General features: G+C 46.1%; 2 protein-coding genes across 8 annotated transcripts; one reads left to right on the forward strand and one right to left on the reverse strand.

Moving 5' to 3' along the window:
• Positions 1-13,395: 13,395 nt before the first annotated feature.
• Positions 13,396-40,039, forward strand: SLC41A3 (solute carrier family 41 member 3). 7 transcript variants are annotated; one of them, XM_062585732.1, is made up of 11 exons: positions 13,396-13,456; positions 14,445-14,763; positions 25,511-25,618; positions 26,654-26,725; positions 27,534-27,678; positions 29,799-29,945; positions 32,552-32,696; positions 33,473-33,552; positions 35,393-35,527; positions 36,493-36,641; positions 39,115-40,039. In XM_062585732.1, the coding sequence occupies exons 2-11, from the start codon at positions 14,473-14,475 to the stop codon at positions 39,298-39,300; spliced, it is 1,458 nt and encodes a 485-aa protein (XP_062441716.1). In that variant the 5' UTR covers positions 13,396-13,456; positions 14,445-14,472; the 3' UTR covers positions 39,301-40,039. The 7 variants fall into 7 exon arrangements, with proteins under 7 accessions (XP_062441716.1, XP_062441718.1, XP_062441717.1 ...); XM_062585734.1 differs by lacking the exon at positions 39,115-40,039 and adding an exon at positions 36,998-37,996; XM_062585736.1 differs by lacking the exon at positions 13,396-13,456 and adding an exon at positions 19,369-19,799 and having other exon boundaries at positions 14,746-14,763.
• An 8,081-nt stretch (positions 40,040-48,120) lies between these two features.
• CHST13 (carbohydrate sulfotransferase 13) lies at positions 48,121-54,259 on the reverse strand. The gene is made up of 2 exons (XM_062585663.1): positions 54,182-54,259; positions 48,121-49,363 (listed from the first exon to the last, which is right to left on the reverse strand). Exons 1-2 carry the CDS (start codon positions 54,245-54,247, stop codon positions 48,518-48,520), a joined length of 912 nt encoding a protein of 303 aa, XP_062441647.1. The 5' UTR covers positions 54,248-54,259; the 3' UTR covers positions 48,121-48,517.
• Between the last annotated feature and the right edge of the window lie 16,383 nt (positions 54,260-70,642).

Raw genomic sequence — 70,642 nt, forward strand, 5'->3', positions numbered from 1 at the left:
GTCTAGGATAGGGCAGAATGTTGTGTGGATAATGGCAAGCAAAACAGCCAGGAGACAAGGAAGAGTGCATATGATCCTTATTTTACTCTGGTAAACTCAATGAAGTCTTACCAGCCCGTGTCATTGTGTGCTTTACTTTGTCCTTGTTCTAAAGGGGGCTTTGGATTTAACATTGGGAACATGGGGAAATGAATGCTGAATGCTCAGATCTCAGTGTCTCCTTGCACGACATACAGTGGCATATGTCCTGAAAACCTGTGTGCCCAGGCACGTTTTGTATAAGCTTCCAGGATTAAGATTGTGATGGGAGCAAATGCCGAACAAATCTCTCTTGAGCAGCTCTCCCAATGTTGCCCTGAAACACAAACCTTCCTGCATAGCTGAGGTGCTTAAATGTGTAGTTGTGCCAAAGTAGTTAAACAGAGGAGAAGAAACCTGACTTGGTGCACAGGCTCAGTTGAACCCAGAAGCTGCTTGGCTGTTGTCGTTGTAGTCTGCAGTAAAAGATGTCCTCATGTACGAGCAGAGAGACTGCAGAGAGGAAGGGGCAGTGATACTAGGTTTTGCCCAAAGCTGCAGATTTTTTCTGGAGCGGAGTTCATATTGTCTGATTTCAACACTTTAAAATTCTATGTCTATTTAAGCCAGATTTCTTCTATAGTCAGCTGAGAAAGATAAGCACTTTAACTGGGTCCCACTTGAATAGAGGTGTTTAAAATGCATAGGATGAATTGCCCTCTGGAGGTGCCTGCCTCTCTTACCTGCCTAATGTTCAGTGAGATAGAGCCAACCTTTGTTTCAATTTTAACATAGTCAGGGGCTTTAGACATCAGTCAAGCTACCCTGGCTGAATGGTGCTCATGGTTCTCCTCCTTATCTGTGAAAGGAAAAGATTCACGTAGCTCAGCTGATGTGCAGTTAGCTCAGTAAGCCAGGGCAACTCGGCTGGGTGTCTGAGCACAAGAATTACAGTTAACTGCAATTTATAAAATACACGCGGATGCATCTCTGTTATCACTTTGTTGCTTTCAGGAGGTAACTAGCTTGTGTTTACTACAGTTAGTTAGCAAATTCTTGAGTGGGAAGGGGATCCTGAAAGCCATCTCATCTGTGCTATAACTACATGTATGCAGATGTTTGTGCATTTGAAGATCTCTGTTACTGCAAGTGTGCTGGCCCAATGCTTCATTTCTGTAATTTGAAAGCTCTTCCTAAGCAGAATTTTGATTTCTTGTGTCTTTTTGGATGCTTATGAGTGTTTCAATATAGATAATTAAACTTGTGCATTAATGAATAATGAAGCAAACCAAAAATTCTCAGAAGATGTTTAAAGGGACACTGAAGAGAGAAGAGGAGGGAAGCTTACCGCGTATCTGCAGACATAACTAGATTTCTGTGGCTGCAAGATAATGACCTTCTCCATTATTAAGGAGATTTTGGGAGGTGCTTTGTTCAGTTGGAGCATTTAGCTTTTTTAAAACAAATGGTAAAAGACTGTTAAGGAGCCCTTCCAGTTTAAGTAGAGTTAGGGAAAGGTATTCAGTTGTATAGTGATTTGAAAATTAAGGAGAACATTGACAAGATCTCTTCTACACCTGTACAAGACTCTTGCTCTTGTTACTTTTTTTTTTTCCTTCAGTGTGAACTGGCATTAGTTCAGCAAGAGTGATAGTCCCTTGGTGTTATAGATGGAAAGGAAGTTGTTTTAGTGCTTGTTCGCAGCCAAAGTTTTCTGGGAGGGTGCAAATTCTTCAAAAGCTCATTAAATTATTACACTCATCCCCTGCTGCACGCTGCAAAACAGTTCCCCCTGCCCCCTAGTCTTAGTGTCCCTGTCAGTTCATGCTTATTATTATAGAGCAGATCACAGGAGGTAATGCCCTGCTAACAGTGCTGCTGCAGGCTCCAGGCAGGCCAGCAGACCCTCACAAATATGGCAAGCGCAGAGCCCGCATACCTATTATGGTTCTCATTATGCTGAACCTCTTCACTGCCAGCTCAGAGTTTCCAGGCAGTCCAGGGGCAGGCTTCGTTCACGAGAATGTGTCTCTCCTGCGGCACAGGGGATGTATTAAGTGCACGGGCTTTCAGTAGATAGGCTCTCCTTATTAGCCTCGATCTCCAAGTGGAGAAACGTGTTTGTCGTTTCAAGGGCTCTGTGTTTTGCTTAGCACACAGATACATAAATAGATCCTGCCTTAATGAAATCAAAGCTGTTTTGAGTCCTATTTGTGGCAGAAGGCAGCTACTAATGGAATAAAAAGAGATTACGTTTATGGATTTTTATCTATGGCTTTTTTCATCCAAGTGTGTTGATGGTACTTTAAAAGAAAACTTTACCATAGACTATGCTCAGTTGTTAATTGTAATTATCCCTATAGTATAAATGAGGAGACTGAGACACAGGAGATTAAAATGCTGCTCAAACTAGTAGCAAAGAGAAAAGAGTTAAATGTAAGCTTCAGCCTGCCTCTTCCAAGCTTCCTTTTGCAACAGGTAGACTGTGCTGCCTCTGAAAAATGCATGTGTGCCAATAGGCTTCTAGGTTGTTTCAAAGCTTTTGGTAAACGGTTTAAATGGCTATTCAGCATATATCATGTGCTGGGAGCTATGACTTCTCATTGTTTCTGAATGAAGAAAAGCTTTGAACCTAATATAAATCAGGGATGCAATAGTTCTGGTTATGGCCAGAACCACAGAGTTTTGCATAATACTAAGGGTGCAGACTCCTGAAAAGCTAAGGCATACAGTGGCTACTCTCAGCATGTTGGTATGAGACCCATGGGCAGCATGCTGGCTGTCTACCTGAGGACAGGCTTCTGACCTCTACTTGCAGTATTGACACATTTACTTGCATACAGCAACTGAGTATCCGCATGCACAAAATGAGCAGTGGCATGCAAGCAAGAACATACTGTCTTTTTTTATTTATCCCAAGTTGCAAATGAAAAAACAAGATTTCCTAGTGTGATATTTGTCTCTTTGATGTTGTAATGTTACATATATATATTTGTATGTACTCAGATTTCTAAGCTAGATTGCAGGAGTATCTGGGGTCATCAAGTTGGGAGGAGATCTCCTTGCATGGCAATGTATATGAACACACTTGAACATATAATCTGAGCCTGAAAAGATGTTCCGTATTAGTTAGGGAGAAGGGCCTGGACAATGAGACCAGGCAATAATGGAATGTAACGCAATTTAGTGTTTACAGAATGAAAACAAGAGCAATGATTCTACTGCTTCAAGTCTTCTGCTGATATTTCTGCAGCTTTTTTTTCTGCTGCAAGTTATTTAAACCTCCTTGTGTCTTGATTTTCTTGAATGTATCATAAGGGGAATACAACCTGAGTCATAAAGGAAGGTCTCTGTCTGTCTGTCTCTCTCTCTATATATGTGTATATATATATGTATTTAGCTAAGGATCCCCAAAGTGTTTAACAACCTGTAAGTCCAGTTCATGGGTACAAGGAAACATATAGAAATAGTGTCCCTTGCTCCCGGAATGTACCTGTGTCTGTCTGGGACTCAATGTTACAGCAACACACTCTTGTAGCATGGCACAACAGTCCACAACAGAGTGAAGATATCCGGCGCCGCATACCTTTTGAAAAAGAAATGGAAGTGTGGATTGAAGAATACAGGTTACCCAAATTGGAGTCAGGAGCTCATGTGCATAGCAAGTCTTACTCCTTCAGTCGACACCCACATTTTTGACAGCCCTCTTGAAGGACGGTACTTCTCACAATGTTGAGGCCCTTTGTGGTGCAGCAGCACGAGCCTGATCCTGAAGACATACATCGTGTTTGTAGAGCAGCCCCAGAAGTAGCTGCGAGCAGAGTGAGTGCCTGGATCCCGCTGCTGTGTGTACACTGCTGCATTGCAGACAGCTAGCCTGTCACCTGGATGGGCGCGTCTAGCGACGTTCAAGCCATTGGGAACGCTGAAGCAAATGTGCACTGCTCATCACATCTGATGCCATGTTTCTAACCTTGCTGTCCAGACAGCAAATATGCTCTTGAATTTGGCCTCAAAAGGCAGGAGTGATGTAACCGCTGCAGTCTTACTGTCATAGGACAAGGGTTCATGTAGGGATATAGCCCTGAAGTTGCAGCTCACAGGGATATCATCAAGGATATTTTCAAACACTGATTTCCAAAATTAAAATAGACCCCCAAAAACTCAAAAGTTTGTCTTCCTCTCCTCCAGAGAGGAGGTTCTTAGCCAGGTTCTTAGCCAGGTTCTTCTGAGGGGCCAAAAATAAGATAAGTGTCCTCTAAGCAGTAAATAGTTATACTATCAGACTCTAGATCTATGGAGGATTAGATCTAGAAAGATAGGTATAGTAGCACATACTCACTAAAGAACTCAGCAAAGCCAGAACCCCAATACTGCTGGGGTTAATCTGCTGGAAGTGTTTTTTAATAAATATAGAAACTAGTTTTTCATTTCACAAACCGGTTATAAATATTTTTTTTTTTAAGGAGGGCCTTGCATGGCCCCAGATGAACCTGATCAACCTCTATTGCAGAGCTGTAACAGGCACTTGTATACCTAGTTTACATGTTGTGAGGAAGCTGGCAAGTTGCAGCTCAGGTGCAGAGGAGGGACACAAGCTTTTTCCTGTATTTCTCTCTTCCTGAGGGTAATTTCTTGAACCCTGAGTAGGGCTGCAGAGGCCGGGGAAAAGCTTTGCCCCTGGCTTTAATGCTTGTCTCTTTTTCCTGCTTGTTGAGGAAAATAGCATGGAAGGAGAAAGAAGTCCAACAGGGAATGTCCTTGGTGGGTAGGAGAAAAAGGAGAAAAGTCATGACTGAAATAGGACAAAGCACTGAAAAACTTGTTGTTGATGGTTTTCATAGTGAGGAGAGTTTAACAAATTTTGGTTTGCACAAATAAATGGTGCTATAGGCAAAAGTTTGCAGGCTTGCAGGCCTACAGCAGGTTGGGCAACCCAGGAATGGAGCTGGGATCGAATATCATCCCTGTGTGAGATGTCCCCCCAAGTGCCTTTTTTTTTTCTTTTTTTTTTCCCTTGGGTCTCCCATTGATGAGCTGTGCAGCCCTGGGGGGCTTGGCCCTCCATCTCCACATCTGTGACAGGGAGAGGTGATGCTGATCTTCACTGCCAAGAACTGCATTCCTTATTGGTTAAAGGCTGTTAGTAATTGGTGGGAAAAAATAAAAACACAGTATTTGAACTGTCCTGCAGGTTGAAGGAGACTGTCTGAATCCATAACCTGCCTTTTGACCCTCTTAATAGCAACAGAATCAGGATATTTATGTAATGTTTATGTTGTTTTCAGAATATTATGTAACAGATGACCTGCTTGAGGAAACCTGTAAATTGCTTAAAGATCTGTTATTGGAAGGAATTACTGATGGAGAGAATATTATGCTGTTATGCATGTGCTACTATGTCTGTCTTGCTATATATCCCACAAACAAATTTTGCTCTTAAAAGCTAACCTATGATAATTCTCTGTCTGTTTTACAGCGATGATAATACGTTGTTCCCCAGATGATCGAGGGTTGGCTGAATAAAGAGCACTGCTATGCCCATGATACTTGAGTGTTGTGTCAGAGGTGCACTTGTGTGCCCTGATCTTGTCCATATGTGAAGCTGAGAGGTGAAAGGATGCATGCATAAGGGTCAGAATTGGACGGTGACTTCCAGATCCAGTAATACAGACATAGGTAAATGGCAAATTCCTCCTCTTTCCATCATTGCTGCCTTCTTGTAGAGCACTAACATTTTTACAGCCTCCTTGCACAAGGATGTACTCAGACAAATGACCCTCGTACTAGCCACACCAGGAGATCTCCTGTGGTTAGAGAGGCTAGCTCTGTGCTTCTCCAAGAAGTCTTTTGTTTGAATTTTTGCTCTGGTCATCTGTGAGATGCAAAGTAACCTAATAAGTTGATCTCAAAATCCATGGAATTGGGTTGAGTTTGGTGCCTCCCCTAGTTTCTAGAAGGGCTAAATGCTGTCTTATGGGAGTATTGCACTGGGATGTTTGCATTGAAAAGATGCATTTCCCTAATACCCACATGCAAGTTACTTACATACTTGGCAAGGCTAGAAACATGAAACTGGACTTGCCTTCTTAGACAATGACTTTGAAAAAGTGGCCTTGCAAGCATATGACTGTGACTGTCCATGTTAAAAGCCTCTGTCTGGTAACAAATGTGTCTGTGCTCAGTCTTTATAATCCTATTCAAGCCCTGTATTCTCTACCAAGACTATTAACTTGTGCCAAAGCTGAGGCTGTTTCTTGTGGTGATCTCTGGGGCACCTGTCAAGCAGGAGCTGGAATGAGATCAGCAACTCATTCCAGATGCCACCAAGCAATCCGTAGCTTCTAATGACTCCCAGCCATTACTGTGCTGAACACAGCTATAATTGGTCACTTGAGAGTGAAGGAGTTTCTCCTTCCCCTGGGCTAGGTCCTCTGCTATTCAAACCTGCCCCACTCACTTTGATTGCATGTCCCCTGTTTTGAAAAAAATAATGTTATAAGTATGGATTCCTCAGATTCCTTCTCCAGAGAAGTCCAGGTTTTCTGGAAAAAGTTCACACTTTTTTTTTTTTTTTTTTTTCTGCTATTTGCAGCAAAAAGCTAAGAAATCAAATGCAAAAATTCAGGACACAGATCAGCACAAGGCAAGGATGAAACAGTTGCCTGAGGAAATATCCTAACAAACCAGAAAGACATTTCAAAATGATCATTTGTGAGTCACTTAATAAAATCACTTCAACACAACTGTGCCCTAAGGTATAAACCATCTAGATTTAATTCCTCTTAAGTAAGAAGCATTTATCTGTGAGGAAAGGATGCTGGATGAGAGGTTTGTTCCTCTTCCTTAGGGGCAGTGATATGTCTCTGAATATATATATAATGGTGGGCAGCATTCTGCAGGACTGAGTGTTTCTGAAAGATGTTTTATTCTAGCAGCTACAAAAAGGATCACTGTCTTATTTACTCTAAGAAATCATTTGTAGGCAGAAATGAATAGTAGAAATAAGTGTCCCATTACCTACTTTTGGAGCTGCTCCATCCCACCAGAAAGATTTCCTACTGCTGTCTCCATCATATTCAAAGCACCTTAAATGGCACAGAGATGAGTTAGCACTCATAGTGCTATGTACTGCATCAAGACATTTGTGTTGTTACATAGCTTGAACGGCACTGCCCATTACCTTAAAATGGCCACTACGCACTGGGAGCTACAGAAAAAATGAACTAACTCTCAGCTTGTATTTTGATGTGCACTGTATGGAAATAATCTGAGCTCTTAGTGTAAGTACAGCCATCTTTTTTCTTGGCGTAGGGTGCTGCTTTGCTAAATTAAGCTTGCTGACATGGCTGGGAATAATAAATCATTGTATCATATTGAATTTTCAAGGTTCAGGAAGAAGAATTACATTTTAATACTTAAAACCGTAGTAGCTGAATGGACCGTATTTGCTGTTGTCACTAACAAGTTTGGGAGACCCTCTCCCCCCCCCCCCCCCCAAACGAAGACCAGCCCCTTGCGTAAAAGGCACCCACCTTTTGTCAGGTAGGCAAACTGATTTTTTTCCCCTTCCCTCTTCCTGCAGTAATCTCAGCTATTGGTGACTGTGAGAAAAGGACCAGTGACTAAGGAAAAGCCCTGCAGGAGCAGTGAAGAATGAAGGAAGTTTCAGGAGGATGAGAAAAAGTCTGTGCTCTGTGTCACCATTTAAAAGATCCAGTGAAGTGTTAGCCAAGGTAATGGAAGAGCTTAGAAGCAACTCAGTAATGGAAAAAAAGGAATGTAGCTGGTGGCAGTCAAAGTTCATTTAACCTTTCAGATTAACCTAATATGGGTTTAGCTCAGTTGGTTAGAGCGTGGTGCTAATAATAATATCCAGTTGGGTTGACAGCTTACAGGCAATAATCTATTAATTGGCTGATAGCGATACTGTAGTACACTGACGATCTACTACAGCATGTGATACCATTCAACATTTTAGTATGAATTCCCAAAGAGTGATACGCTAGTCCCTAGAAGTTGAGAAGGGCTAATGAGGTCACTGGATTGACAGAGTCTTCTGCTGGTGCAGAAAGGTTCAGTTCTTTCTGGATTCAGTACTGATGCAGCTACTGCTGAATATTGGACCCCATTCAGTTCATAATTGGAAAGATTTTAATCAGTGGGGGTGAGTTTTGAGGAGAGCTGGGTGAGTGGTAGCTGTGCTGCCTGCTAAAGGTGAGATACTTGAGAAGCCACAAGAAATGAAGGAGTAGTTTGGCAATGAGTTCTTCGGTCATAGAGATGAAGATGTATCTGGATCCAGTGGAAGCTGAAACCAGACAAATTCAGCCTAGTGAGGAAGAGCATTTTAAACAAGTCCTTAACCCTTGTTAAGGCTTGACTCTTCTCAATCAATGGCTGTTCTTATTTAGGCCAACTACTTTTCTAACAGAAATACTCTGATTCAATTATGAGTTAATTTAAAGATGATGTATGTCCTTTGAGTCACACAGGACAATGGTCTTTTCTGGCCTTGAAAGGTATCAACCACAGATGGACTGAAACCATAAGGTTCCAGACTGATCTAAGCCTTATGCACAGGGGCTGGTATGGTTTGGAGTTTGGGTTAAATATGATCTAAAATGAACGTGTTACAGCTTGCTTTTTCTTCTGATTTTGCCTCAAGATGCTAACTATGGGAAAAAACACGAAGGATTTGGCTTTTTCTAGGGCTCAGGCAGTATCTCATGTCTCAGAGGTGAGAAGGCATACGAAACATTTTCCGTTTTCAACTATTCCCTGCTGGAAATCCAGGTGCGTCTTCACTGCAGTGCAATATAGAGCAATGTCAGCTAATTTAGCTGCTGGAAGCAGTCTAGCAGCACAGGGCTTGGTGAAGAAAGCAGATTCCTTGGTGCACAGCTCTGTGATTCCCTGGCTATGTTGCTTGTGACGCCTGAGAAAGCCCAGCAACGTAAACATGCCCAGAGGTGGAAAAGATGCCCTTGGACTCCTTTGCCATCCTGCTCTGGGAGTGTTCTGGAGTGTTCCCATTTCATGTTATCAGTTTCCATGGGAAAGAGAGCTGTTTGGGAGAATAATAAGGCACGTACGCAGAGGCCAGCGCGCACGTCTTTGGAATGAGGCAGCTGGATTCCATCCCTGGCTCGTACTGGTGCTTTCTGTTGTGTGGAGGCATTGGCACCATGAAATGTCAGGTCTCAAAATGGAAATGGCCTGACATTGTTTGGGACCAATTCCAGGAAATGCCTTTTTGGATAGAAGCACTCTTGCTTGTTGCCCCTTCTCTATGACCTGTGACATGAGGAAAACAATCTAAAATAGGTCATTGTTATGCATGGAGAGAGCCGGTTCCCTAAGCCCCCTTGGTTTCCAAGTAAACGAGCTTTGGAGGTAAGTTAGGAAAAGAGGCTGATTCATTAGCAGCAAGGGAAATCTGAGCATTGGAGAGGTGCCCAGCTACCCAAAGGGATTTACGTAGTGACATGCTTCTCAAACGTTAGGCAGAACAAGCTAAGCAATACACACGCACGCTTGAACTATATCACAATCACATGCTTGCTAGGCTCATTTCTTATCTCATGGGTTTCTCTGGAGAGTATCAGTTGCTCCAATCCCTCACAGGCTTTTAAAATTCTAAGAGAAGGAGTCACAGAGATCTGTCTTCTAATGTGAGAAAACTCTATATCTGTTTTCTCTTCCAAATTAGGTCACCTTGTAAGGCAATTCTGGATGGAGTTTGTCCCTGCAGTTATAGAGGCTGTAAATAACATATGTGTTACAACATGTTTGACAGTATTTCATTGCGCCATCACTAGTCTGTCTGAATGTCATGTCCTAAAATTAATACTAAATTAATTTTATCTGCTGAAAGACCCCAACTGTCACCCTCCTGTCTGGAATGAGATCATTTTAGGCAGTTACTTGCTCAAAGGAGGAAGAGGGCCAGCTCATTTTTCTGGCTTTATTATTAAGAGATGGCTTTTGCACAGAGTTGAGTGCTCCGCTTTGTCAAACCATCTAGAGAGCGAGGAGGAAAACTTAACCTTTCTGGAGCGTCTTTGCTCTCTTCGTTGGTATGACAAGCAAGGGTGCCAGTTAGCATCAGTGATGAGACGGGCACTTGTCCACAAGATCAGAAACGGAAACCTGCAAGCTGCTCTTGCACAGGATGCTGAGCAGCTGTCAGATTGTGAAGATCTCTGGCTCCTCCTGACATGGGCCAGATTTGAATCATTGACCTAGAACTGAAAAGCTTGAAATCCCTGGAGTACGAACCATGGGATAAATAGCTCTTGCAGAGTTGCATGCTTCTATTCCGCATTCAGTTGCTGCCATCTAATGGTAGATTGAGTGAAGAAACGCTTCGATAAATATCTTGTCATTGAGAATCTAGAATGTGGAAGAGTGTGTCCAAATAGTTCTGATCAGTCCCTAAGACTGTTGGGGAACCACAGTGCTTTAAGCTAGTTTTATTCCTCTGTAGAGCAATTCCACAGAGACCTGTTGTGCTGCAAATCAGGTAAGAGGTGTCCCAGTACAGAAAACAGGTCTGGGTGCTGTCTTAGCTCTTCTTTGTTGGGTGATTTCCATGTATGAAATCTGAGTGAAAGTCTGTGGCTGTAAACTGGCTTAACAACTGTCCAAGAGCAGCGGGAACCAGGTGATGAGTGTCCGTGGCGGGTAATGATGATAAAAGAGTAGACAGATGGGAGATACCACTTTTTATTACTATGAGTATCACAGATGCACACAAAATGTCTAAGTAGCATCTCTTAAAGGACTTCGATATAGAAAGACAAGGGGATGGAGGCTAATACAAAATTAACTATCTGTAAATTATTGGGGCTGATGGCTAACAGACAGTAAAATTCACCTTCCTGCAAAGAAATATGAATAGCAGAAAGCAAAGAAAAAGTTGTCCTTCTCCCTGCCAGTCTTCAAGAACTGTCCGCTGGGTTTTTATATCTCTGAAACTCCTAATTTATTTTTGTGGGCAGCTGTTATATATACACACGTACAGAGACACACACCTCAGGTTGGTCCTGGCCTGTTTCTGTCTGCATACAGCCCCCCTAAATATAAAGATACTTTTAACCCATGCTAGCTAGCACTGTTTCACAGAGGAGAAAACTTAGAATATAATTTCTGCATCCTTATACTGCAGGAAGGATGTAGGCTTAGCCATATACGAGCCAACAGTCCTCTTTGGCTTCCGTTGGGTGTCCAGAGACACTGCTATAAGATGGTGTAAAGGGACTGCAGTCCAGTAAGCCAGAGAGGCCACTGGCATTGCACGAAGAGTGCTGGGGACTGGTGACAGGGGAACTTGCATGGCCTGGCAGTCAGACTAGGCCTGTCACTGGTGCTAACTGCAGTGAAGACATAAATCAGAGCTTTATAGTTGAGAAGTATCTTCAATAGTCTCTAGTAATCCAAGAAATGTCATTTTATGGCAGGAAACTGGGAAGAAAAAAAGGTCTGTGGATAGAGTACTGGAAAGAGCTCTAAATTTCCCCTATCCTTGGCTGAAGGAATACTTGTCAGAAAGTCCAGGAGAAGAGGGAAAGAGGCATAAAGGGAAACATAAAGGAGGGAAAGAGAATGCCAAACTTATTCTGAGGCTCACTGAAGGAAACAGTCCTTAAAAGTACTGAGAAGAGAAACAGAAATGGGCGCAATGAGCCCTTTAAGCCTATGTAACTGCTAGGAATATTACCCATAAATCTGTGAGTGTGCAGAGAAAAACAGCCCATGCGAATTTTAGCTTGGTGGAGACAGAAAGGATCTTAGCATGAAGTTGCTTAACTTTGTGCCAGCAAGTGCCTCCCAAACTGCAGTGAGCAGCTGAACTGTCCTATCTAGAGTGTCGCAGAGCTTATTTGTAGTCAGGGTCCAGTCGCTGTTACGTTACATCAAAGCCACGATCTACCTAAACACTGCTATTGCCCTTTTGGGAGGGTAGGGCTTTGTGCCACTGCTATAAGATGGTGTTCTCAAATACCTACCCACTAGTGATAAATCGGCGTTTTCAGAGTGATATGTGAGGGTTAGCAAAACAGTCTTGTCTCCTCCTACATGTAGGTGAAGTTCTAGGGTCAGGTGCTGGGCGCTGCTGATGCAGCTGATGGTTGGACCTAAGAGGGCAAACCCTTGTACAGCAGTGTAATCCTTGAGCTAGAACCATTACCAAAGTATCTTTGTCAGTCAAGTTCTCCAGGAGACTTTCTGCTTGCTCTGTAGATATTTTTCTTTGAAGCTCAATGGTAAAGGGATAGCAGAATACATGTAACAGGTTTAAAAATATTTTTGCAAGGTTGCTGTTTTTTAAACAACATCCCTTTCCTTCTTATTTCCCATAGGGAAACACTATCTTCAGACCATGCTCATGGAAGCATCAGTTGCAAAGCGAAGACATAAAATTACATGAAGGGAGCTGAAATTTAAGCCTTGCCATTATAGCAGTGACATTCAGCAGTAACACGCAGCAGCTGCAAGGTTTCATTACTGTCACTTGCAAAAACTCCCTTTCCAAAACTTCCAACTCCCTTTCATGTGCCTTGCTTCAAACCAAAGCTTGCAGGCCCAGAGGCACCATTTTATCAGGAGGAACCCTTTAGCATAGCATTACGCCTGAGAGATTTCTGCAGGAGATGATATTGCTGCGGCACTGAGGTATGATTTAATATCCTCAATTGTTCTGAAAATTTGAGCTGCGTGATTCAGGAAGCTTGCATGAGTACAGTCATTCAGTGCTTAATGGGATTTATGTGCTTAACTGTAATGGGTTTCTAACGTATTGATGCAGTATGGGAGGAGGATAAAATCGAGTCAACAGGAGTTCTGCCACTGATTTCAGTGGGGCCAGGCTTTGGCACAGGGAGCTTGAAACAAGAACTCTTAAGTGCAAATAAAAAAAAAAAAAAAAGGAAAGAAAAAAAAAGAAAATTGTCTTTCCTCAACTCTTAATTGCAACTGTTGTTTGCTCAGCGTGTACTGAAAGTTTAAAGCCTTCCAGATACTGTCGGGGGAGACTTGGGCATGTCCCTCAGCCAGGAGCAGGGCGACGTACCCTAGTACCCCCAAGTGCTTCCTTCCAGGGGGCTGTTTCCCGGGAGCCCTCTGGCTCCCCGAGTATATTAATAATTATTAATAATAACGGTTTGGTGGGGATTTCTGGGAGGCGCCAGGCTGCAGCGCGGGGGCGGGCGCGCCTCCCGGCGCCCGCCTCCGCCGGGGCCGGCCCCGCGGCTGCCACTCAGGGCGCCGCCCGCCGCCGGGGGCCGGGCTCGAACCCGCGGCGGCGGCGCAGGGCGGGCCCCGAGCCGCGCCCGCCGCCCGCCACATGTGGCGCGCGCCTCCCCCCCCCCTCCCCCCGCTTGCATCCGTTCCAGCTGCGCCCGCGGCCCCTGCCCGAGGCAGGGCGAGGGAGCGGGTGAGTGCTGCGGGTGCGGGTTTCCTCCTGCCGTGGTGGTGGCCGGGGGCGGACGGACCCTGGGCTGGGCTGTCCTCCCTTGCCCGCCCCAGCCGCGTTTGGGATCTTCCAGCTGCGTCCTCTGCTCCCCAGACGTGTGCCGGGAGGAGGACTGATGGTCGCTGGGGTAGGGCAGGGTTTAGGGTGGCTGGGGCCTGTCCTACAAATGGCAGCATCACTGCACATCGGGCAGGAGGCGGTGGGGAAGGATTTGGGGCGCTGGCTGCGCAGCGGGGCAGTCGGGATGAATGGTAGTTACGCGAAGGGATCAAGGTGTACGGACAAGGAAAGGGTGACTGGTAATGATTTTGCCTGGTTATTTATTTTAATGAGATGCCGTGGGGCTGTGGGAGGCGCTCTGTTGATACCGAATTGCACAGTGAGCGTGCGTGTGTCATACAAGGTGCAAGAGGAAGAAAAGGTGTACAGATCAGAGGATAAAAGAGCTCCCCTGTTATCAAGGAGTGATTGACAGCTGTCTGTGCTGTGCTGGCTGTGGATTGCACTGCCCTGTGCTGGATTACAAGATGCACATTGATCCCATTTGATGGCCAAGGCTCAGTCTCTCCAAAGGGTTGGATTCTGATGGCTTTCTCAGTTCCTGTGACTCCAGCGTGAGGAGCTGGCAGGTCAAGAATTCAAGCTGCATGCAACATCCTGCATATCCTTCCAGATGTTTCCTGGGTGGCAGCAGTCTAATGTGACTGCAGGCCTGGCAAGAGAGATGGGACTGCGGAAAGGGAAATCAGTTTGTTACAGCACAAAGCTGATGGTAAATTGAGCTCCAGCGTTTGGGCCAGCGGCAAATGGGTTGTGTCTAGGGTTGGGCAAGTTAGTGGTATTTTGGTATCACATTGGTGGAATGGGCAAAAAAAATGAAGGGTTTTCTGTCCCTGACCTATGTAGTACCTTCTTTCATTGTCTCTTTGTTTCTGGCTTTGTTTTTCAGAATAATTCTGTGATTCAAGGAAGCCACCATGAAGGGTGAGGAAGCACGACAGAGGAGAAAAGAGGGTAGGACTAGGAATGGAGAGCGATCCAGGCACAAAGGAAAGAGCAAGGGTAAACACAGAGACAGCCGACTTGGCAGCCAGGAGGCAGAGGATGCCTGTTTGCTTGCACAGCAGAAGCTGTTGGCTGAGGAGAAAGCGGCCATGGCAAAGTTGCAGGAAGAGTCGGCCATTGCAATTTGCCTGCAGGTGCTTCTGCCGTACCTCCTAGCTGGGCTTGGCATGGTCTTGGCAGGCATGGTTTTGGATTACGTTCAGGTAAGGGAAAAGAACGGATCTGAAATACCTGGAATGGGCAAGGTGGGAGATCTATCTTCAGAGGCAGAGGATTTGCTCTGGAGATGGCAATGGTGAATTTACAGCAGTTTCTCATACAGTGTATCCTTCATCTATTACGTAATTACTTTGTGCAGCTCTCAGGAGAGTGCGTCTGGTGTTTTTCTGGTCCTTTATGTCCTCTGGAGGCAAAAGGCAGCATGGTGCTGGAGAACGTATGAATGAGCTGAGGCACTTATGTGGGAAAGTGCAGCCCTGTGCCGAGGTTGTAGCTTGGTCCCGGGAGCAGGGTGGCTGAGCTGCAGCCCCAAGGGCTGTGGTTGCACAGCACTTTCCTGCAGCAGAATATAGCTGTTTTGTTCCTGGTCCTGGACATAGCTTTGGAAAGCTCTGCATCCCCTCCTTCATTGCTCAAGGATCCAGGCAGCCCAGCACTGTTAACACCTCAAACAGCCAGGATCATCTTGCTGGCGCTTTCCCTTTTCTAAGGCCTTGTAGCAATCACTTAAATCCTTGAGTCTCTTTCTAGTCTGTGATATGCAATTCTGTGACAGTCAGAACCAGACCTTGCCTCTCATAGTGAAACAATGGAGAGCTTTAAAGTAGTGATGAGGACTTAATTTTAGGCAGTTTAAAGCTGTAGTTATTTTCCAGAATGAAAATTGTTGTGTCTTTGTGCTCCAGATTACTCTCACTGCTCTCTGCCTTTTTGTTAACCCTTATTATTTGACTAGCTAGCTGTTGGGTCAGACTGACCTGAGCTATCTGGTACAGTGACACTGAAACTACTGTGCTTGCACAGACAGCTTTCACATATCTGGAGCTATGTTTCTTTGCTAATAGCTCTCAGCTGATCTCCCTAAGCTAAAAAGCTATAAAGGTTTAAGAGTGACAGGATATCCTTAAGTGACTTCAGCATGTGCTCAATATCTCGCAGAATACCTACTTGGATGAGAAAATACCAAGGCAAATCTCCAACACAGTCACAACTATTGTTTGTCTCCTTTGATACTGTTCTGAGAGTCTCGAGCCTTGAGCAGCCACTTTCAAGTTTATTTTTAGACTGTTTAGATGGTCCTGCCCATCGCTGTGGGTCTCTGACATTAAATGTGTGTTACCTCCTAGCCTGAGATATTAAGGTATAAAATAGATTGCAGATAGATTTATAGCATTGAGATGTTTTTCACTCTTAGACTATTTTTCCCTGTAGTGTTTTTCTTGAGAAAGGAGTGGGCCACTAATTTGACTATAACGTGAAGTAAACCTCATTTCTCTGAAACCACAGAAATCTGGTTTCTGTTTCAGGCAAATAAAGAGCTCACAAAAAGCCTTCATGTTAATCTTTAAAGCCTGGGAAATCAACCCATCCAATATCACATAGCAAAAATAGGCCTTTGGCTGTTAGCACAGCGGCATTTCATGTGTGAGCAAGGACCACTCGAGTGCACCTCGTTGTGTGCTCACTGCTGCTAGGATCTGTCCTCCCTGTCTGCCAGCCAGCCCTTGCCTTTGCCCCTGCTGCTGCTGCCTGTGGGGCACTGGGAGATGGTCCATGGCTTTGGCCCCTAGCACCTGCAGTCCTCTTGCTCTCAACCTCTCCATCTAAACTCTCTTCCCTGTCATTTCCTAAAGCAGGAAACAGAAGATCAAGGTAAGAAACAGAAAAAATACATAGTTATGAGCTGATATAGAGCTAGAAGAATCAGAAGTGATACTGCTCTGATAGCTGGGTCTTAGGGTTCCTGGAAAGTGTTAGCATCCTGTGGGTCTAGAGGTCAGGATTGTGCTGTCTTTTAACACTGCTGTGTTATAAGTCATCACCAGTATCCCTGTCCCTCCACTGCAGATATGATAAAAGTATGCTTGAAATTGTGTTCTTTGGCACAAGTCACTTTTTTGTGCTGCTTTTGTACTGTGGCTGTGGATGGAGGCCCAGAGCAGGGCCAGGGCCCCACCAGAGAGACTATTTTTGCCCTACTTGCTCCAGGGCAATGCTGCTTGTTGACTAGTTTGCAAGGTTAGGAATTTAGTGTATATGCATGCAGAGAAGGGGAGCAGTGCATTTCCCCAGATTTTGCCATGAAGGATGTGCAGCTGTAAGGGTCATTTTTTTTCTCAACTAGTTGTGTAGCCTTGTTTCCTGCTGCTTGGCAACACTCTTTCTTCACAAATAGGGTGCATCTCTTTGTGGACAAATCTGGTATGCCTCTTTGCCAGAAAATGTATACATCCTTTGCTGGTACATATGGTGCAAGTCTTTATGAGAGACTCCTTAAATGTATAATACAATGACCCAGTGTACATACACAAGTCGCCTGAATCAGTTACCTTCTCTGCATGTTGATTCATCAGTTGAAAGCTTTTTATGGTGCTTACTTAGAAACAGAGTAAGCTGAAGCATGATAAACTCATAACTCCTGGCAGGTTGCAGTTTTAATACAGGATGTATTGCTGCTGTGTTTTCAAATTGTATCTGAATCATTCAAGATCACTGATAGTTCCTTCACTCTAATGTTTCTGCCTGTCAGTAATCCAGTCAGCAGATAAGGTGACATTTGGGCCTACGTATGCACATTATCAGACCTCTGAAAAACAGTGGCTGCTGCCCAGAACTTGTCCTTTATTCTTTATTTACTTTGTGAGTTTCTAACCAGAACTGGGCCTTCGTGTTGTTGCTTCTAAGTTCTTGGCTGGTACGAGATTGGATTACGTGTGTTTATTGTGGGATTTTTATTAACATCCTTCTTCCAGCCATTGTGGATTTTCTTCCAGTTAGATTAACTGAAATGATCTCCCTTTCCTGCTTTCAGCTCAACAAAGCATTGTTAGGTGGAAGAGACACACAGATGGGGAGCAGAGAAGGCTTCGCATGTGGCTGTCCCAAAATAGCAACCTAGAAAGTATCAGAGGACAGAGTCCCACATCAACAGCTAGGGCTCTTTTTAGGCAACCTGTAATGCTTCTGTAGAGATGTGTGTACCATCTCAGCCCCCTAGGCCTCGTCTTTGGTTGATATGCATTTAGACTAAAGGAAATGCACCATCCAAAATTACTGAGAGCTTCTTAAGTTCCCTATTTATCTACAAGGCAAAAGTATACCTTGTTCTGTCTAATCTGGCCAATGCACTTAACTGCAAGCTGGGGAGCCTGTCATTGGGGCAGAGTCCATAGCCCGTTAATCTTTACATCTCTTTGCAGAGAATATCAGGGAATGGACTGGTTAGTATAAAATGTAGTAAGGCAATGTAAGTAATGTAAGTAATGTAAGTAAGTAATGTTAGTAAGGCAGTGTAATTTAAACATTGAATTTGAACTGAACTGAGAAACCTTTATGTTTCACACCTACAACTGAACACTTAGTTTTAGTAGTTTGCCTTCACTAGGGTATGGCTGTGTTTGAACTTGTGGTTAAATAGTGAAAAAAAGCATGGTTGTTGACCTACTAACCCAGTCCTATACCCTTTCATACTAAACTGTGCTTTTAAAGCCTTTTGACCCTTTGATCCAAGTAGCTCGTCTAAATTATTAGAGAAGAACCTTGACAGAATACCCTGACTCCTTTCCCCATGTGCTTGGCTTCAAGTTGCAGAATATTCTCCTGTCGTTACTGAGCAGGATGCAGATTCCATGGCCATGATGTAGCTTTGATTCCTGGACGTGTGTCAGCCGTTTGACTGTGGAGACACCGGGATGAGACCCCCGCCTCTAGGGCCAAAGATAGTATGTTCCTGGGAATATACAGAAGCAATGTGTTTTACTTTAGGACAGAAAAAGAGATGAGCTTGCAGCATGCCCTGGAAATGGTTGCCCTTTTTCTCCCTTGCCTGTGGTGTAGTTAGATTGTGGAGCTACCTTAAATAAGCTCTGGCTATGACTCTTATCTTGGCCTTTGCAAACTAGCAGAAAGTTGAAGTGATGACAGCAGATAAGGGTGTTCGCTTTTGAAGCTTATTGGCTAGTTCTCTGCATTTTTTTTTCTCCTCTGAAAGCCAGTCATTCAGAGGTATAGCTGGCATACACTGATTGTTACCTTCTGCTGAGACCATGAAGGGGACAGGAAAGCCCAGAGTCTAGAGGGGCCGATCTTCTTGCACTTGCTGATTTAGCTCTGTTGCTTGCCTGGGAGAATGGTACCAGCATAAGACTGTCAGCAACGAGAAGTGTGGACTCATGTTTTCGTTGACCTTTCTTCACCTTGGAGGAGAGCAAAGCAGAACCTGGTGGTTAACTCCCTACCTCCTCGGCCTTGGGACAGTGAGAAAAGTTCAGTGTTGCTTATGGTGGGAGTGAGGGAACTGGGGCTGGTTCAGAGTAGGCTTATATATTAAACCATCGTATCAAAGGCTAGCCGCAGGCAAGAAGTGTAACCCGAGGAGAAAGGACACTAGTGTGTTTGAGCGTGCTGAGGGATTCTTGCATGACCTGTCACTGTTTGAATGCTGTAGCCCAAGCAGGTCTTTCTGGTTTTTACGAAGGTGGTGGGAGCTGAGTGGGGTGTGGGCTCATTTCTATTCATCCATGGACATCTCCACAATCTTCTTATATGTATTTTTTTAATTCCCCTCTGGATATAACTTGGAGAAATAGTGTCCATCAAGTTCGCTGCCACCTGGACTCAAACCAGCTGAACTGATTTTGGAAGATACCCTTGCTTGCATCCCTCTGGAAGCACTGGAGGAGGAGGAGAAGAAATTTGTCATCATTGCTGTGGTTTGAGGAAAACATTTCTTTTGACTTTGGAGTGATTTACTAGGAGGATCTGTGTGATGTCCTGATCTCCCTTGCCATTCTCTGTGCTGAGCATGGGGTAGCACTGTTTGACCATGGTGGTCACCCAGTTACAATTGGAACTGTGCTTTCATGGCAAGAAGCTGAGAGGTTTCACCTGCAAGTTGACCAGATCAGCTAATGGATTTCTTCCAGAGACCTCATTCTCCATTGCCTCCCAGATTTTCTTGCCGTTTCTTCTGGCTGGCTTGGGCATGGTAGCTGCTGGCCTCCTGATGGATGTTGTACAAGTAGGTACATGTAGTTAGGCTCCTTAATAACGAAGGGGTGGATTATTTTACTGACCTTGAGTATTTCTGTTTTTTATTTTTGATGTTTTATGGTCCTGCCAGCCAGTCAGCAGGATGGCGGTAGGCTTTGCTTGCACTGGGAGATGGTATCCATCTTCAGATCAGTAAATGGGCTCCTTGCAAAGTGGGATAGTGGCTTTCAGATAGGCTGCCTGATACTGCCCTCTGTGCATTAGATTGAGTGCTCTTTCCGTTGTATCCAGCTAAACACTTGGAGGCAACTGGTATGAAGCAACTGAGATCAAACTGCAACATATTCCTCTATTGCATGGTATTATTTCTTTCCCTCAAAAAACTCTGATAGGCAGATCTAGGTCAGGGTTATTATTAACTATTTGTCTCATTTAAGGACAAGTTTATGCTTTCAGTTCTTTGCGAACAACCTAATGTAATCTTTGGTCTAGAAGGCATTTAGATACTGTTATGAGAGACATGCCAGAATAAAAAGATTATCATTGCCTACAAACTGAGTGGTTCTTGGCCAGATTCTGAGGTGGGTGCAAGTTTGGAATAATTTCTGTTAACTTCCAGGGAGTTATGCTAGATTTATACCCTTGCAACCACAACCAGAATCTCTCCCATCTGTCTTAATTGTACTGGTGGCAGCAATAGAAATGCAGTATTTGCTCTAGTTTGGGCATCTAATGCCACTGGATTTACAAATCAAAGGGCTGACAGAGTTTCCCAAGAATATATCCTGCACTCTGAGCTCACTAGAGTGCATTGGATTCTCTGGCATTAGTACCACAGCAGGAGCTAAATATGACCACTTGAGTATTTGGAAAGACAATACCTTGCTGCTTTTCTTGCATTGAAAGAAACACAGAAGGCAGAGAAGTTGAATTAAGGGGAATATGAGGAATATCAAATAAAGAAGGGTTAACTGGAGTGGCACACACTGTTGCTATGCTGTGTTTGTCATCTCCACCTTGTGCTGTGCTGTTAGGCACAGACCTGTCTTGCAGCATTACAGAAGTTCTCAGTCTATCCAAGATGTTGTTTTAGTAGTTAGCAGTTATCTTTGGCTAGCTATTTCAGAGAAGGATAAAGACGTAGTACGTACCCATTCTGTACCCTTGGCAGGTAAACAGGTCTTTGTCTAGAAGAAATTCAATGTGATTCCAAAGCCTAAGAATCAGGCTCTGTTCAAATGCTGCTGTGTTAGAACTGATGGAACATGCAAACCATGTATATCTGTGTTGCCTGTGTCCTTTAAATAGCAGATTGTAGTCCACTTGGTGTATTTACTCACTAGACTCTCATAAATGGGGTCATGCCTGAAGCACAAGTAATAATGTATTTCTTGGTAAAGGACTTCTCAACTATGTTAAAATAGAAGTGATCAGTCAATGGGTTCAGCTCCCAAACTCCCAGAGGAGGGAGCCAGCGGACTGAGAGTTGCAATTGGCTTAGGAGAAATGTTATTGAGGTAAGCTGCCGTGATGTCAACAAGTCTGCGTTTAAAAACAAACCCAGTAGCTGGAAAAATCCAGCATTCTAGCCTTTGAAGACTTGGATTGAGCCTTTTAATCTGTGAGCTGCTTATTTTTTTTCTGCCTGTCTTCCTGAAGCAATGAGAAGCAGAAACTCACTCTTCTATCCAAATAAAATACGAGATTTGGTTTGCTGATGCCAGATATCTTAAGACTTACATTGGTGATCATGAGGGCTCACACTGCTGAGATTAGAGGCTTTTCTAGGAGTTTGTGATTTGCCCTTTTTGTAGGGAATGATCTGACTGAAGAATGTGTTTTAGACTATTTCCAGTCACTGCAAAACATTGTTAGGAAACTCTACATCTGCCTTTGCCAGGGAGATGACGTGAGCAAGCTCAAAAGTGGTATCTAAAGCGTGCATGTGAGTTTAATGGCCCTACTCAGAAATACAGTGCCTCTGAGCTGGGATTCCAGCTGGTCCTATCATTTGCAGGGCTGACATTGTTACAAAGATGAGAACAAGGTAGAAATTGTTCATTTCTGTTCCTTCGAACTTTTCAGAATTTTAGCAGTATTTGTCATCTGTCTAGTGATTAAACCAAGATCTTCTGAAGTTACTTTAAAAAAAAAAAATCAAAGAGAAATATATCCAGACAGGTTGATATCAAAGGGTCACCAGCTGGGTCTCTCACACCATAACATACAGATGCCCAAAGCAATAGCTACTTGCTATTTTCTCTTCTTACTTGTGCAGATGATGCAGTCCCTGAGCAGAGCCCGGAGCATGGCAAAGCTCTTTTCTTGCTTGATGCTTCCACCTCCGCTCCAGTGATCCTTGGCTGGCTGGTTGATCTGGATTCCAGGCTGGCTGGCATTGCTGGGGAGGCACAAACCTTGCAGGGTTTGGCCCACTCTTTTACAGTAAGGTTGAGAATCAAGTTGAAGCTTGAAGATCGGAGTTCAAAACAGAAAATTCAGGAAGAAATCTTTGCTTTCTTTCTCGCCCTCCAATCCACTGCAGTGGAACTTGGTTCAAGTAAAAGCCACAAACGTAAGCGATTCCTGTCCTTTTTTGATAGAAACCCGTGACATGATCAGCATTGAAAGAGATTTTGAAGTGGCTTGTGTTTCATGGTCCAGGATCTTTTGATCTTTCTATTGACTTGTTTAGGGCAGTGGAAAAAGTGTGAAGTTTTTAGCTGCTGCCATGGGAGGATGGATGCCCAGGATAAGTAACAAAGGAGATGGCTTGGACTGTGAGGACAGCACAGGGAGGGACAGCAGGGCTAAGCTGCTGCTGGGGAGTCCGTCTCGATACATCATAGAGGTCTCTTCCGGTCTGGGAGCAGATCTGGCTGGCATGGGGATCATGGGGTCAGGTGGACCAGCTGCACTAGTGGTGAGACCAAATTTCTTTCACGCTGTGCTTTGTGAGTTAGGGCCGTAACTCTGTTATGGGGCGTGAAATGGGAGAGAGTTGCATTCTGGCTCGTTACCCTGTTTGCGTTGCAGGGCTGCAGGGGATTGTTCCTGTCCCTTCGAGCACAGTTTCCACTGTGAAAGACAGAGATGCTTTCTAGATCTGATCCAGCTGTCTTTGTTCAGGCAGGTCCTTGCCAGAACAGCGCTAACCTGCCATGTGTGTCCTCCTGTTCCTGCTGACACGAGAGGTGATGGCACGAGGATCATCTATTTGTTCTGTATTTGTAGAGTCTCCATTATAGTGGAGTCCTTAGCTACTGTGGTGTAAATGACTTTGAATCTGTCCTTAGGCTCTTGGGGATCACTAGTGAGACTTAAACAGAAACAATTAAATCAGCTTTTTTTTTTTTTTTTTTTTTTTGTACAATTGTTTGACTTCTATTACTTGTCCAAAGCCTTTCAGTGTAATTGTTTGTAAAGCAGAGTCCCAGGAATCATACCTCACATGTTAAATCTTCGGCTATAATTGCCTAAAACCTGCAAAATTTATTCATGAACACAACGATTGGAGCTCACATTGATATAATAAAGTGACACTTCCCAAAGGTGACCCACATGGAAAATACAAACAGTTGGGTTTATCTCTTGCTTTCTATTGATGTCTTTTTATGTGCAAAATATGCAAGGTCATATATGTGAATGTCTGTGTATGTGCTTATTTTAAATGTTTGGGTTATTTATATTGTGACTGTGAAGCCTGTTTTTTCTCTTGTTTCTTCTGAAGGTGTCAAGTATGTGTTCAGAACTTTCTTTATTCATAATTAAAGAGATAGGAGAAAAGGGGGTTTGAATCTTTAAGTAAAACGCTCACCCCAGTAGCTTTTCTCTTATTAACAAATTCAGATAAAACTGTAGTGTGTCAAGGAAGGTGACTATTCTATTGTTGTTTGTTATTTATTTGGCAGTAAGTAGCTTCTAGCCTTTTGGAACATGTCTGTTTCCAGGTCATCACTGCCAGAAAAAGTGCCTTTTTGCACTGATAGTAATGTCTTGCCTGTTTTCTGCAGCTCTGAGCAGGTATCTTGCACCATGTGCTTAGGGCTGGCTTGGCTGCTCTTCCCTTGTTATAATCCAGAAGGAAGCTGTGAAGTCTTCCTAGCAGACAGCCAAACTACTGGGTTCCTACAGCTTCCTACAGCACAGCAGCAGGGTTCCTGGCGTTTTCAGGCTTATGAAATCCCAAGTGATGTGGAGAATGTGGACAAGGATCAATCCTTCACTTTGCCCTCTAGCACCATAATTAGGGGCAATGATATGAAACTAGCAAGTGACAAGTTCAGAATAAATGAAAGGAGATGATCCTTCACATGATGTAGCCAGCCTACAGAAACTTTTGTCACAGGATGGCACGTGGGTTGAAGGGGAGGTTGGACAAGCAGTTGAAAGAGAAGTCCCTCAGACATTACAAAGTGCCCAGAAAGTAATCCAGCTCAGTACCCCGTGGCAGACAGTTGCAGGCTGGAAAATACTCAGGAGAGTTATCCTATATCCTTGTCCTATTTGTAAATTATTCTTTTTTACATCTGAATTTGGCCACTGTTGGAGATAAGGATGGGCTTGGTGGACCTTTGGTCTGCCACATTGCAGCTGCCCTTATATTTGTATATTCTGCTCTTAGATGTCAAGTTGGTTTTCATTCCAGATCAGCACAGGGGACTTGCCCCCCACACCGTCATACTGCAGCTGAATTTGAGCCTTGTACTTCTGCTGGCTACAGTGAACAAGTCATAAAGAAGGACTCTGCTAGGGCACCTCTCAGTTGATCTGACAATTGGCTTGCCCATACTTTCTAGCAGATACAGTCACAGTGCATGAATCAATGTCAGAGCAGATCTGCAGCCTTGAGAACTTCTAGATGGCTTCTGCTGGTCCACACTGATGAGATCTTCTCTGGCTACAACATGACTTTGCCAGCATCTTTGAATGTGCGGTAGTTCAGCACAGGGGATGCATGAATTACCTTCCAAGGCACTGTATGGTAGATAAATTATACAGGAATCAGCAGAGTTACTTAAGGTTTCAGATCATTTCTAGTGCTGCAGCTGATTCAAGGACTTTGTATAGTTCAGCGTTAGAGGAGCAATAATAATCGGATCATTGCCCCAGCAGCTCAGGCTTATGGACTATCTTAATCCAGGATCTTTATTCTAACTCTGCTGAGAGCATGCTTGTTAACAGAAAGCCTTAGGAACTGCAAATGGAGAAGCAATGAGAAAAATCTTCCCTCCCACCCCCAACCTTAAATACTTTGTTATAAATTTGATTTAAAAAAAAAAGCAGGCATAACTTTGTTGTTAAATCCTTTCCAGGTCTTTGTATGCGCTTTTATGAATCTGCATAGCAATAGGTGTTACTATTACCTATCGTCAGTACAAAAGACGGAGAGCTGCTTGTATTTCACTTGTGGACCCTAATTATTTTTCATGTTGTTCTTTAGTAATGCTAACGGTACATTTTAATATGTAGCCTGCCAAAATCTCCTGTCCTCAGCAAGAAGGTTCCTACCCTATTGGGCTAGTGCTTTGCTGTGTGTGAGGTTAGAAAGAACACTGCAAGCTAAAAATTGCTTCCTTCACTCCCCAAATGCCACTCTGGAGCAGCTTCTGCCCACATATGCATAGCACACACCTGTAGAGCAGCAGTGAGATGGGAACCCATTCCCCTTTGAAATAATGATATTGGACAGGATAGCGTCACAAATTGAGGTAATTTCCTTTGTTTTCTTCCTTCTAGCACTGGGATGTTTTTCGGACAATTACAGAAGTTTTTATTCTGGTTCCTGCCCTGGTTGGCCTGAAGGGTAATCTTGAAATGACACTGGCATCCAGACTCTCTACTGCTGTGAGTGTTTTCAAGGTGGTGGGGAGGGATTAGCAGAAGCCATGAAGAGACTGTGCTTTTATATACTCATACTATGTGCTTGAGACATCCCCTTTCCTGCTATGTGAAAACAAGTGGTGTGTGAGTATTAAAATAATGTTTTTGCCCTCATTTTGCAACTGGAACAGAGAATTTTTGTCTGCTCTTAATCCCTGCGCGTCCCATTGCTGATATCTGGGGCCGTGTGACAGACGCATGAAGGAGATAAAGCAAGAGCTCCGCAGCTGTAAACTGGAGTGTTGGGTTGCTTTTTCTATGGTTATTGACATTTAAGAGACCTAGGGATTTTCTTCCCAACTATCCTTTGGATTGAGTGGCCTCAGGCTTCTTTGAATCTGCGATAGCTTTTGTCACTCTAAATTTGATCTCTCAGCAGGATCCAGTATCCCCCTAAGCAGTTTTGTTTGCTTTGGGCTGTTTGTATTGGAGCTTCCTAGAGCAATTTAGGGGGACAGAATGAGGAAAAGCTGGATTTGTCCGGCTTTTGGGTTGTGTGGGACATGGCAGATGTGCTTAGCCCCGAGCCAGATCGCAGTAGCCCTGCAGTGCTGGTCTGCTGTTCGTGGTCTTGAAACCGCAGCCTCAGCCCCCTCACAACCTCCGTGTTTGGGAGAATGAGACAAAACGGAGCACCTTTCCCAAGGAAAGCCTGGCCTGTGGGAGCCTGCCCATCCCGCCAGCACAACGCTACATTGCTGAGGCAGTGCCCAAATGGCAAGTGTTGGATATTCATCCTCATCTTTTGCTTTTTCTGAACACACCTGAGGCTGACAGGATGAACTGGGTACCAGTGAGAGGCTGTTCCAGCCTCCTGGGACACTGGCCTGGAGCATGGCAGATCCCTGTCAAGAAGAAAGTGCAGGAAAGATGAGAAGATGCTGACATGCATTCCCCTCTCTCTGACTTTAGCAGTCCCTTTCCTGTAAGGTCCTTGCTGCCTTCAGCAGTGGCCTATGCCATGGGGTAGGTTTTCAGGCTGTCTCTCTTGACTCCTAGGCTAACACCGGACAGATGGATGATACCCAAAAGCAGTGGAAATTGGCCACCTGCAATTTAGCTTTGATCCAGGTGAGTCATTTCAAATGGGAGAGGAAAAAAAAAAGCCCTTTTCCTATGCTGCAGCCTGACAGCATCTTCTCTCAGCAGTGCTAGATTCAGAGTTGTCGATTTGGGGCTGATATTCTCAGTGGAGCCAAGCAGAGCACAAGACTTGACCAGTGAAACTCCCTGTGGCCCTGGAGCTTGCAGCTTAGCTGTAAAACAGATCTAAACATTCATTGCCTTTATGAACGAACTGAAATAAGAAAAATGCCCTCCCTTGCAAGGGGAGCTGTGATATATTCCATATTTCACAACAGCCCCCAGATAAAGCAAGTCATTCACTGGTAATGTTGGGGGGAATCAGCCTTGGATGGGAGGGGAGAGATGGGAAAAATGTGATTTTTATAGCTCTTTCTGCTTGTTAAAATCCAGAGACCAACTTAGAGGTTGCACATGGCAAAGCCACAGGGCTTGCAGCATGCGCCTTTGTGCTTTCCCTTATCTCCTTCCACAGCTTTCAGCTTGCTAAGAGTGTTGTGTTGATGGGGATCCCATTTTTGCAGTGACCAGGAGTATTCTTTTGCTGATGGACACATTGTCTGCTGCTGAAATGTTATCTTCTCTCTACAGGTTTCCAGAACTTTTCTCCAAACTTTATCAGAATTTTTTTGAATTCAGCGGAGCCTTACAGCGACACTGCTTAAATACATACTAAATCAGCATCTCTCTAAGGCTTTGCCTTCCAAGCTATGCAGTAATGCTGCAGTTGCACAGAGCCAGGGCTGCCTATGAGCAAATGTGGATGATTGCTTACCAGGTGTCTTTTGGCCCCCAGGTCCAGGCCACGGTGGTGGGACTTCTGGCTGCTGTAGCTGCTGTGATCCTGGGAGCCATCTCTAAGGGCTCTGTGGAGCTAAGCCAGGCTGCTGTGCTGTGTGCCAGTAGCATGACCACTGCTTTTATAGCTGCACTTTCTCTTGGTGAGTCATTTTGTTTCCTCAGGTCAAGTATGTGGCACTCAGAGTATGCAAAAACCTTTCCCTTCTTCCTGGGAGGCCCATCTGATATTCCTTCAGTCTGTCATAGGAAGGAAGGCTGCAAGGAGCATTAGTCCGGTATCCTCAACTTTTATTCCCTCTGAACACTGTATTAGCTCCTCTTCTTCAAGAATCTGTTGTATGCTAGACTCTGCATCCACAGCAGCTCTATGTTCCATGTTATCTGATGCACATAAAAAAATGCCACATGTGAATGTACACACACATGCCCGCACTTTCTCCATTCAGCTTGGGTGACACATTGACCATCAATACTGGCCCATTTCTACAGGAGGATGAACTTATACCATGCATAAAGTCTTTGCTTGTTAGCAGACAGCACTGAACCACACTCAGAACGGACTTGGGCACTCCATGCTCCGCAGAGGAATTGAGGCTGGCTCTGAGGCTCACCTACTTTGACTTCTGAGCCAAGCAGTCCACTTCTCTGGCTATCCACATTTGCAAGGGAAACATGGAGTGGATGGGTAGGAGCATCTTTGTACCAGCTGAAGATGATCAGTTTGTAGGTCTGCTGTGTGAGGGCAGCATGATACCCTGAATAGAGACAGTTGGCAGAGTTTGGTACAACCAGTTTTCCATGTGAAAGGGACAAGCAAGAGCAAGTGCATATATTGCATCAGTGACTCAGTATATCCTGAAGCTGGAATCAAAAAGTGATTGTAGATGCCCGTGATGAAAAACATGGGATGAGATAGTTGTTAAAAGAGAAAAACAGCAGCCCAACTTTCGTTAAATTCTTTCCTCCTGTCTTCCCACCTGATGTGGTATAGGGAGGCCTTGTTGCCATACCATAGAAGGCTTACAGCTAGCATTAGGTCTTTCCCTGGGTATGGTCAAGGGTGGCCAGTGTAGGGGCGTGCACCAAGGGAAATTAGTATTTTATGGCCAGGGAGGGAAACATGGTGAGCTGTCTGGGGAGGGAGGGATTATGGGTGTCTGGAAGAGCTTTTTTGGAGAATGCGGTGTTCTGTGAGGATGTGTTTCTGTGTAAGGGATGTTTTATCTGGGAAGGTGCACACATGGCATCTCTTAGAGGGAGAGAGACTCCACTCCTGTATACGCTTAACTTTGGCGGGCTTCAACAAACACAGAGGTTGTGAGGTGGAGGGAACCAGTTTTTAGGTTTCCTTTGCTGGGCCTGTGAGCCATGGGAAGATATTGAAGAGATTTCAAGTGTCTTATGCCAAGGCTCTCCTTGCCAGTCACAGCAAATGGAGGTTGGCCAGGGAGGGTTTATTCCAGGTGGCTTTTCCACAGTCCTGTGACAGATCTAGTGGCTGAGGGATTCTCACATATTCCTCAGAGGTTTGTGCTCATTAACTTACTTGGAGAAGCAAAACTTTTCTCCTCTTCTGTAATCCTGAAAAGCAGTTGAATTTTACCAGGTGCAGCTTAGAGCACAGTGGAAGAGAGGTGATGTTCACCCCTTGATTCTGGAGGTGCTCACTACATCAACCTTCACCCAGTGAAAATTAAAGCAGCCCCAAGGACTTTGGGCCTCAGAGGGTTATTCTGATAGCTGGGCTGAACAGCTGTTTCAGCTTTTTCTTACTGTAAGGAAGCTCTTTGCCACTTGCTTGTTCAAACTCACATAAAATACTAGTTTAATACGGAAAATATCTTTGTCTTTTGAAATCCAGAGCAGAGGATGACACCAGGATGCTGGTGCATGCCTGCTATGTGCTTATCTATGAGTGTACTTGATGCCTTGGCCTGTTTCAAGCCAACAAAGATTAGGTTGCTCAGGAGGAGAGTGTCTATGTTTGGGCTACCTGCTGGTATCTCCTTTGATCGCTGGAATTTGCATGTCTGTCTCTGGGCTTTTGGTGAAGTTCATAAGGGCAGAGTGATGCCATTCAGGTTGGTGTAAGCAAGAGGACGAGTTCCTGGGGATGCCCAATCTTGAGTTGGGCAGTACCCACTAGGAACAGTCTGGTCTTTGCTTTTTCCAGATACCACGGCCCTCCGGGAACCTGAACAGCAGCTCCAGGGCAACATGCAGCAGGATACATTCTCTGTCTGGTCTGTGTCTTCTCTAGGTCTGGTGATGATTGGCGTGATCATCGGTGCAAGGAAAGTTGGGATCAATCCAGACAACATTGCCACGCCCATAGCTGCGAGCCTCGGAGACTTGATAACCCTTTCCCTGCTGGCAGGAATCAGCAGTACACTCTTCAAGTACATAGGTACAACATGTAGCAGAGATGTGTAGCTCAGCAAGAAAGGGATGAATCTGTGTGAAATAATTGCAGGGCACTTACTCATTTCTGGGATGTTTCACAATACAGGCTGTCATCCCACTGAGATGGGAAAATAACCACAGAGACTTTTTCCTGGTTCTCTTTTAGTAGCAAACTGGAAGACAGCACCTAAGAAAAATAACTGAGATTTGTCAAAGAAATGGCCAGAGTATATTATGCATTGCTTTGGAGCAGATGGTTGACATGTGTGACACTGGGGCTCTGTTCCTGCATCTGTTGGTACCCCAGCAAAGCTGTTTCCTGTATGTGGGTAGTAACAAGCCATTTGTGAAGAACACAAGGCTATCTCTGCATTTTGGCATCTGTACAATATTCTCATACCTTCTCCTGTGGAGCATTGTGGATGAACAGGATGATATTGTCATCTGTGAGTGAGGGAGACGATACTGTATTGTTTTATACTCACAGGAATCTAAGTAGGAGTTGTGGCAATGGGGTTAGCCATACTGCTGGTTGGCAAAGACTTTGGCACCTGTTGACTCTGGAAAACTCAAAACATGTTGCAACTTGGTGATTTATGTTTAATTGTAGCTTGTAAAGTGCTGGGCTATTTACCCGGAGCCTAACTTAGAATAGAAACAGGAAAATAAAAAGATCCAGCAAGCTCAATACCATTTGAAACCCAAACTGTTGCTCCAGACTGAGAGCAGCGTCACCGAGGCAGCTGTTCCCAGTTTGCATAACTAGTTCCATATGCCAGCAAGTGAGGGAGCAAGGGAATGCACGTTGCAAGCAGAGGCCCAGGCATTGCTTCCTTCTCCTTGAGCTTCAGAGGTGTATTTTTTTCAATAGGCTTTTTCCATGACACCATTGCACCTGCCTCTCTAAAGTTAGTTTGTTTTTCGGTGGCTTTGCCTCTGATAATCTCCCAGGGAGTTCATGGCAGAACAACATGATAACCTCCTTATGACCAGAGACGCATCAGTGATATTTTCAGAGTAGTTTAAATAGCTTTGGCCCCTTGAGATGGAAAATGCCCACCCCACAGACATCTAGTCATTGGGAGCACGAAGTGAAGCAGGTGAGAGGAAGGCACCATCAGTGGTGGTTGGTCTTAACCCGTTTTCCTTCCCCAGTGTGCAGCAAGGAACAGGTTGTGCTATGATTAATGATAACAGCATCACCCACGTCATGGGTGAATTCTCAGTCTCTGGAGCCCCGGAGCCATCTGTGTTGCAGCATGGTGGACAGGAGGGGTTCTTGGGTGTTGAAATGTTCTCTGCGAGGTCCTGCTGAAATGAGTCCTTTAAGAATAACAGTGGGATGCAAAATTTAGGGTGTGATGTGCCGTCAAGTGCAGCACCTTCTCCTTATGTATAGCACCCTTTTGCCAGCAGAGATTTTTAATTATTTAGAAATTTTCCCTGGTGCTTTCCATTCTGCATAGTGGAGAGATGAGCTATGCTAAAGGCTGGCAGCTTACTTAGGGGCTACTCAGAGGAGAATGTGGCAGAACTGGCATGCAGAGACTGAAGTTATTCATCCTAGCAGGAGTCTTTGATAAGCATTGGTAGACACCAGTTTAGTGTGTCTGCATCATTGACCTAAATGACTGCAGTGATAAAACAGTGACCGTTTACATCCCAGAGGTGGTTGCATTTCAGTGCCAACTAAAGTCACATGTAAAGAATATGCCTCTTTGTGTAAGAGCCCTTGACAAACGGAAGATGCCATCAAATCAATGCAGTCTCATCCAGGTAGCCTGAGGCTCTGGCAATGTCATTTTGAGAAATGTACACTTTGAACCTGCTTCATCTTCCAGATTACCTGCAAAGTCTGTGTTACAACCCACTGGCTTTGGCCCTAACGCAGAGACCAGATGGGGAGCTTTGTTGAAGAAGCTGTTTTATATCAAAAGGATTGGCATCCACCCCATTGCTTGAAGGTGTTTCTCATTGTTCTGAGTCATGTTTATTTTCTTTTAGTGCTGCACATCTATTTATTTTTAAGTTCTTTGCCTCTAAAGGTCGTTTCAAGGTTATACCCCTGCTGATTGGAAAAGCACCTAGTGGAAACACATGTAAGCCAGCATGAAATAAACCCTGGATCTTAACTGGCTTATACATGCAAGAGAACACTTGTCCTTGTGGGAGCAGACCAGCTGTTCACCAACTCTGCTAGCTTATCACCAAAATTGCCTATAACCAGTTACTTTAGGTGAAGATATGGAGTGTCCCTGTCTTTAGGATGAAATAGGTTGCACCAAGAGACTTTCCCCTTTGCCCTGATATTTGGTTTGTACCTCGAAGCCAGGAAGTTTTTAACTTTTTGTCTTGCTTAGCTGGAGATGAGCTAGACACTTACTCATCTACAAGTAACATCTTCTAGCAGTGAGTTTCACAGAATATTTACAGGTTTCTGTGGTGGAGTGAGGTAGTGGTGTGGGGAATATCTTGGTTCATGTGATTCTTTTGTTAACAAAATTCAGTCTGAGCCAAAGCTTTGCTACCTTTCTTCAAGAAATGTGCAGTATCACTTTGGCAACCCATGGAGCCAGAGGCAGTTAATTCAAGATTTCTTTTCCTCACCAGATGTGAAATACCTTTCTCCTCTAATCTGTGCTGTCTTCATTGTCCTCATTCCTCTCTGGGTTGCTATCGCCAAGCAAAGTCCTTCCCTTGCTGAAGTCCTGAAATCTGGATGGCAGCCGGTCATTGTTGCAATGAGCATCAGCAGGTAAACCAAGAGGGAACTCTCCTCTGCATGCGCACACTTGTACACAGTGCAGATAGACATGGGTTCATTTAGAGAGTCGTAGGAGGTAGAACAGCAGAAGGGTGTCTTGTTGAGTGCTTCTCACTTCTGGTGAACAGCCTGTTAGCTGTGAGATCTCACATAGGGGTTACTAAAATGATTGGAAGAAATAAGTCATCAGTTTAAATCTCACACATTCATGCATCTTGTAAGTGCAAGGCAGGAAACCAAAAAGGGGTAAGATGTCCAACCATTTATCTATGATGGTTATTAGCCTCATTTTTATCCAGTTGTAAATGAGACTTCCATGAGCATAGAGCCGAGTAGTTCATTCCCCCATGCTACATCTTTCAGACTCATCTGAGATCTGAGAGAGAGAAAAAAAAAAAATCCTGTTCACCTGTGAGAAATGTGGTCGTTCATAAAAATGTGATTTTGAGTTCTGCTGGTAAATCCTGTTTAAAGGTTTAGAGAAACTTTTGGGGAGGATGATAAAGCTTCCATGACTAATAGCATTTTTTGCTCAAGGGTGGGGAAAGGGATCTTCCTGATCTTATTATGCCATTAACAAAAACCAGGAGGCTATCTAACAGTTATAACTGAGCTGTAAAAGGAGTCAGTGTCTGCTGTAGGAAACGGTCCAGCACTGGCAACGGGGAAGAAGCAGTAACCCGTTGCAGTGGGCTGTTTCCACAGAGTGGAAGGTGCCCTAGGGAAGAGGGAGTGATCTGCCTTCATTGCCTGTCATTTTTTAACAGCATCGGTGGGCTGATCCTGGACAAAACTGTAACTGACCCAAACTTTGAAGGCATGGCAGTTTTCACACCTGTGATTAATGGTAGGCTGGAGGGGGGTTATGTGCATGCATTTATTTTTTTTATTTGTTTCCCTTAGAGTTATGCTATCCACTTTTACCCCTACACAGAGGTCAAGGTTCAAGTCCCAGCTCCTATTGCCAGTGGAAGTGAAACTACTGGTCCCCTTTACATCCCTGCTTGTTCATATCGTGGAGTGTTGCTGGAGTGAAATAACAGGATTGAAAAATATTGGCAGAGCTGTGGGAAAGGTTAACAGCCTCTGATAGTTGTCTCTGAGAGTTGCGTTGACACCTTCACTTTCGTGACATCAAACCTGCTAAGGATGTCATAATAAATCCGTTTTCCCTGTCACTCTCCCCTCAGCTATTTCAGCTCTGCAATCACTTCTATACAGATTGTTGATAAAGATTAATATATAAAGGTTATAGTAAGAACTAATACATGAACCTTTTATGTATGTATATATACATACACACACTCATATATATCACACATATACATATACATATATATATATATATATATAAAAACCTTTTGTGTATATGCTTATTTTTGTCTAAAGTCCATGGTGTTTTGTTACATACACGCCGGTATAAACTGCTGGTGATTCAGGCATTTGCTGAGGATCTACTGGATTATTTTTCTGCTATTGTAATGTTTCTTGCAGGCTAGGCACATTCCAGGGGAAACCCACATTCCTAGGGAAGGCTTGGCCTCTTGCCACCTTCAAAGCATGGTGTCCTCTTGCAGTGTCAGAGGGTGTCATCCAGCTGTAACCTTACTGGATCTGCATAAAGACAGCCACCTTGCTGACAAACTCTTTCCAGCACACAGCCAAAGAGCCTGGTTGGGAAAGTACGTTGAGAGCGATTTTGCGGAACAATGACTGACCCAGATGTCAGTCCGTGGGGCGAGCTGTTTCGCAGAGCTGGTGTCACGGTTGCACGGTGCTCTGTGTCCTTGCACAGAGCACCCCTTCACTTTGTGTGTGCAGGGGAGCCCTGCAAAGCATTTCAGAGTGCTGCTTTAAAATGCCTGTGTTAAGCTGTAGTTCTCTGTCTTGATATCTTCACTTTGATTCCACTCTGGCAATTCTCACTTTTAATGACGGAGCATTTCCCTCCGCAAGGGAGGGAAAACATGAAAAGGCTGTCGGATCTGGATCACTGTTATCTTTTCTGTGGCATTTCTAGGCTGTTCACTCCGGGTGATGGAGGTTTGCTCTGTAGATCATCAGGCCTCTATTTTCTGCTGGAAAATATAACTGCTCTTTCATGTTCGCTAGAATTAATCAGTCTGGAAGGAATTAATTGCCTTTTAATTACCTAACATATTTGGGCTCTGATTCATTCTCATATGATTCCTTCTCACTTAACAAGTGTGTCAGATGCCTTCAGACAGACAGATAATCGCTCTCTATGATTTTTGTTGTCTTTTAAACAATAATGGCTCCCTGGCTGAGTAAACCTGAGAAGCAGCAGTGAGAGCAGCAGCTGCTATTGCCTCTGCTGCTTTCCCCAGGTGTTTTCTTCACAGGTTGCTTTGAGCTGGGTGCAGTTACATCCTCTTTGGAGGCCATGTGGCATTTTTAGCTGGGGCTGGGAAGGAGAGGAAAATGTTTCCAATAAAGCAGTCAAAAGGAGGCGGTCACTGCAGCCTTCCTGATTTTTATGAGCTGTTCTTGCTAAGTGAATAGTGTATTGTCACCTTGGCATTTGGGGTCATATCCTCTTTCTCTTGCTGTGCTCCCAGTAAGCTTGAAAGTGAATGCGGATTGACCTGCCTTGGGCTAGATTTTATGCTGATGTTTCCTATCCCAATGAGGTCAGCTTACAGGTTCACTGTGTTTTGTCCTCATAGGTGTTGGAGGGAATCTTGTAGCCATCCAGGCCAGCCGTATTTCCACATTCCTGCACTTCTGGAGCATGCCTGGAGTTTTGCCGTACAAGATGAGGCAGAATTGGCCCAACCCATGTACCACTTTCTTCTCATCAGGTAGATCTTGAACATTAGTTTTCCACGTCTCAGGCTCGTGATCACAGATGTCTCTTTTATTAAGCCTGATGGGCCAAGAACTAGATGGGTTTCGAAAGCAGAACTCCCTTTCCCCCTTACAAGGAAAATCTTCAGATCAGAAAGCCAGCATCTTTGCAGTGGACAGCTTGAGAGAAAGTTTGTGCTGTACTTGCTCCTGCACTGATACGCAAGGGAACTGGTCTTTAGGGAGCACAGAAGAAAGTCACTAAGAGTATAATTTCAGATTTGATCTGATAAAGTTACTTTAACTATTGCCACCCTAGAGCTGTTATCCACAGTCAGGGCGGAGAGTGGAGGAGGTGAATAAAGCATAGCCTTGCTGACAGTCAGCAAATCACTCCATCCTCAGCAATAGATTAACCTAGGCATCAGCAAAACTGAATTTGGCTGTGTTGTCTTTTAAAATTTGTGGGTTCCCCTTGATTTTTCCCTGCAAGGCTGGGAGTTACTGCTAGAGCACACTGAAAACTGGGAGAGCAGCTTGCAGCAAGGCATAGGAGAAGCAGTGGAAGCTCAGAGCAGCTGAGAGGAGTGTGTGGAAGAAGTGGAGTGAGAGGATCAGCCTGGAGCATTTCTTTGGCACATAGTTTTTGTGCCAGACAAAGCTGCTAGGCCGATACTACAGACGTTTCAAATTTCCACATGATCTAGAAAAGGCATCATCAATGTGGTCAGTGGGAGTGGCTTACAAAAAAAAAAAAAAAAAATCAAGGCTGCTCCTCAATTTGTTAGGCTGGTGCTGAAGGTCTTGAGCATCCTTTAGAAATGGGTTGCTAACTGTCAATTCCTTCCCCTCCCTTCTCAGTGGTGATGGACAGCCCAGATCTGTGTATCATCATTAGAATGAGTATACAGCGGTGTCCTATCCTTCCCTGGCTGTCTGCAGCCACTGTGATTGATGTTCCTGTCTGTATCCTCTGCAGAAGTGAATTCCAAGTCAGCCCGAGTCCTGTTCCTCCTGGTTATCCCAGGGCACCTCGTGTTCCTCTACACCATCCATCTGCTGCAGGGAGGCCATACGTCTCTATCCTTCACTTTTGTGATACTTTATCTGACTGCTGCTTTGTTGCAGGTAAACCCCAACCCCTTATCTAAAAGGAACTTCTCAGATACCATGAAAACAAAACAATCTCCAGGCTAACCTAGAGTCACAGTAAAATTCCCAGCAAAGGACCCATTTTCAAGGTGTGCATCCTTCCAAGCATCTTTTGTCTTCAGTAATACTCCCCTAAAATTGCCAGATTCCCCACATGAGCTTGACTGTCTTTATGGGTGAGCATGGGATCGGAAATATAATGAAGAGAAAGTTACCGTTATCTGCTGACCTGCAGAAAGAATCAGCAAGCATTCACTTAGCAAGGAGGTACTTCTTGCTGTAGGTGGTACCCTTTATAACCATACTGACTTTGTTGCCCCGTGCATTTCTAGGCAGTCTCTGGTCATCCCAGTAAAGGGCATTTGAGAGGATGTGAACCCCTGCCATCAGGTTTCCCTATTCATTTTGGAAACCATTTTCCCACATCATGATGAAGAACTGGGGATCCCTATGGACAGGATCATTCAGATGAAAAGCAAAGGGAAAACCCAAGCCTGAGAAGTTCATCTTTGAAAATAAAAGTTCTGGGTAGCCAAAAGGTGGTTAACCCAGTTTGTTCTGCCTGTGACTTCTATCCCTTGCACTGTTCTGCCTGTCCTGTAGACTTCCTTGTCTCACTCACAAGTGCATGCAGCTGCCACTTAAACTCAGAGGCTCTGACTTCACTTGCCCCTCTAAATCAGTGATGCAGTAGTTTGTAGGGTAAGGTAGCTGGCTTCTTGTTTTGCCTTATGAGCAGCCTTGTGTCTGGGTGAATTCTTTGCATGTGTAAACAGCCAGTTCTTCTTAACCTTTGTACAACCCTACGCTTAGCACCCACAGTCGTAGTTGTAAAGGAAAATACGTATTCTTCTGTTTATGCATCGAGGTAACTCCTCAAGCAGAGCCAAGCATGAAAATGTAGTGTAAATGACAGGGTAAATAGCAGAATTCCAGCAACACCATTGACCTTGAAAGAGTGGAGCCGTGGAGGCTAGCAGAGAAAAGTACAATCATCCTGACTTTTTTTTTCCCCCCTCCATTATAATTTATAAAGAAAGCTAGAGAGAATGAAAGGGGAAAATTTTGGTCAGCTGTAGGGAACCCAGAGAGAATGATCAGAAGCCTGTAAAACATGACCTTGGAGGAAGGACGGAGTGGACTGGGATTAGCTAGTCTAGAGAAGAGAGGCTTGAGGAAAGTCTCATAACAGTCTTTAATTTAAACTACCAAGTTTTTGTAGAGAGGGACGGAATAACATTTTTTATGTAGTTACTAGGGATGAAATAAGAAAACATGGCTTTCAAATGAAAATAGATAGTTTAAGGACCTTGGGAAAAACAAGAGCAGCAAAAAAAATTAATCTGCGGAACTAATTACCTGGCGTATGGCTTCTACATTTTGGGGGTTGTATAGCATTGGTTAAACAAACCACTTTCAGGAAAGATTTGGACATACTTGATCCTGCACTGAAGCAGGGGAGTGGTCCTCATATCATATTGCCTTTCTATCAAGCTATAGTTTCTGTGATTCTGTTATTTAAATTGCCTCCCTTATCTGTCCTTTTCCCTCTCCCCAGCTATCCCCTACAGCTTTCTGTTTTCACCTTCAGAAATGCCGACTCTGTCTAGTTCCTGTTGTGCTGCGATCTCCCATGGAGGGACCACACATGTGAAGTGCAATCTCTTTCTCCCTTCATAATTCAATTAACTAGAGAGTCTTTAATCTTTAGTAGAAGTATTTTTTTTACTCCATCTGTTTATCAGGATCAGGAGTGAAATAGGAATTAAAAGAAATCACAACAAAGATTTAAAAATTGTTGAGATGGAAAAAATGGTTAATCTTTTTAATATGTCAGTGCTGCTTGGGGTAACTTTGATATGAAGACTGCCTCAAACTCCAGTGGTCCACTGAGACTTTTAGGAAAAAAACAAGTAGATGAGATCTGAATTTCTAATGTGAAAAAGAAGTCCAGAAAAAAAAAAAAAGGCTACAAACCCGTCCTTTGGGGCTGCTTGCATATTCATGGCAATCCTATTTGGGATGAAGTCAATGGGAGTGCTCGCGTTTGCAGCGGGAGAAGTGGGAATCATCCCTTTCCAGCACAGGAGATGCTGTTAGTGTCACCAGGCTGCCATTTATGGGCAATGTGATGCTTGCAAGGTGTTCAGGTGAGCATGTTCACACGCTGGACGCTGTTGCGTGGCTGGCAGCAAGAGGCTACGGCACTGTGGGCAATGCTGGACCTGGTTTTGTGGGGTGGTCGGTGCTGGGAGCCTGCTATACCAGGTCCAGCTGAGCTCCATCCTAGTGAAAAACAGCGAGTCTCTGGGGAAGCTGTTTACTTGGAGGTCCCTGTTAGCCCTGGTACCTTGGCCCTGGCCACATGAGGATTTTGGTTGTGAGCTGAGGAAGGCTGTTCTGTCCCTTCTTGCTGCCTCACAGCAGGGCCTGTCTTACTTCTCTTTAGGTGGGAATCCTGCTCTACGTGGCTGACTTAATCGTGCGCCTGATGTGGAGGAAGGCACTGGATCCAGATAATTTCTCCATCCCCTACCTCACTGCCCTAGGGGATCTCTTGGGCACAGGATTCCTGGCCGTCTGTTTCCGCCTGGTCTGGCTCATCCATGGTGCAGACATGAACTTGGGAAACTAAGAGACTGCGCTGCTCCGCATCACTAGTTCGACATGGTGCTTTCCTTTGGGACAACAGGGTACTTGGCAACGAGAGCTGGGTCACCTGGCTGGATTGGGTCTCCCCTCCTTCCCCCAGCACCCTGCCTCTCCTCCCCACTGTGCCTTATAGCTAGGCTCCGTCCGCCCCAAGGAATTGGCACCCACAGACCTGCACCGGGGCAGGTGAGCAAGCCAGTTTTAAGCAATCCTGTGGCTCTCGTGTGCTCTGCAAATGAAGCATTAAGGAGTACTTGGGCCATATTGTAATGAACGAGTATTTTGATTGGCTTCAATCTCTAGCATGGTAACAGCCAGTGAGGCTGGTCCGAAGCCTGTGGAGGTCGCTGGATCAGGTCCTGCAAATGGATGTCGCAACATCGCCATCAAGCTCTGACTTTAGATCAAGGAAAGTATTTTCTTGGCCCCCTTTCTCTCTCGTCCCTTGGGAGGGAGAGCAACCACATCTTTAGACTTATCTCCTCTCTGCGGTTCAGATGCTCAGGGTCTGATGCTCTGAGTTCCTTGCTGGCTCATGCCCAGAGGGAGGTTATTTAGGGACACCGCCTACCTAAGCAGTGCTGTTTTTGTCTGACTGACAAGCTGGATGGATTGTATTTTGAGGGTAAGAGGGCTGGTTTTGTTTTTACGGTTTATGGAACATCTAGTAGCTAAAAAGTTTATAGAAACACACATACAAATAAAGTGATTAAAAAAGGTAATGGTGTGGATGTGGGTGTTATTTTTTATTACCAAGTTTCTACATCAAACTTGTCAAGCTGAAGTTTCTGCTTGCTTATTTCTTGTCCACTGGGAACTGGACAACACAATTTTAATAGAATTTCAGTAAAATTGGTGTTTTCTAGCAAGAATTTTGCAGCTTGCATGTTTCAGGCTAGAATTAAAACCCATTCCCTCTCTTGTAGTCACCATCCACTCATTAAAAATTGTTGTGGGTCTGTATCATTGCCCTGAGCAGTCTAGAAACTGTGTGCGCAGAAAGACCATGTTGTCTTGGCAGTGCAAGGATTTGGCAAAGGAGTCCTTACATCTTCACTGCAGTGTGGTTACCTGTGTAACCATGAACATGTCAGGGAGGCCTGGAGGGCCACACTAGCCAAAGCAGCCGATTCTCACCGAAACTGAATAAGCAGTAGGTTCCTCCAGATAACATAGTCCTGAAGAATCAGGTGTGGTGGACTTGCAACCATGAATGAAACCTCTGAAAAATATTGGAGAGCCTCACCTTTACTAATAATCTGCCTTTGTATATATTGGAGCGGGGGAAAGTGGTCAGTCAAGTCCTTCTTCGTACTGGGAGCCAGCCATCTTTTCTGAGGGTCTACCAGCTCTTTGAACATTTGAATCTGAGGAACTTTAGGTGCCTGCTGGCCTTGGGCTTTGATCTTGGTGCTGCTTAGATTTCCCAGAGCTGTTGCAGAGCTGAGGTCCGTTTACAGAGTTCACATGTGGCATTAACTGAAGGTCCTTTATCCTTATAACTCTTCAGTTCTGCGATACCAGACATAGGGAACCACGCTGCCTGGAAAAAAACAAAAAACCCTGCTATTAGCTCCTCCTCCTCTTGCTTTCCTCTTCCTTTTGTTGTTAGGATAAAAAAAAAAAAAACTGCACTGGCTGAGCTGGGGGCTGTGTGCGTGTCAGTGCTGCGGATGGGAGGTTTCAGTGTTTGGGGCACACTGTCAGCCGTGGGGCTCACTGCTTTATCTCGTGCTACAGGCGGTGTGTGCTCAGCCCTCCTCGGCTGTGCTGCCGTCAGTCACGAACAGCCACATGTAAGAACTGTAGCAGCCGGGGCCAAGGGGGTTGTGCTGAAAGCAACGCAAGGGTCCAATTGCCAATGACAGATGCATTAGAAGATACATGTATATATGGTTTAGTAGCTTGAGCTTAGCCTTTTGTTTTGTAAAGCTTTTATTAGCTCAGATTTAACACCTATTTGAGCAGTTCTGGCCAATAACTATTCCGGCCCAATACCAGCTTTTCTCCTGCCCACCTCACTGCATGTCCCCATTACCTCTCCTGGCATTGGCACTTTTGCTGTTGGCGTGGTGGTGCCTTGAATTGGGCAAGTCTGGTCCTAGGGTATGGTCAGAGCCAAACTGCTGTAGATACCAAGTCCTCTCTAGGCTCCCAGGCATGTGAAACTCCCTGTTTTAATAGCCCATCTTTGCTCCTGCGCACTCCAGTCCCCCAAAAGTTGTGGACTGGAGCCTGTGGATGGTGCTGACTGCAAGGAAACCCAGTCGCCCTCCTGCATCATCAATTCCTGGGGCCTAACACCGGACTGCTGCTCCAGCACAGGATTGCAACGAACCCCTGGCACTGGCATGTCTCTTCACCAGGGGGATCTCTGGGCAGAGCTCCACTTGTTCTGGTGGTAACCCTTGACAGAGGACAGGCACTGGAACACATGATGGGTGCCAGCTGTGTCCTACTTATGGGACCTCTGAGGCTGGCCTGAGCAGCACTGCACCTGCGCATGCTTGGTATTTCCTGCTCGCAGGAGGTGTTGGGGCTGCCCACCGAGTTACTGTGGCCCAAGCCAATGTGTCTCGATTAAAAATGGCACTGCAAGCCATGCTGTTCTGCAGCGTACCTCTCAGGGAGGAAGCCAGGCATCAGCCTCATTCCTCTGCGCTTAGCGGATGCAGTGCACTTAAAACTGAAAATTGCTTCCAGCCTCTAGAGAAATGATATAACTGGAGGAAATGGTTTCAATAAAAGGGAATTTTTTTTTAAGGGCAGCAAAAGGCTAGCTATTTGGCCGTTCAACCTGTTTATTCTTTTTCCTTCCTTCTCTCTTTCCCTGTGCATACAAGAAAAGACCTTTGGTAACAAAGGTTATACGTAACCGTTGAGGAGCAAGTCTTTGATCAGGGTTCCTGCAAATCCCTCTAAATGTGATCCTCTGGGAAAACCACCCCGGCCTTTGTAGGGAGCATAAAACGATGTGTGGACAGCACTGTCTGCTCCCTTCTGGTGCTGGGCGCCTTGGCCACACCATGCACGGAGTGCAGCTCCTTCTCACTGCTGCTTCCAGTTATTATCCCTGCAAATGCCCTTCTTCATAAGCTTATCTGGTCCCCCATTAACACCACCCAGCCACTACCTTCACCATCACCACTAGCTGAGCTGACAGTGACTTTTATTGCTTGTTCTATGAAAGCAGAAAAAGATGCAGGGTCTTTCCAAGATGGTTGTTGTTTTATTTGTTCCTCAAGGCTCCCCAACAAGCAACTTGCTTAAAAAGGAAGAGATGGAAGAGGAGAGCTCCTTTCCCCTGGTCTTCTATCCTGATCAGCTCACACTGGGCTCAGCACTTGTCCTGGAATGAATAATCCATCAAATACAGTGATATACTAGTCTAAATTTTACTTTATTTTAATCTCTGCTGGTGGCAGAGGGAAGGGCAAATGTGGATTGCCAGCAGAAGAACAAAACGTGGCTGCTTTTGGTAAAGCACCAGTTAGAGATAAGAAAAAGTACGCTGGGCTGGATTCTCCAAGCTGGTGTGCAGCCATCAGCATCTGATCCAGGCCACAACAACAGGAAGCAGGAAAAAAATGTTAAAGGGAGAAGTTTTCCTTCACACTGAGGCCTGTTGCTAAACCTCTCGCCCAAGCAGTTCAGACTGACTCCTGAGAGCAGCCACTAGTTGCCCCCCAGTAACCTAAATCTCAGGTTCATTTCTGTGTTTTGGGATGGGAGCGGTGGGGAGGAAGTGAGCTGGAGTTTGGGGGGAGGGAGCTTGGGGACTTTCTTAGCCTTGTTGCTTTGGGGACAAATTGGAAGAGGAAAGTAAGCTACAAAAACAATTGACTCCTGTGATTTCTCCTTGAGCTAATATGCTGCTCTTCGTCCTCCCTTTGCTGCAAGGCACCCGACAAAGCAAAGGAGACAGGGACGTCATCTGCCTGAGGGAGAGATGGGAAGAGAGGTTTGTTTTTAGGGGTGGTCCAAGAAGGATTTACACACACACACACGCACAAAGCCTCTGCTTTCTGCCTCCAGTCTAAAACCGTATTTTTCCAGAAACGTTACTTTGTTAGAGATGCAGCAGCCCCACCAGGGGCAGGTGAAGTGCCAGCCAGCAAACACAAGCGAGTCTGAAAAGCCTCCTTCAAGCGAGACACCGCTTCCAAGACGTACTTGAAACCACTTACATATTTTTTCCCCTCCACTGGAAGTCTATTTAATCCTCCAGCTGGTAAACAGCCCGATCTGCGGTGCACAGCACGCTCTGCAAGGAAACCTCCCTATCACTGAAGCTCAGTTTTGTTTCACTGGCAGAAGAAACTCAACAACTTAAAATGGGCCACCAGGGATAGGGCCAGTGGTTACACAGCATGAAATACCCGCAGCACCAGCGAAATGCCATTTTGTTCTGCTGGAGAAAACAAACAGTGCTGTTTGCAGGACGCGGAGGAAGGGGTCGGCTTGCCATAAGCTGCTAAGCCAGGTTTGACTGTGGCAAAGCTCGACATTACGGGGAGTGAGTGAGTGAATGTGTGTGTGTGTGTGTGTTTATACAGGTATTTTATACACCCATAAAGTGAATGACCATAAGTGTTACAATTGTATAAGCATATAATTTTGATATACACTATGTATAATCATATATGCTATTTTTCGTATATATTACACACATATTATATATACTGCATGTATATGGCACATATTTGTAATTTTTCTGTTATTTGCAGTAATTCTATTATACATTGTAATCATTACATACATTTTGTGTGTGCACACAAACAACAGTGACACTGTTCCTATTTTTGCATTCCCAACGAGAGATCCCTGACAGATCCCAAGCCATGTGCTGTACGGAAGCTGCCAAACCGCAGGGGCAATCCAGCTTGCTCGGGATGGTTTTCCAAGGGACTTGGAGCCTGTCTGGTTCAGGGAAGGGACCCCCCCGGGTACCAGCAGCCCCTGGAGAGCCTGGGGGGGGAGGAGAGCATCGCTGCCGTGGTCATCACTGTGGCAAGTCCAGCACAATCAGCTGCCAGAGCCAGTGCCAGCACCATCTCGGCTGCATGGCAGATGCTTCCTGCAACTCAGAAAGAAGCGTGAGTTCTATCTAATAAAGGAAGAACCATATTATTAATATTATTAATTTAATAAACACCTGATGGGGAGGTGGAGAAAGAAGTGCTTAAACAGTGTTTGCAGGTTTAATCCTTGCCTCAGGCTGAGCTTTGTGCAATTATTGGATCTAATGTGGATTTTCCTGTTTGCCTTTAGGCTCCCGTTGCCTCATCAGTACTTGCTGTGCTTTCTCTCAGCTAGGCTCTCCTGTTCTCCAGGGTGGAGACGAGCACTGCTCAAGTGCTGCTGAGGCCTCGAGCCCCTGCAAAGAATGGCTGGCACTGCTCTAAGCCTGACCTTTTCCTCCAGGGACGGGGCTTGTCTCTCCTGGACATGAGTTTCTTAATTAGAGGGTAGGTGGCTGGTTGCAATGACATTTGCTTTGGTGCTCTTCTCCTGGCAGGGTGCAGGCACTCAATAAAACAGCAAAGAGACCGCAGTGCTCTCCCCCAGCTGTTTTGGCACCCCCTGGCACCCAGGACTTTGCTCTGGGATGTCCTTCTTGCTTCCTGCTGCGCTGCAGGCCGGGTCCTGTCCTTGGAGGTGGCCACCACCCTGTGCAGCATCTTGGGTTTCAAGACCTTGTCCATCAGGAACCACCACACTCCTAGCTGCAAGTAGAGGCAAAAACAAACACCCCCTCCCCCAAAAAACTTTGTACATTTTAGAGCTGGCCTAGCTTTACTAGCTTTACCTAGATATCTTTTCCTCTGACAGACAAAAGGGATGCAGTGAAACAAGTTAGAGAAAATCAACTAAGAGCTACTTGAAGACATGGATACCAGAATCCAAAATCTTACAGGAAATTAAAATGCTTGTAGTTGTGATAACTGGTCACACGGTGTCCTCCTAACTCCATTTTAGTCTAGTCCCCTGTTTTAATGTGCCTGTCTGCAAGCCGGTCAGGCCGGGCAGTGCCTCCAAGAAGGGCTGCGGTGGCTGGAGGAGGCACTGAGCCTCTCTGCAGCCTCCTAGGCTAAGCGCAGACAGGCGTTTGCTGCTTTGGGTTTGGCACAGGTAAAGCTTTTCCAAGCATGGAAAGCTCCATTCTGGCTGAAGACTGTCGCTTCAGAAATATAAAGTGGCCATTTTCTCTATGTGTAGGCAGGTTTTTTGCTTTGGAGAGTATTATTTAGGTAGGAGGAAGGCCAAGGACGTGACCTAAATATAACAAATTGTGACCAGTCCTTTTTAGAAAAAGCCCGAAGGTGGGTGTTATTCCCAAGGGGCCACATTACCCAGAAGACTAAAGCTCTGCAGGCTGTTGCCTTTTGCTGACTGTGGCTGAGGCTGCAGGGCTGCATTCGCACAGGATTCACATGGTTGGCACTGTTTGACGAACCAGCTCAGGGCTCACTTGCTGATGGGGATACTGGGAAGATGGCTGGAGATCAAACAGCTGTCAAAACTAGGGCAGTTTCCAAATCACCACCATCAAGGGGAGGGTTAGAAAACAGCTGGCTAAAAGAAAAAGGTCCGTAATGTGCCATGCCCTTGCTTCGACATCAAAGCGGACCAAAGAGGGCCCTGAACAGCGCAGTGGAGAGATGGTCTGTGCAACAGGTCCTGCTCGTGCCTCATGGACACAGCCAGTGGCACTATCTAGGAAAGCCTCAACCACACACCCAACCTCACCGACCAGTAAAAAGTAAAAAGCCTCCTCCAAAGGCTTCATCGATAGATTCTGTGGCCAGAAACAAAGCAACAGCCCTCTCCCAGCCAAGACGCATGCTGCAGCCTTTCAGGGCTGCCTTACAACCTGTGTACTTGGTGACGGGGCTCCCTCCATCCTTGTCACTCATTTGCCATCAGCCTGTAGAGATACCTGCAGTGGAGAGTATTTAGGAAAAGAAAGAAAAAAGAAAGAAAAATATCCATCCCTTTGTAACTCTGGATCTGGCCCCAAATTACAATCCATGGCCCCAAATTACAATCCATGACCAAAAGCTATGAAAAGAGCTTGTGGAGACTTGAACAGTGTTGGGTTTTTTTTTTTTTTTTCCCCAATTACAAGCAGTGTCAATCAGGGAATGTGAGAGTTCTGAGAAAACAGGAGAAAACAGGACAAATTCACTCCAACCCTGAACACTGCAGATTAAATTTGTTGCATACTATAAGCTGTTTCTTTACTCTGAGTTTCAGCCAGACAGTGGTACTAAGATAGCATGAGAAAGGCCATTTCAGAGAGATTTCCAATCCAGATTGGGAGAATCAGTCAGACTGCCAAGATCACCATCAGTTTTATTTACTTTTTTCTTTTCTTTTTTTTTTTTTTTTTTTTTTTCCAGTGCACTAAGTCCATTCACAAATGCTATACTCCACTCAGAGTGACCTAGGAGGGAATTTCAGTGTACAGGAGCAGATCAGCAGCAGAAGAAAAAAGGATGTAGGGAAGGTTAAAATGCAACAGCCAAAAGTTGTTAGATGAAAATGTTATTTAAAAAAAAAACAGGCTGGGTACACTGGGGTTTTACAAAACCTCACATTGTATTACACTAAGTCAAGTGTTCACAGCAAAGCCAGCAGACACGCTATACAGCAAATGCCATTATCGGCATTTTTAGCTACAAAGGCAGCTACAGAGCCAAAGCCAAACAGAAAAGAGGAAAGACTTGAATATGGTTTTACAGAAATTCAGCTCTTTGGACTGGTTTGAATTAAAAATCCTAGGATGGGTTTGTCATTTTCCTTTTGTGTATGCTTTTTCTTTTTTTTTTTTTTTTTTTCCCCTATTCCGTCTTCAAAGAATGGTTTGTCCAAGGCCAGCCAGCCAAATGGCAAATTTCCTCTAGGTGTCCCTGTCCCCATTATTTTCGGCAATTCTTTCTCTGCAGACACAAACCCACACACATATGCACACGCTTTTTTTGCCTTCCCAGCCTAGCATCACCTCTCCCTTGTTATAGTGGTCTTCTGTGTCCTAGCACAGCGCACCCCAAAGCACTTTTTTACGAACAAAACCTGCCACTGAGCAGTGCGCCAAGAAGAATTTTGGTCTTTTCCCCCCCCCCAATCTGCCGGTGAAGTGCAGGCACCCACTGGGGGGAAGGATTCACCGGCCACGTCGTGGGAGCAGCCATGCAAGTGGGTGCAGAGGAGCTAGTGCTGCCTGCTGGGTTTCACCAGCCCAGCGGGACGGTGGCCAGGGCTCCACGGGGGCCGTGATTGCATCTGAGCAGACACCTGCACCCCTGCCACATGCACAGCTCTGCAGAACAGTTAACGCCTGCTCTTACCAAAAAGGAGGTGTGTGGTCTGGATGCGCTGGATTTAACCAGACCCGCCCCCCCCACCACACACACTTATGCAGACTGCTCTGCTATTGTAGCTCAGCAGAAATCATTATGTCTGTGCTCGCTGGTACCAGCTGTGAATTTGCCCCTCTTTCCTTACACGGAGTATTTCATGTCCCAGTTGAGAGCACATGGACCGAGCAGAACAGAAAAGCTCCAGGCTTTGTCAAAGAGAAAATGCTCCATCACAGTAACACCTTGCTGGCTTGCAGCCTCCTTCCCCAGGCAACAAGAGAAGGAGTGGGAAGCTGGAGGAGGAAGGAGCAAGAGGTGCGGGAAAAAAAAGACAAGTGGGAGTAATTTCAAACAAATGAAAAAACTTACATTAAATTATTGCTTTATTTACGGTTCTATGCAAGTCTCTGACATGCTCCACCCTGTCCCTCCCCCCCCCAAACTCCATGTCCATCCCCAAACAGCCTAGTAGGGAGGAGAAAGACCCAACGGGATCCTGCCCAAAGAAAGAGCCTTCCCAAGACTTGGATCTACAGAGCAGTCTCTTAGTTGAAAGTCACCAGATAAGCCAAGACCTCAAACCCAGCAGTGTCCTATCCCCATGAACATCTACTGTAGATGTCAAAGTAGGGAAGGAAAAGCTCCAGCCCCAATGTTTTGTGAGGTGTCCTCCCTCCAGACTGGGTCTGAATGAGGCATCCGGATGTGGAGCAGTAATAGTGAGGGCCTGGAGGAGGCAGTGAGGATGAACTGAGAGATAAGTATGGGCTGGAGGAGAGGAGTTGTGATAAAATGAGAGTTATCCAGCTCTCCATCACCACTCCCCTGGGCCCACACTCATCGGATGCGGAGATAAGATGGGATGGAGTAATTAAAGAGCAAATAGTCCATTTTGTATAAATTAAAGAGTCTCCTTTGGTAAAAGGGGCTAATGTCCTGGAAGAACTGGGCTGTCATGTCATCTGTCGTCCTGGTGGTCTTGGATGAGGATGGGAACTTGACAGTAGTGTCAGCCCCGACCAGCTGGAGGATGTAGTTGGCATCTTCCACCAAGGTCTCATACTTGCCCACCACATCGTAGTGGACAATGCAGGGGTGGCACAGCGAGTGCACTCGTTCCCAGTGCTCATTGAAGGGCTCCTCCCGCTGTGTCCGTGGATCCAGGAGATAGTAGACAAACTCCTCAAAGCGCACGTCATCCCCACGCTCCAACGCCTTATCACTGGGCTCCTGCCGGTGCCGTCGGATGATTTTGGTCCCATAGCGCTTGTGGAAGGCTGTGTTGTAGCTGCGAGTGAACTTGTTGCGGTATGCTGAGACCAGGCGCTCGAAGGGCTCCCGCACGAAGATAAACTTGAGGTAGCTGCGCAGGCGGTGGTTGATTTCGGGGATGCTGTACTCGGAAAGAGTGTGCAGGTTGGATGAGACATGGGCCTCATTGGCAGGGATTTCCAGCGGGTCCTGGTATTTGCCTTGCCCCGTCAGGACCATCATGACCCGCTTCCAGTTAGTGCAGGCCACTTTGGGCACATAGCAGTAGAGCAGCCCATGTGTATCGTCCACCACCAAGTGCCGCAAGTCATCTGGCCTCAGGAGACGCCGTTTGCGGGTATAACGGTTGCAGACGTTGCTCAACAGCTCACGTCTCTGCTGGTGAACTGCCTGTAGCGATGACTGCTCAAACTGGGGACACAAAAGAGACGGTCACTGGTTTGCTCATGCTCACTGTGGCCTAGACACAACACCTGGCGCACAATAGTCCCTGTGACCTTCCCTTCTCCAGGTTAAGACATTCACCCACATGGGATTTTGGGGACAGTATTAACTTTGAACTCAGCTGGCTTTGGTGTAGTTAATACTTGAACTTGCTGGGGCAAAAGAGGCAACAAAATGTGATGAGGATCAGGCTAAGAAGACAAAGTCAAAGGTGGCATGAGGGAAGAACAGGTGGCGCAGAGGCCTGCTAACCGCATATTTGCTACGGCTCTACTTCACATACACTCATTGAGTTAAAACTCTCTCTTGTAGTTATGTCAGTCCAGGTTGAAGGTTGGCAAGGTGCTGACTTCTCTTCTGCAGGGAAAAGGGGCATGCATGGCCCTGTTGTCCCACAGGGGAGAGCAACATGCCCTGCTTGCTGGTACAGGGCCCCACACACCTCCCGGACAGGCTGTGCACACTGCTCTGCACTGCAGGGAGGCATTAAAATAGTCTCGCGTGTATGCTGAGGTATGCTGACAGGCTCAGTGCAAACATGAACTCATCATCAGCAGAAGCAGAACCAGGGTGCGTGAGTGTGGGCATGTATGCCCCCACATTGCTACCAAGAAAAGGTGACGAGAGATGGGCAGAGAAACACAAACGGACAAATCCTGGGGAGCTGGAGCTGAGGGTTGGGTTACAGCAAGGGCACAAGATAAAGGAGAGGCATGAGGTGCAATGGGAGGTGGTGGCACTGGCTCTTCCTGAGGGACCCTACAGTCTTCGGCTATGTCAGGACCTCGGCAGTAAATGTGTGGCGAGGGGAGCTACCGCACACGATGTCAAGGAGCAGATTGTGTTGGAAGCTGCCTGCCAAACCCACGATGCCTGCCGGCACACCCCGCAGCCGCCTCACGGCTCACGTCGACAGTTTTGCCACGGGGCTGGAGAGTGCGGGGTGTCCCTCCCTGCCTTGACCACGCTCCCATTCTCCCTCCTGCTTCTCCTGTCGCATTGTCAGCCCGCCGAGGAAAGCAGATGCCCCAAAGCATCCAAACTCCTTTTCCTGAGCGATTTGGCTTTCTGTGTAGGCCAGTCCGATGTCACAGGCCATTTACAATCTCCCAGTCTCTGCTGCAACAGCAGGTTGGAGGCAAAGGGCTCCCGCTCCAGCCCACAAGCTCCCTCCTGTTGATTCCCTGCATGGATTATGGCAGAGCTTTGCGCTCCTTCCCAGCCTCATCTACTGCAGGGCCACTATGATGCTGAAGGAATTAGATGTGATGGCACCAGATTCAGATGCTGAAGCCCTCACATTTGAGGCAAGGTGGGGGCCAAATTTTCCAAGGCAGGACAGAGGGTGCAGATGGTACAGTTCAGTGGGGTCTAAAGAAGGATGTGTGTGACTGCTTTCTTTAGTTACTTTCCTTCTCTTCCCCTTTTTGATCCTTGCATCAAGGCCCAGCAGCTGCTGGATCAGCTTCCTAGGAACTCAGGCTCCCCCTAAACCCTTCTCCTGCTGACCCTCCCCCAGCCTCCCACCCCTCCCGATTTGGAGAAGTGAGTTTTCCTGTCAAGAGTGCATCGGAAACTCCAAAATATCATTAATACATCTGAGAAAGGAAATAATTTCCAGGAACTTAAAACAGGAAGATGCCCTCCTCCTCCTGCCAACTCACTCATGAATTTTGTTCACTGACACTGGGAGACGTTTCAAGCTCCGTCCCTGATGCTCTTGCTGGGAATCGCCAAGCCTTGCCTCAGCGCTAACAGCCCCAAGGCCATAACCATAGCTAACAGCCTCACCACCTGTTTCCTAACCCAGGAGAAATGACCCTGTAGGTCTGTTACTCTAGTGAAAGCAATGGCCCCACATTACAAGCTGAAGGCGGTTTCCATTTTGGGACATGTTCCTGCAGATGGTCCCCTGGCGTCACATTGCTCCAGGGAAATAGTCTCTGGCCAGCCTATTTCTGCTGCCTGTGGTTCCCTCACCATCCATCTGGCCCCTCAGTGTCTGTGAAGCTCAGCAGCAGACTGTGAGGGTGGCACCAGCTTCAGCCCAGCACACTTTCAACTGTTTTCCCTTATTTTCAGCTCCACCACCACAAGCCCAAATTTCTCATCCACAAAGAGCGTCCTTCAACAGGTCTCCTTGAGGGCTGCCTTTATAAACCCCTCGTGTGACAGCTCATGCTGTTTAAGGTCAGATGCTTGCAGGCTATTCCAGGAGCTGGTGAGACCTTGGCCTGAGACAACATCAGGTGCTGCCAGCGAGTAGTACCGCTGCCTGGAAGGACAGTATGCAACCGCAAGAAAAAGGGCAAGGGTAGACCACATTGGAGATACAAGGACCGAGCTAAGTGGGGCGAGCACAGCATACCACCCATTTGATGGGTGCCCAGATGCTGCAGTCACTACTCCCATTGCAACTGATGGCTCCTCCAGTACCCAATCCCTTCAGCTCAGAGTGAGGCAAGGTGCAGGCAGATGCTTGGGTCCCTTCATCATTGCTGCTGACAGCTATCAGTCACTTTTATGTATGCTAAAGGACAGTCTTCGCCACGCTTCAGCTGCATCCTCACCTCTCCCTGGGTGCCTGGGAGGTTTACTGAGAGTCATCAGAGCCCAGGAGAAGTGGCGCTGTAGAGATGTGGCTTTGTAAAACAGGTGCCAATAGTTTGGATACTGAGCTCAACTTCCCATCCCATGCATTGAGCAGACCTTTTGTTGATAGTCTAATGTCTGGGGGTGAAAGGTCCTACTGAAAAGGAGTAGCCACCCTCAGACCCTTCCACATCTCATTTCCACAATAGAAATAACCTTGTCTAGACCACCTTAGTGACCACTTTCTCCGGGAACCTGCATGGACAGTAACCTGTGAGAGGACCAGGAGAAAGCATCCCATCTCTGCAGTACCTCCTTATCTCTTTCAAGAGGGAAATGCTAAGGGAAAATGTTCAGCTGGAGCAAATGCAGATCAGCTGACACCAAAAGATGATTATGACAATCTTGGCTACCTGGAAATGAAGACCATAATATCCAGGGATGTAATAAATTGCAGTTGAATTTTCATGGGCATTTTCATGCAATACTGTCCTGTCCATGGGCCAAAGCTTGGCATAGAAATTTCTGTTTTTTTTTTTTTTTTTTTTTTTCTTTTGGAAGCAACCTTCCATGTTTTTAAATTGGAAACCTTTTTTGCAAATGCTTAAGAAAATATTCTAATGATGTAATGTTTTCAGGTGTTTTTTTCCCTGCACTTGCATAATTCAAAGCTATGGGGCTAGAGAAACAGACAGACAGACAGACACTGTCTGCAGGCATGGCAACAAATAAATGTGACTACTTTTCAACAGCTGCCCACTGGATTAAGTGTATGTCTTACAGTTATTTCGGAGCAAAATTGCTCCCTTCATTTCCCTCCCTTTAAAAGCCAGAGAAATTAAGCATCACTTTAAAGGAAATAACACGACGACATTCCAGCAGCATTAGGGTTTGCAGGCGTTGTGGCCAAGGAAGTCCATATCTGCCATTTTACCTAGAGCAAATGAAATTTGTCTGCCTATAGACACAAAAGCACCACCCTAGGTAGTAATGCAAAGCATCACAGATGAAAAGGGGCTCTTGCTCTGGCTGCAGCAGGGGCTGCTGACTGGCTTTCCTGTCTCCTTGTCTGTACTAATTTGCAATGATAAAGAATAATATGAGGGAAGGGGGCAGTGAGAAGGAGTTAATTTTTTTTTTTTTTTTTTTTTTTTTTTGCAAGATAACTTTCGGGTTAACTGAAGACGACCCTAATGAAGATATCCCATGGATATCTCTGGGGTTTCTGCACATCTCTGGGCTCCTCAGCTGAGGATGTTAGCTAAGGCGTGGGGTTCTGCCTTGTCCACCTCTGTCCCTGGAGGATGTGCTCCAGAGCCTTATCTGGAAGCTGGGCAGGGAGTGGTGGGATGGAAATGAGAGCCCGGGGCTGCTGCACCGGCTGCTGGAGCTGTGCCAGCCTCACAGAAACTTTCCCGTGTCCTGTCCCTCCCTCTGCCGGCAGCCAGGAAACCAGGGCCGTGCCGCTGGCGGCCCCAGCACCACCCATCCCTCCCCTCTGCCGCCAGTCTGCGAAGCTGGCCGCCTGCAGACAGGAACCCAGGGGGAAGCATGTGCCCAGCGCCCGGCTGCTCCCTGGCAGCCGCTGGACCATCTCGCCCGGTGGCCGCTGGGCAGAGCGAGGCTGGAAACACATGGATGGGAAAGCCACCACGCGAGGGTCCCTGAGCAGGCAGAGGACACGTGAGCTGGTCTGGGTGGGAGGGCTCCCAGGCCCAGGCTGAGCCCAGTTGACCCTATTTGAGTACCTGCACCCGGCACAGTCCAGAGTGGCAGAGAGGACTGAGAGGTCCCACGTCTATAGTCCTCTTGTGGCTGAGACCAGCTTTATCCATACAGCTGTCAACATAGTATGGCTCTATCAACTATCAGCCCAGAAAGTGCAGCCATGATGCTCTCGCCTTGCTAGGACAGCGCAGAATTTGCTTTGAAATCCTCAGATGGTGACATCTCAGCGGGTTTGCTCAGCTATAGTAACTAAACCACTTGCCCAAGGATCAGCAAGGGCCATAAGCAGTTTTTAATCAACAATTATTTCCCAGAGTGGTCGAGTTTTTCCTTTTGAACACAGCCAGAGGTTTGGGCCCCGTGGCTGATTTGAAGCAGCGAGTGCCCTGCACACTAGAAGGGGTGGAAGAAGGGTTCAAATCTTGCTTCCCCCTGTCCCCCACTGCCTTCTCCCCATCCACTCACCTGGTCGCTCTCATACAGCGCCTGGAGTGGGCTGCGACCGGCCTTTCCTTGCCAGGTGGTCCTCATAACCCTGTTTTCTGCGGCTGCAAAAGGAAAGAGGAAAAACAGAGATGTTGGGAGTGCTGCTGCCCTCACCCTGCTCAGGGCTCCGGGGCTGGCTGATGGCCAAATCCGCTGCAGCCCAGCACGGGCCTGCTGGTGTTCACAGCTCCCGGCCGAGGGAGGAGGCTTCAGCTGGTTGGGGTTACTATGCCCTCGGCAAAACCCATGTGCTGTTCACGTGCCCTGTTTAATCGTGTCACGTGCCATTGACATGTTAACGGACAAGCAAGGCAAGGCAGTCTGAACCTGGGATTTGCAGCAACAGCAAAAGTCAAGCCACAAGCATCTTGCCCACTGCCCCTTTGGGACTCATTCTCTGGAGGCCAAAAATTCCCCTTCATGGACCAAACGCCTACCCAGTGCTCTGCAAAGACTGCATCACGTTGCAGCCACCCAAACCCCTGCACAGTCAACATCCACCATTAAAAGAAGAGCTTTAAAAGATATTTTTTAAAAAAACAGAATAGGCTAATAATTGTGTTATTAAGATGCAAAAATCTCTATCTCTGTTCTAAGTAATTTATGGCTTGCTGAGAACTTGGAGGAGTTTTAATTTTTTTGCACCACAGATACTGTTTTTCCATTGTCATTTTTATCACTCACCCAATTTGAATGGACTGCAATCTGATCAGTTTGACTTGGGATCTTCTGAACAATTACACTTACTTATTCCCAAATGTTATCAACATGTTAAGTGGACTGCAGGTGCTTCATAGGCTGGGTTTTAGTCAAAAGAGAAGGTTTACTTCTATGACAGACAAAAATTCTGTTATATGAAACGTCAATTAAAAAAAATGCCTCTTCCTTTTATTTTTTCAACAAACCTGCATTTAAAGTTCAGCAGGTCCGGGCTTGTCCTTTAAACAAGTAGAAGGTCATAAATAAAGACAACTGCTTGTTACAGTTTAAGGAGTAACTAGGAACAATTCGATCCATGTAGATCTGGGAAATGCCACTGCCTGCTGGCTGCACCAGCAAGTGAATTACCGACCAGGAGGCAACAGGACGCAGCCCAGCATCACCACTTCCCCGCCGGACGGGGAGACGGCAGCTGTGCTTGACTGAGATCGGGGCAAGTCTAATACCGGCAGCTCTGTGCTGAGCCCCAAGGGGCTCAGAGTTTGCATTTCCAGGCTCAGTCACACAGTAATTAGCAGACAAATTGTTCAGATGCTTCACCTAACTGCAATAAGTCCTTTTAATTTTTTATTAGCTATTTTCTTTTTTTTCCTTCCGCACAGCAATGTTCCCTTGAGTGTTTGGGGCTGAAGACAGCCACCTCATCAGCTCCCTCTTCTTCTCTGCCATGCAGATTTGCCGCTTCGAAGTTGGAGGGCTGTCTGCAGCAGCAGCAAACACGAGGCTGGATCCAGCCTGCCTTGAATGCTATGCCAGTCACCGAGTCAGTGACAGATGTGCAAGATCTCATGCTCATAAATTATGTACGGATGCAACCACTTTCCTGGCTATGAAGAAAGTGATCCAAACCTGACTCCTGCCTGCTCGAATCTGCTGAGAGCCTGAAGCCATAGATGTAAGTGATATGCGGCTAACCTCTGTTGAGGTTGATTTAGAGCCCAAAGGCAGCAAGTTAATGAGCACACTACGAACTCATTAAAGAGTTGTCCACTATGGCTCCTAACTCTGAGATACCAGAGACCAGACCAGGGCGTCCACTGCTGGAAGCTCTCAGCCCACGGGAAAGCTTGGGGAGGGCAATGGTGTTACCTCTTAGTGCGTCAGGGTGACTTTGTGTTTGCAATTTTTTCCTGCTCAGGCTGGGGAAAAGAAGGTGAACCAGGAAGGTGAGAAAAGGGAGAAAAAGTTAGGTATCTGAATTTAGGGTTCTAAATTCAAGATCAGCACCATTTACAGAAAGGAGAATTAAGAGGTGGCATTGAGAGCCAGCCAGGAGGAGAGAGGGAGCTGGGAAGATGGAAAGATGAAGGAAGATGGTAGCAAGGTGCCCTGAGAGCTCCTGTGCCCTGCCAGCAACTCTCTCTGCAAAAGCCAGCTCTAACTCAGAAGCAAATCCTGCTTGCTAAGCATCATCATCATGAAGGGTGCTCAGCCCCTGCTGACACCGCAGCCAAGGGGCCACCGCAGCTCAGTTGCTGCTCAGCACTGCTTCAGATCCCAGCCTCCACCCCAGGTTCTCCACTTCAGAGGAAGCAAAGAAAGGGCAAAGCATTCACTTCAGCTGCAGTCCCTCAGCCCCAAACCGCCAGGGATCTGTTATCCAGCACTGCCTGGGCAGAAAGACTCAAACCACACGGGCTGGCTATCCCAAGCTTAACTCGCAGAGCGAGTCCAGGGAGAGAGGCATAGGCTCTCCTCGGCACAAACACCTCCTAGCAGCTATCTGGTCTCTCATCTGCCACCTGCTTTTCATATCTGACAGTCTTGTCGGCAGAGGATACCACGACAGCTCAGTAGTCTCGCAAGGCAGGAAGGGAGCTGAAAACAGCCTAGGCTAGAAATGAGGAGGTTTCCAACTGTCAAGGTTTTGAGGGTCTGGAACTGTTTTTTGCAGAAGAAATAGGGGGTAAATTACATTGTGAGTTTCAAAATGAAGGGGATTTTTTTTTTCTGAAAGAGATGGTAGGACATGATTGCTTGCGAGACACAGTGACCGAGGAGGTCTTTCCAATCCTCTGTTTTCAGTTTCTGGTCCCACAAGGACCTTCTAAAATCTCAGAGGGATGTATTGGTGGATGGTAAAACATCTCTCATCAATGATTTCTGTTAATGTGAAGGTTTGTAACACAGGAAGTTTTTGTCTCACAATCTGGGGTTCTGAACTTTCCCATTCACTCAGCACCATGAAGCAAAAACAAATCCATTATACAAGCCCCAGATGGATTTTATTTTTTTTACGAACCAAAATAACCAGAAGGAAAAAAAAATCCAACCCTGCCTTCTTTTTAGGGTGCTTAAAATATTTTGCTTAAATGAAAACTGCTCCAAAGTACAAAGTCACCAGGGTCTACGCTAAACTTAACAAGCCATAATTAAGGGGAAATGAATGACTGACTTTACAAGATTTCATCACCAGTGAATATATGCTTGCATGTTCGTGGGAAATGACACTTCCCGCAGCACTGGATTGATCAAGATGTGACTCAACATAAGGTACAGTTTCTTTCTCAATCTGCTACATCAGTTACCCCACAGGAGGGTGAAATGACATCTGTGCTAACGAAAGATAAGAGGAAGATCTAATGTACACAGCAAAGAGCTGAGATACTTGCCTCAATGGACTCCCATTTCCCACTTCTAGGCTTAAGCATTTGGAAATGAAAGAGAATTAGACTGAACCCTTCCTAGTGGGGCTGATAAACTCTCATTTCATTTAAGAGTGCGAACCCACTGTGGTCTGTTTGCAAGCACTGTGCACCGCAGACGCTTGCCCTATATTTAGCAAAAGCAACGTGGAGGCGTTTGTTTTCAAGATTAACACGTGCATCAACAAGAACCTTTCTCGCAAGGGACGTAAACAAACTGAGAGTAGTTCAGGCTGACCTGAAACTGCTAGAAGTGCACACAGCTTGTGCCTGCACTGCGTAAGGCAGCAGTTCCCCTAAATGTGTGCCCAGGAAAGTATGGGGCGGAGACAGGCCCAGCCTGGGAGGATTGGGCTAGCACTGCAGGGTGCTCTTTAGGGTGAACAAAAAGCAAGTCCATAGCAATGCAGGGAGCGAGCAGAGGTATGGCAGGTCAGATCTGCGCTCTGACTGCTCTGGGCTCCACCTTTGAGTGCTACTGAGGCAGAGGTGTAACTGTGGCCAAGAACTTCTCCATCTCACATGACTTTTGCCAACAGTCTAGGCAGAGAAGTTGCAAAATGAAATTTCATCCAGGCTCTCACTAACATAAGATCTGGCAGAAAACAAGGGACCTTCTCTGAACAGCAGCAACTCCCCCCTCCCAGAATCCCTGTTCTGCTCATATTGTACAGGGTTCCAGAAAAAAAGAGAAAAAAATTAGGAAGGCTGCGCCCAGGTTGCTGGAAGAGCCCTGGAGTGCTGAGCTGGCAATGGGAAGGAGCCAGCTCTCCACATTCACTAGATCTTGACAGTTTTTGCTCTCCAAAGCGATGACACCATCGCCTGCATGGGGTGCTTGCCAAACCCTTCAGAGCAAAAGTCTGGACCAATGGCAGGTTTTTACAAGCGCTCCAACCACAAGAAGTCTCCTAACTCAGAAACCGTCTGCTTGTTACATGCTGTGTCCCAAGGAGAAAATTAAATGAGCTCTTGGCTAGGCCCTTAGTATGAGTGTTTGAAGATACTGTTAAAACCCTCACTGGAGGGGGAGAAGCAGCGACGACACAGCCGTGCACAACTCAGTGAGGCATCACGACAAGCACTGGTGAACGCGTCGGGGCAGAAGCCGGTCCGTCTGCCTGGCAGGATCCAGGCCGTCCTTCCCTCGGCTGAAGGGCAGGTGTCAAAAGGGCTGCAAATGCCCTCGGCCAGCGTGCACATTCAGACAGCTTGCACAGAGACAAGCCCAGGCCGCCTGCTCCCAAGGCATCTGAGATTGCCAGGAAGAGCAATATGGGCTATAAAAGCAGCACAGAGACCAGGGCTTCTGTGTCCTCCACAAACCTGGGGGAGGCAGTCTCCACTCATTTAACAGACAGCATGGACCTCCTCAGCCCTAGTTTTGACACCTCACATTGCCCCATGATTCAAAGCTGTGGCCAGCCCTACTTGTCTACCCAAAACCCCAGCACCTGCAACATTTCTGCCAATGCACTTTTCTCTGGGTCTTTCCCACAACACCAGACACAGGGTCCTCATCATGCTGCTTTACCAACACAACTCAGCCCTAACTTGAATGCCATCCCTCTTCCTGGCTACTCCATCCCAGCCACCTCATCATGCAATCCCATGATGCTCTCCCATCCTGAGGTCTCTCCCCAGCCTGTCCCCGACTTGTCTTCCCAGTTCTGGCATTGCCTTCACCACCAACCTTGAGCAAGCAATGGCCTACCTTGCAAAGGCTGAGCTCAAGGGGATCCCACAGACTCCTGGCTGACATGCACAGTTCAAGCCCTTTTGCTGGAAATAAAAGGAAACCAAATGTGCAGGGGGAACAGGGGAAAGGCTCAATTCTTGATCTGTACCTGTTTCTTCCATTAGGTTTGGGATGCAGCCAGCACTACAAGGAGGAGGGGGGAAGGGGGCAGATGGGCAATGGCATTTATGCTTCCCTCTCCTTCTATTCCTTCTGCTGAGACCAAGTCAATCACAACATCCCCGGTACAGCTGTGGTTTACCCATCATTGTGATGCTCCTGGGACTCTAAACAGTTTGGGAAGGCCAATGAATATTGCACATATGACAGTTGACTTACAACAGTGAAATATATGACTGTGCTGCATTTTGGCATCACAGCCCCAAGTACAGCAGGATCTTCCATCATGGGGGAGCTGCCAAGATCTTAGCATCTCGGTTTTCCTTCTGACTTTATAGCTTGTTACTGAGGTTCCCAGATTCCACTGCCTGTGATGATAATCCTCAGAAAGTTAGCAAGGCCACAGTTGCATCCGTAAGTAGACATGTTACTTAGCCAAGGCATATCCAGTTCTTAAATGAGAAAAAACATCAACCTTTGGCAAACACTGGATCACCATCTGGATAGCAAGCATCAAGACAAGCTAGCAGGATATGACTATGATCCCCAAAGTTTTGCAATGAGACAGGCAGAAGGAGATATTACATTTGCCCTCTGCATCCTCAAAGGATGAAGCAAGGGAATAGGAGTGATGCACAGCAGGGGACAGAAAACCCATTGCTAAGGAAGTAATGCTGATCAGAACAAAAAACTGAATGAGAAGAGTCTGAAAGGAAACTCAGACATATTTTGGAGACTGCTGTGCTACTGGTACTTTCAGGCTTTCCTTTGGAGCTTAAAAAGGCAATGTACTCCCTCCCTCTTTTCCTCTTACAGACCAGATTTTAGTACGGTTTCCATCAAAAACAAAGCTATTCTCTTGCATCAGTGTGACATCACGGTAGGATCTGGGGTTTAAATGACTTGCCAGCTCTCTTTGGTAAAGGAGATGGAAAAGTTCTGAATATTTAGGTGTATTAGATGATTATAGAGACAATCAGTCATCTGTGAAGTGAGGGAAAGATTGGCTCATCTCCATTCTAGATTTCTGGAAGCACTAGTGAAAGAATTTGCAGTTCTGGTTGCAGAGGCTCTTAATTATGGAGGGTGGTTCTGTGTGACCACAACAGTAAATCCAGTCCCTGAATTTTAGAGTTTGGCTAGGAGACAGGATTCAGGCAATGACAAGCCTGTTAGTCTGACATCAGCATTATCAAGGCCACAGAAAACAATCTGAAAGAAAGAAAACAATTAAAAGATGTGGGAGCAAATGGAAAGAGGAATAAACTGTAACACGGCATTTACTAAGTGCTGATCATACCTAGGCAACTTGACCTGTCAATAATATAAGCCATTTCTGTAGATCAAGAATATATGGTAGATCTTCACTCAGATGTTAGTAAAGCATGAGATATGACATACCACAGGAAATAATTTTTTCAACCAGAGACAAAGTTTAAAACAGGAACTGTAAGGGACACGAGCAGCTGGAAAGCAGGCAGCTCTAGAAAGGGGAAATGCTGAGCAGAAGGAGAATTTCTAGTGAATATATCTCAAAGATTGGATCTGAGATCAATACTTCAAGAATGAGCTTAATATAAAAATAGAACAGAACAGAAATGACAGGAGGTCCCAAATGCATTAGTTAAAGACTATTGGCTGCCAGTGTGACTCAGTCATGAAAAAGGCAAATGAAGTCCTAAAATATATCAGGTGAGGCATTTCCCATAAAAGCAAAAACATTTTGAATACTATTATCCAAAGCATTGGTGACCTTCATCTGCAGCACTGGCATTCTGGTGTCCTGGGATGGAGGAAGCTGGCTCCACATGGAGCAAGCAGAGAGGAAGACTCCTGAAGTGATCAGGCAGGTGAGCGCAGCAGAACTTGGAGCTCCACAAAGAGCCAAAAGCTCCACTGCAGACCTCTACTCCTAGATGCTGAAGAGATTTGGCACCCTGGAGACCAACAGCCAAGCAGAGCAGAGAGAGAGTTTGAGTGCTTGGACCTGAGTACATGCCCTGAGGGTCCCCAAGGAGTTAATCCCGACACTATCACATCTCCACACTGCTGTCTCAAAACCTTAGCTTTGCTTCCTGTTGTGTCTGCACAAAAATCTAAAATAAGAGAAAAAATAATTGTGGCGCCTGGCCACCCAAAATGACCGGTCTGGGTGTTAATTACAGCCTGTGACTCCCAGAGGATGAGTGCAAAAGATGTTTGTCCATACTGTAGAAAACCTAGTTTTCGGGGCAGCCCCTCTTTAAAGAGGATCCTTTCTCTTAGCTGAACTTTCAAAGAAACTCTAAGCATGATGGGATGAGGAGCACATTTCTGAGGAACTGTCTAGCCCTGAAGCACACGTGGAAGTCAACTGTGCAGCTACTGCAAGCCTGAAACAGGGACCTGAAAGTCCAGAATGGGGGCACAAGGAGGATTTGTGGAAGAGATGGGAAGGGAGGGGGGGGGCTATAAGGGGCTTTACACACTCTGGAAAAAAGGAAGTACTCTTACCCCTACTGTGTTCATAGGGCAAAGAAGTGTTTACCATGGAAAATAAATGAGAGCAATATTTGCCATTTTTATCAGAAGGGGAAACAACACCCAGAGCTCCACAGTCGAAAGGGCTCAGCCTTAAAACCCTTGCTTAAAGCCATGAAGCCAGCCACTGGAAGATCTAGAAATTAAGATCTGGATTTTTGTGGCTACTGAGGGCCACAGCAATGAATTTCTCCAAATTTTGCTACTTTTGACTCCTCTCTGCTGTCTCTCATGAATGTTGAGTGAGTGCATTGGTCGAAACGGTGACAGCTCACTGAGCCCTGGCTACAGAAATACAGTCCTGTTTCATTAAGACAATCTCCTTGCTGTTAAAATAACTGCACCCAAGAGATATGGAGCAGGATCTTGTCATCTAATTTAAGAGAAGATATTGAGATCACGTTGTTCAAAGCGGAATCCTAGCTGCAGTCACTGCCTGCTGAATTGGTGCAATTTTTGATTTTAACATCCAAAAGGAAAAAAACAACAACAACAAAGAAGGAAATGGAGCTTGACCACAGCAGCGATGGGTCCAAATACATACTGCAGTTGAGCTCAGCTTTCTCACTCAGTTTGATAGTGAAGCCTAGGACACATGGCCCAGTTGGCAGCTGGAGGATTTGACACTATCAAAGGATGGGTCAGGGTACAGAGGTGATGTGCACATCGAGGCCTTGCCTGGAAGAACTGGAGCAACTGAGGCAAAAAATACTGGTTTCAAAGAAGCAAAGCTTAATTTTAGGAAGCTCTGGCCCTTTTGCCTCTACTCAGAGCGATGGAGAACAATCAGCACATCAGCTGATTGTTGGAATTTTTTTAAAAGATACTTTTAAAAAGGAGGATGATGTGGGATCCCAAACACCAAAATCCTACACCAGATCTACAAACTTACGGCACTGAAGACACTGACCACAGTTTAATGGAGATCACCAAATAAGTGACCCTTTGCTTTCTTGCATGCTGCATTCAGCTGTGATAAAGTATAGGTGTTCTGGCATTTACATGCTTAGATATATTCAAACCTAAGGGAGCGCCCTTGGGAATTAAAAGCAAAAAACCTCTTTCTTTTTCTTTCTTTTTTTTCCCTTATGGGGAGGTTTCAATCTGGGAACAAGATTTTTTGGCTTCAGCAAACAGGCAATCCAATCCATTTAAACTCCTGTGATCAATCATTGTTAGTGCATCTAAAAAGCCAGGAACATAGACAACACATGCTTGCTGAATTAAAATGTTAGAGAAGAAAAAAAAAAGAAATCACAAAACCACATGCTTGATTTGCTTAAATGCATCTTTCAGCTTTGTGAATTCAAATGCAGTCACCTCTGCTGGGGAGCTGGAAGTGAAACAAGAAGCAGGAAGTATAACTGGCTGGGCTTCATTGATGCTTTTGCTCCTCAAACAAGCTCCACGGCTTGCTGGTTTGCCCAGAAAAACTCAAATCTGCTTGAACGTCTTGTCTGCCAAGGCTGAAGATCCCACACACAGTCATGTGAGGAGGGAGAGATACGTCTGCTGTGTTAGGCCACGTGATAGAAGAGGAGCCACAATGCAAGAGCACAGTAAGACGTTTCTTCTAGCAAGGCTCTGTTCAGTCGCACACCATAGCTATACTGCCAAGCCTTAACTTCTGATAACCTGGTGCAGTAACTGCTTGATTTACTGACCTTAAAACATGGTAAATAGACAGCAACCCTAACCACCCCCCAACTGCTGTGTTGCTTGGAAAGCTATCCTCAGCAGGTTTTGGGGGCCCCTGTCTCTCACTGACTTGCTGTACCACTAAAATGCATCTACTAAGGCCATGGTTTGCAAGGTAAAATGAACATCCTAAAGGATCTGCATGAAGGACACAGACTTTGAGGCCACAGTATGGGAAATCTAGGGTGGCTGGCAAACTGCAGAGAGGCCTGATTGAGGGTGCACAGGAGAGTGACACCTTGCAAATGTGGGAGCTGTACCTCTCACTGAGGGAGAGCAAAATGCATCAGCCATAGCCAAGAAAAATATTCTCTAATCTACAGGATATGACATACGATGTTTTGCCCCAAAAGAGCAATCATGACACAACAACTGGGTACAAAGATCTCAAACAAGTGCTGCTTCTCCTGCCCAACCCCAACCTTTATCTTTCTCATTATGCAAGGGATTAATAAGAGACCCGAGAGATGTAAGAGACATTTCAGACTTGCCTGAAAGCCTCCAAACTTCCAGTGAGAAGCCTGTGGGATCAGCTGGGGCTGAGAGGGTTTGGAAAGGATCTTCTTGTGTAGACAGCAGGCCAAGTTTTCCCTAGATCTCTGCGGTTGAGGTTTGTCCCCCAGACCATTGATGAGTATCTCTACAGTTTGTTTACACTCCAGTGTTAGAGTCGGAGCCCCTTGGGCATGCTCAGAAGCACCGAGTGGCCTCCAGGCCCCATTCTGGCAGATACTTGACAGCAAAGCACATATAGGGCTGGACATTTTAGGACAGAGCATTTCAAGATGAACAGTAACGTTCAGACGGGCATGAGCAATAGCAAAAAGTAACCAGAAAAGACACTTTCTGGTCTTTTCCCAGGCATCTTCCATGTACACCACTGATGGCTCAAATGGTCATGTTACAGAAAAGAGGAGAGATTACATACTCAACAAATGTTGCAATAACAACAGCCCAGCCCACCATGCATGATTCACGCTTGGCAGGTAACACATCCCTTTGGAGTGAATGCTGTATTTGACCTCTTTTGTTCATCCTGGAGGTATGCCAGGGTCATGGTGGCTCACCCTGTGGGGTGAGCAGAAAGAATGATGGAGGAGAGCTGATCTCAAAGTCCAAAACTCTGTGGCTCTAACATTTACAATACAAATGTATATTTTTGCATCCTCTGCAACTGTAAGATTAGCACCTTGGAAATGCCAGTGTTTTAATTTTTAATGGCCTACCCATTTTTGTTCCCTGATGCATTGTATTTTTCCCCCCAGTTATGGCTCGTTTAATCTGTTCTGTTTAGGGACAAAGTCCTTTTACAGAGACTCAAAACAGACCTACGTGATCTTTCATTAGCATCAGTGGGTGATGAGTAAGTGACTCTCCTGTGTAGGAGGTTATGTGGATGGAGGAGACAGGTTGCCATCTGATGCATCCTCACGTATTGTGGTCACAGGCAGATCCACCGCAGTCTGCCTCAGATATTTCCCCTGCTGATGAACAAGCCAGCAATATATAACTCAGCCTCTTCCCGAAAGCCTGCCCTTTGCTCTGCAGGCCAGGCCTCATTAAAAGTTGGTTGGTTCTGCATTTCTTGCTGCGGAGGTAGAGATGGCATAGCAGCAGCTGTCTGTCAGAGGCATCTGTCTCTGCTCACTTGCTAGGGAAAGGAAATAATCCTCCGTTCCCCATTAGACCTCATTCCAGTGGCATCCCTCACATTCCCTGCAGCAGGAGTGGCACCCAACAGTGACAGGGCATCCAGGTGAGCAGAAGCACCCTCCACCCACTTGATCCAGAGCATTTTCTGAAGAATCAGACTTCATAACAAAGCCAAGGGGCAGGATGCCTCTGAGATGGCATAGCCTCCAGAAGAACAGCGCAGGGTGCCCAACCCAGGCCTGGCAGCTGTCTGCATCAGGACCCCAAAATGTCCCAGTCCTGTGCCCTTCTCCCTGATGGTGAGGGCAATGGGAGCATTAGGAGCAGGACCTTCAAAGGGAGTCCAAAACGTGTAGCTGATTCAACCCCTGCAAGGGTACTGGAGCAAACCATTCTCAAATAGCCCAGCTACAGCATATTAGAAAGGTAGGACTGGAGTCAGCTTTGCAGACCTGCTTCCTTGAGCATATCAGTGGGCAGGCAGATCCCTCTCCCCTGCAAAACTGTCCAGCCAAACCTGCTGGCTACTCATCTTCTCCCAGCAGCAGTGCACCCTGTCTCTCAGGCTCAGAAACTGCCTTCACATAACTTGGTTTTGGGCCATAAAACTGACTCATTTTCAAATTGCCAGGGTGTTTAGCAATGTGTCTCTGTGTACATCAGAATGAGTGATCCCCATCTTCTGTCCCAAACACATCCCCTGCTGTAATACAGACTTGAGAGCCAAACCAACGTGACAAACCCAAGTCACTCCCCAAACCCAAGGTGACCTGCTCTAGTTGGCCCTTCTAGCACATGAACTAGCAGGCAGCTGGTAACATTTGAGCCTCCTTACCCAACCTGATGTCGAGTGTCTTAGAGCATAAGCCAATTCCTACCATCTTGCTCCCATCACAGGAGAGCGTAGCACGGCACCAGTCAGCCTCAGCGTCAGGCGCACGCGGAGCACTGCCCGAACACAACAGCCTTTGGAGAAAGAGCTTCCAAGTATGAGCCAGGGACTGTGTGGCTCCAGAGCAAGTCCCTGCCAGGACTGGCGAGGGAAAGGCACTGGCACCTCTCCCTACCTTGGATGTCCTCCTGAAGGATAATGGCACCAGCGTTCCCCTCCAGCAGGAGGAGATCAGGGCTTCATCCCTATCTCTGTCAGGGCCATCCTCCAGGAGGAGCCTGGACAAGTCACTTCTCCCTCAGGAAGGGAGGAAAGACAGTGTTGATCTGCCCTGTCCCTACATCAAAGTGGATGCAGGAGCTGTTTGTTCGTGAGAGGCAGCACCGTTCCCCTCCAGAAAATTTACAGTCTGGGCAACGCTGTTGTCTGGCTGTTGCCCGCCCAGGTGGCTCACACCCCTACTGAGCTGCGTTCCCTCAACAAAGCCCGGTCTCTGGCCAAGTCCCATCTCCTGCAAGGAACATCTGTGCAGCTCACAACCGTCATTCTTTGTCACATCCCCAGACGGATGCAAAGACAGCAGAAATACAACTGTTCTCACAGGGTGGGGAGCAAAATGCACCAGAGGTGACCCACAAGTCTGAAAGCTTGCCTGCTCTTCCATCAGCTGGTCAAATGGAGGCAATTTCCTTTCCCCTACAGCTACAAGCTTGTATAAAGCATTTTCGTAACTGTACCCACGTTACACAGTGGGCTGGTTTTGTTGGGAAAACATGCATCTGTTTGCTTTGTGGCCGAGCTCATGCAAACGGCTGGTAGCCAGCAACAGATTATTGGGAGTTTTGGATCAGATGGTGTAAAATACCCTTGTTTAGAGGGCTTGCTGAACAAGGCAAATATAGGATCATGTCCAGAAACATCCCAATAATGGCAGTCTAAAGCCTAGACCTCCTTCCTCACTGAAGAGGAAGCTATGCAAATGTTCCAGTCAGTGGTTCATGTGTTCCTGATTTAAAGCTGTTTTGTTCAGCAGAAATTAAACCAACCGAGTGACTTGAACTTGGCTGGATCAGACAGAACCAAGTCTCAGCAGTGGAGAGATGCTTGCAAGCTTAGCTCAGGCTTTTTTTCCATTGCTACACATTTTCTGCCCCCCCCCCCCCCCCCGAGTCCTTTGGAAATAGCCAAACCAAATAATTAACCCCTCTCCTCTCACCTCCCAACACATGGAAACTGCAAGAGGGCTAAACAAAGATGTGCTGCAAGAAGGTTACTCACAAAGCTAAGGGAAAAAAAAAACACAGATAAAAGCAACTTGGAAGAAGACACCTCTGTGGCAAACCTGCACAGGACAAGACAGAACGTGCACACAAGATTTACACAAGGAACAGCCCATGTACAAAACAATCCGCTGCAGCAGTGAAGGACAAATCTCCTCTCCCATCAGCTCAGACAGAGGAAGACTTATTTCTATATAGGAGAAGGTGGTTTTGCAGCACCAGAGGCACCAGCGTTGCCTGAAAGTGATTCTTTAGCCACCATCATAGAGTACCATTTCAGGATAAGGTGAGACAGGGGAGTAGGGGAGGGGTGAAGGCAGTGCAATGGCCCACCTTTTCTTCAGTACCTGGCTAAGACATACACCATCCTTCTGGTGCTGATGGAGGGCTCCTACCAGCCCCTATCATGCACATCCCCCTCCCCAGAACTCTTCCCTTCTCCTCAGATGACTCTCTTATTTTTTCAGTATGCCTCTTAATGCTAACTCTAGGCAGCCACAGATGGCTTTTGAAGGGTGACGGGGCTCCCCAAATGCCAGCACCTCATCTTCATCAACCATTTTCAACCCTGCATCTCTTCTGATGAATCATCCCAGTACCTCCTTCCCAATACGTTCTTTGGAAGAATTACCATGGGCAGTGATTTCTGAGGTGATGCCTCCGGCCTCTGAGAAAGCCTTGGAGGATGCCCGATTGTACAAACCTCCTAGAAAAGGGGGAAAGGAGTGTTGCAAGCTCCCTCCACAAAATGGACAAACTCCACTGCTAATATCCCCAATCAGGACCTGGCATTTCCTCTGCCTTTCAGCCCTATGATAGATGCCCACCAGGTACCGTGTGCCAGTTATGTGCTAGCTGGCACCCACATAGAGTGCTTTTCTGAGGGTTGATGCTGTCTCCCACTCCTGCTTGCCTGCTGCAAGCAGACAATGTGCTGGACACATCACAGGTGAAAGTCACCCCCTGGAAATTTTACAATACCTTTGCTGGCACCACTTAGGCAGAAAAGGAATACTATAGACTTCCAATAATTTATGGGTTTTCCAAGCTCAAAGCTGGCCGCACATGAATACCTCCTCAGGCCCCAGCATAATGAAATCAGATATCTATCTGGAAAGAGGCACTGTGAAGACCGGGGAGCAAGGAGAGCCTGATGGTTAGTTTACAAATAGCTTTGCTCCCGCCCTCTGATAATGTAGTTAAGCATGTCCCAAATAGCAACCACCCCCTCGCAGCTTCTCCAGAGACCTAGGGCCTGAGTGGCACAACTGGATGTTAATGACAGCCTGGCTCCTCTGCACTAATGACTGTGGCCTGATAGCCAAGAGACTCATTGTAACAAGAGGCTGATGAGTCACTTGGGAATACATGGGATAATTTGACAGATGGCACCATGTTAAAAAAGAAAAAGCATTCATTCTTCTAGGGATGCACCCTGCTGGCTGGAAGGCAGTGGTCCATGGACAACAGAGGGAGGGGGGCCAGGATACATCCAGGCAATGTTAGTTCAGGACATGGATGAAGGTCCTAAGTGATTCTGTATGGAAAGGGGTTGACAAGAACAGCCATCCACAGGAGTGAGGAATCATCCTCTTCCTGTTCCAGTCAGCCAGGCAATGAGTCTCCAGAAGCAGCAGTGGTTATGGTGAACATCTGGATGTGAAAATACACGGCCTCAGGGAACTGAAGTGGGCCATGGAATACAGGCACACCTGCCTCCCTGATCCCTGAGGTCTGTACACAGGCACCTGATGTCTGGGACTGTGAGCCTGGGGCTGCAAAGAAGTGCCTCTGGCATATTATGGAGGAAAATGGAGTGGCAACAGAGCTGCATCACCTTCCTGTTGGATGTGAGGGTATTTACACCTCTCACAAAGTGTAAATTATTCCCGTCACCACGGCCCTTGCATACACAGAAATCTGAGGGCAGAAGGCATACAGATAGCCCGAGAGCCCAGAGCGTATTAAATGTGTGCAATTTCCAGCCTGCTGGGGAAAGGGAGCCTGACACTCCCTTAGCATGGGGTTGCAATGCCACTTACTCATAACGTTGTCACCCTGCCCATGAACATTTCCATGCTGGATAGCTCAAGTCAGACACCATAAAACTGCAGACAGCAGATAAGGGTCATTCAGCCTTCAGTGCTAAGTGCCACCAGCACCAAGGGCCACCAGACTTCATGTTTCTCTATTTGGAGCTGTCTCAACATAAACAAACCATCTTTCATAGGAAAATGTCTCAGCCCAGTTTCCCTGGTGCTGTGGCAACCTTTGTGAAGAAGAGAACACCACCTTGCCAGGAAATGACAGCAGACGTCTTCTGAACAGCTGGTGAAACAGAAGCAGTAGCCTTACAGCTGACCTGACCTCCTATTGACTCCTTACTGCAGGAAATATAAACTCTTGCCTCAGTGACAAGAGTCTCCAGTTGCTAAGATGGAACTGAAATGAAAGCAATGGGAGTAGAAATAAAGATTCTATCCCAGGAAAGCAAACAGGGAGTCTTAACTCTAGCACTGCTTTGCAATGACTGGAAGAGCACTGAAAGCAAGATCCTAACCAAGAATCACACCCAAACAGGGCATTCTGACAGACTGCACACCAGGCTGGAGTTGCAGTTCCTACAGAGATGTAAATTAAACCTATTTCATGCCTAATGTTATCGTTCCCTTCTCCACTGAAAGTGTTCAATAGGTTCCTCTGCAATGGGCCATTTCTTCATTCTGAGCTCTTGGGATCTGCTAGATAGCCCATTTACTCCAGACCATGCCTGAGCTAGATAAATCACTGCTCTGCCTCAGCCTGCATGCCAGGATCTGTGCTTCCCATTCAACATTGCATGAGCATGTGATGGGAAGGGGGCACAGGACCAGCATTCAGAGTTACTTGGATTTTTCTCCAAACCACTAGAAAAAGAACGTTCTCTGCTGAAGGAGCTCCAAAAAACATGAGAAACATTGCTGACAATATAATCTTCATTGCCCAATTCTATTATTCCTTTTACAGATTTAATAGGAACTAGAAGAAAAGGTGTTGACTTTTCACCATCCTAGGCATGCAAGTGATCCCAGTCACTGCAAAGTTCACGTGACCCTGCGTACAAACCCTCACTGGGGCCCTTCTGAGAGGCAATTCCCAGCAGGCTGTTGTAGTACTTGGCATGTCAAAAGAGGC

This window comes from Rhea pennata, chromosome 12, assembly GCF_028389875.1.
Source record: "Rhea pennata isolate bPtePen1 chromosome 12, bPtePen1.pri, whole genome shotgun sequence".
NCBI lineage: Eukaryota > Metazoa > Chordata > Aves > Rheiformes > Rheidae > Rhea > Rhea pennata.

Coding starts and splice junctions, on each gene's coding strand:
- SLC41A3 (XM_062585732.1), top strand. CDS start 14,473: ATGAAGGGTGAGGAAGCACGACAGAGGAGAAAAGAGGGTAGGACTAGG. Junction 25,619..26,653: donor CATCCAGACTCTCTACTGCT/GTGAGTGTTTTC, acceptor CTTGACTCCTAG/GCTAACACCGGACAGATGGA. Junction 27,679..29,798: donor TATAGCTGCACTTTCTCTTG/GTGAGTCATTTT, acceptor TGTCTTCTCTAG/GTCTGGTGATGATTGGCGTG.
- CHST13 (XM_062585663.1), bottom strand. CDS start 54,247: ATGAGGACCACCTGGCAAGGAAAGGCCGGTCGCAGCCCACTCCAGGCG. Junction 49,364..54,181: donor CGCTGTATGAGAGCGACCAG/GTGAGTGGATGG, acceptor TTGTGTCCCCAG/TTTGAGCAGTCATCGCTACA.